The sequence below is a fragment of the Cricetulus griseus genome, chromosome 5, assembly GCF_003668045.3.
Source record: "Cricetulus griseus strain 17A/GY chromosome 5, alternate assembly CriGri-PICRH-1.0, whole genome shotgun sequence".
In the NCBI taxonomy this organism is placed as follows: Eukaryota; Metazoa; Chordata; class Mammalia; order Rodentia; family Cricetidae; genus Cricetulus; species Cricetulus griseus.
The window spans coordinates 19,787,630-19,859,718 of record NC_048598.1 but is presented as its reverse complement, the minus strand read 5'-3'; the positions used below and the strand labels follow the sequence as shown (position 1 = coordinate 19,859,718).

At 38.2% G+C, this 72,089-nt stretch overlaps 3 protein-coding genes and 1 long non-coding RNA gene across 4 annotated transcripts; all 4 read right to left on the bottom strand.

Annotated features, from left to right (window-relative positions):
* Positions 1-13,032: 13,032 nt before the first annotated feature.
* LOC100756527 (olfactory receptor 10J1) lies at positions 13,033-13,962 on the bottom strand. The gene has a single exon (XM_027419048.1). It carries the CDS (start codon positions 13,960-13,962, stop codon positions 13,033-13,035), a length of 930 nt encoding a protein of 309 aa, XP_027274849.1.
* A 12,290-nt stretch (positions 13,963-26,252) lies between these two features.
* Positions 26,253-28,041, bottom strand: LOC118238815. The gene is made up of 2 exons (XR_004770013.1): positions 27,903-28,041; positions 26,253-26,685 (listed from the first exon to the last, which is right to left on the bottom strand). It is a non-coding gene; the product is annotated as an uncharacterized LOC118238815 (long non-coding RNA).
* A 3,378-nt stretch (positions 28,042-31,419) lies between these two features.
* On the bottom strand, positions 31,420-33,983 carry LOC100773404 (olfactory receptor 10J1). The gene has a single exon (XM_027418937.2). It carries the CDS (start codon positions 33,973-33,975, stop codon positions 33,043-33,045), a length of 933 nt encoding a protein of 310 aa, XP_027274738.1. The 5' UTR covers positions 33,976-33,983; the 3' UTR covers positions 31,420-33,042.
* A 21,250-nt stretch (positions 33,984-55,233) lies between these two features.
* On the bottom strand, positions 55,234-65,770 carry LOC113836100 (olfactory receptor 10J1-like). Its single transcript, XM_035445744.1, has 2 exons — positions 62,362-65,770; positions 55,234-57,759 (listed from the first exon to the last, which is right to left on the bottom strand). Exon 2 carries the CDS (start codon positions 57,743-57,745, stop codon positions 56,813-56,815), a length of 933 nt encoding a protein of 310 aa, XP_035301635.1. The 5' UTR covers positions 57,746-57,759; positions 62,362-65,770; the 3' UTR covers positions 55,234-56,812.
* Positions 65,771-72,089: the final 6,319 nt, after the last annotated feature.

Genomic DNA, 72,089 nt, shown 5'->3' with positions numbered 1-72,089 from the left:
TGTCTACTTCAGTGATGTGACACTTCTGTTCAAGCTGGTTAGGCAGACACAACTGTCAATAAAAATGACATGTTTTTGTCTGTTTGTGGTCTATTCACAGGAATGATAGCCCTCTCCTCTGTGTTCTTCACCTTTGCCATCCTTACAATTTCTCCAGCTGATGGTAAAGAAGGCCTTTGTCATTTGTGCCTCCCACTTTGTGGTTGTCATTATCTATCTCCAATTCATCTTTATCATCTACCTCAAGCTTAAGTCCTAGAGTTCCCAGGAGTCAGACAGACTCATCTCTGACCTACATTGTCCTTATTTCTTTGATGAATTCTGTGATGTGTAGCTCAAAGAACAAGGAGGTCAAGGTGCTCTGGAAAGAACACTGGGAAGCAGTGTTTAACTCCCAGGCATTGTGATTGTGATTGTGATTGTGATGGTGATGGTTTATTTTCATGTGTGAGATCTTCCTACATCTTGCCCATAATTTTCCACAACATCCTATGAGGCCTGCTCCATGAATGTCATTGCAGGAGACGTTTTATCTTGGAATGACTGTCATATTCTTGTGAAACAAAGTTAAAGGGTTGGAGTATTTAGGTAGCTCCTGCCAAATAGGCAGAAGTCCTTTGCCCATTCACATAAAACTAGATGACAGAATAGTGTTCACTTCTTGCACTACCTCTTACCCCCTCTCAGCTCTTCTTCATCCAAACACAATAGTCATAGCAGCAATTTTTCCTCCTAACTCAATTTAATCTCTTGACTTCCTCAAACCCACATATATTAACTCTTACATTATGCTTATGAAGCTTGACCACACTGTTTACTATCATCTCTACTCTTACACCAAATAATATAAAAATGGTAGCATTCTCAACATCATCAACTTATAGGAATTGCTTTTCATTAGTTAATGAATATATTTCATTTTTGTATAGATATTAATTTTTTAGTTTTGAGGGCTGGAGTTTATAGTAGAGGCCATAATAAAAGATATTTGAGAGGGCTCTAGCTTAGGTTGGACATGCAAGAGGCAGATCGTCTTGAGGAAATGGGTGGCTCTTCTTAAATAGTGACCATTGAGCTATCAGGGTTTCATGGGTGCTTCTGTATATTTTAGAAAGCAGGCATCCCTTCCACCTGACACTTCTGCTAGAATTTTCTGTGCTAATTTTACTAGCTTTAACTGGAAATTATTATTAATCTCTGTGCCTAAGATGGTAATGATGCTTTCTTAGATGTAATTCTGACATGGTGCAAAATTCTACACTGCTACTTTGACTATTTGTGTGAAGAAAGAATGTGTCCTGGAAACAAACAGCTACCTAAGTCTTGTCCCAGAGACTATTTCTTTCTGAACTGTTTGATGTATGATGCTAAAAGTATGATACTTTTATTGGCTAGAATGTTTCAAGTTTCCCTATCTCAGACCTATCTCAGTTGAAAGGGTCTAGGAGTTCTGATTTTTAAATAATTTACTTATTCTTTTAAATTTCATTTTACATTCCAACCACAGCCTGATATTTATTGCAGGGTAGGATTCAACATCTGGAATCCCAGGTGAAAGCAGCCTTGCTGCTTCCTGTGGACCTAAATCATATCATAATCTTCAAAATTATAGGCACACATTTATTTGCTTGCATTGGGGGATGTTGTGGTTACTAACTCTGCCTGGCCCCCAGGATATCTTCCCATTTACATCTCACACATACTAGTGCCATGATTTTAAATTCCAGTTCTGAACCTCTTAGTTCTTACTGTAACAAACAAGATGGAAAATGATTACTGAGTATTTTCTACAATAACAACTTTCATGTTAGAAATTGTATGTATATTGCCTAGATAAAATTGTCTTTGTGCTATTTGTCAGTATATTTTATCACAGCAACAAGATGAAACAAGGACAGGAGTTGATCTCTTGTCCTCATCATCATGTAGCAAACACTTTAACTATGGAATCATGTCCACAATCAAATTTCTGTTCTTTTCAGTCTTCCATCTTTTGACCCTCATTCTTTAGGTATCTTTAACAGTGGGGTATAGTTTTTAGAAATATTATACTACCTAAACAAGAGTTAAACAAGGACAGCAACAATTGCCATGGTAACATGAACAGGGAAAGCCTAGGAGACCTCAACCCTATGCAAAGGGCTACAGGCAGCTAATGCATGCTAAGAGTAGGAGAAATAATCTTTCCCAGAGAAGATTATACCAGTTGGATCCAGTTTGTTTTTTAATGCACTCATCTTTCTGTGTTTTTTTATTCACGAGTTGAAGTTATATAATTTTTAGTTTCTATTAATTACTGTAGTTTTGTTGGTTATTTTCTGGTTGATGAGATTATTGTTTGTTCTTTACTTTCTTCATTATTAGTATCAGAGATATGAGGGTCTGATGTGGTGGGCATGATGGATTCCTTCCTATCTCTCCTTCACTAAGCTATTCTCTGCTTTTTTTCTGTAGTCTTCTTATATTGAAACTTTCCTTTTCTTCTACATATAATATTCCTTTCAGTACGTTTTGTGGTTCTGGCTTGTTGGTGATGAACTGTCGTAGTTCATTCTTGTCTCAAAATGCTCTTATTTCTCTGTCAGTTTCAAGATAGCCTTCCTTAATAAGTCAATTGTGTTTGATGGTTATTTACTTTCAGGGCTTGAAATAACATTCCATACTTTCCTGATACTGAGAATGGCTGATGGGAAACCTGGTGTTATTCTGATAATTCTGCTTTTCGTAGATGAGTTGGCGTTTTTCTTACAATTTTTTCTATTTCTTTGCTTTGTACTTTGGACATCTTTTATATAAGTTGTCATGGAGAAATGTTGTCTCTGGTTATATCTATTTAGGGTTCTGAAAGCCTCTTTTGCTCAAATATGTTTCTTTCTGTAGATTTGATGCATCATTGTATTAAATGGAGCCACTGTGCCTTTAGTGTTTGTCTCAGATTCCTTGTCTCATACTTTCTTAGGGTTCATCTCTTGATTGTATCCCCGAGTTTTTGGACACTGGCCATACCCATTTATTTTTATTTTCCTTATTTACATTTGAATGTAGTGATTCTTCAGTATTGTCCTCTTTCCTCTCCTCACTGAAGTCCAGTGTCTGCTTCCAACAATATTTGAATTTGATTCATTGGGCTTTCAATTTCCAGTTTTACTGTTGTTTATTCAAAAATCTCAATTTCTGTGATTTTTTTCACTTGATGACTTTTTCCACCATATTTTTGACATTCCTTTCCGTGTCTGTATTGAATTCACCTGTTTGTTTCTGTTTTCTTTCAGACTGGCCATTTTTATCAGAAAACTTTTGAGATATTTATTTGCCATTGCTACCCATCTTCAGTATCTTTTTGTTCAGTAATTTGGAAGTTGTATTTCTGGCATTTCTGGATTGATTTTCACATACATTGATTGGATATATCTTTGTGTGTGTGTGTGTGTGTGTGTGTGTGTGTGTGTGTGTGTGTGTGTTTTCTTATTGAGTAGCCTGCTCTTGAAGGTAAAATCCCCAATATCACCCAGTGAGTAGAACACAATTTACTTTGGCAAGCAGCATGTAATTCCCTTGCTCCTCTACAAGGAACTGCACAGCTGAGATGTGTCTGACTTATTGTGAATCTGCCATCTTTTTCATATTCACTCTCCCAAACTCTTTCCAAATCCACCCTCTTTCCCTTCCCATAAAACTTCATGTCTTTTACTTTAACCATTGAGGCCAATTTGTGCTATCTGAAATATTCCACTAAGTAGTCAACTTACTAGGAACTAAACACTTGGAGAAAACCAACTTTCCCAGTAGCTACCAGTTGCCAATAGCTTCATGGGTAAGCTTCCTTCTCCAAGCTCGGAGACAAGATCTCCTGAGTTAATTGGGATCATGTGGGTAGGGGAGAGGGTGCTGAGAGAAAGAGAGAGGAACACAGCTTTAGTTAAACTTTTAAATCATATAGGACAGTATCAACTGTGGATTATTTCAATAAACAACTAACAAGTAGTGTATAAACAGAATGCTAAAAATGAGGAATTTCTCTGAAGACATTTTGCTGTTTTACCTATCTCAGTTCATCAGTAAAAACATTTGCATCCCCTTCATGTCAATAACATGTGCTTTAATGACTTTTAGAACAACGTAGAAGCTGACAGTGGTGACTATGTGTCTCTTATGCAAAATAAAATGTGTTTAAGTATGATTAATAATGTTTAAAAATAAAATTCAGATTTTTTTAAAAAAATAAGATTTTAATTTTATTTCAGTAGTCTGTAAATATAATCTTCTGATAATGGACTTTGGCATTGACATCAGTTGAAAATAGACCAACTATCCATTCTGAGCATTTAGTCAAAACATGTAGTAGATATGTATCTATTCATTAATTCTATTGAAATAAGATACAATAGAAGAAAGTATAATAGACTTAGAGGGGAAACCCAAGGCCTGACCTTCATGACAGAAGTCTAAGAGTACTTCTGTGAATGTATCTCTATTTGTAAATGTGTCTATGGACACATATACAGAGGTTGTGCACATTTGAGAACTTCTGGATATAATATATAGTTCATATTAGGGTCATTAGAAACAGCTTGTAGTCCACTGAACTAGGTCAAGGAAAACTGATATGTAGAAGGAAGACAGGTACAAACTGCTGGAATTGCTACCAAACGACAGAAATGAAAAGTTTGGGAGATATTCCTTCATAAAGGACCAAGAATGAGACCTACACACTTAATGAAAGTTTTCATAATATTAATAATTAGGACTGAAGAGTATGCACAAGGAAGCTGGGAATAGACAATTAAGTAGGAACGTTTGAAGAGGTAAGAACATGTTGATGATGTTTGCTAATAACAATTATGATAATGTTAATGGTGGATTGGTATTTTTTACTACTTCCTGTGGTGTTCACAGCAAATACTACTGTGTTTATTTTAGTGCAGTTGATTCAATACTACACCCCATGGTAAAACAGAGCACAGATTAGTAACCTATTCTTCAAAATGAATAATTCAGTTTATGGGGAATACAGATGTTTTAGAAATAAAACAGTTATAAAAGTATCTGCCCTGGGGCGTTGCTCTGTTCCCCAACCTCCCCCATCAACCCCTGCTCACTTCTGCCTGAAACACCTCCCACCCCCCAGACAAGAGTGGACATGCCCAGACTGGGAAGGCCCATCCTGAGTCCAGATAAACCCCACCCTTGTCCACCCACCACCCTCTGCCATCCTGCTGCCACCAGAGGCTGAGCCCTCTGCCAGCCACCAGAGAGAGAGAGAGAGACCCCACCTGCACTCACTGGAAGAAGGGATGGGAAAAAGACAGAGTAAGAACACACTCAACAACAGACAAACCAAATTGACACCACCAGAATCTAGGGACTCCACACCAGCAAGATCTGAAAAGCCCTATACAGAGGATGAAGAAGAGATGGGCCTCAAAAAATTATCTTAAGAAAATGATAGAGTCCTTTAAAGGGGAAACAAGAATATCCCTTAAAGAAATAGAAGAAAAAAACAAGCAAAACATTACATGAGATGGAGGAAAAGACAAACCAAAAATTCAAAAAGTAAACAAAGCTCTTAAAGAATCTAAAGAAAGCCAAGAAAAAACAACCAAACAAGTGAAAGAAGCACTCGAAACAGTTCAAGGCATGAAAGCTGAAATAGAAACAATAAAGAAAACACAGAATGAGGCGATGCTGGAAATAGAAAAGCCGGATAAACGATCAGGAACTAAAGATGTGAGTATAACCAATAGAATTCAAGAGATGGAAGACAGAATCTCAGTTGTTGAAGACTCTCTAGAGGATATACAGTCATCGATCTAGGAAAATCTCAAGTCCAACAAATCCCTAACACAGAATATCCAGGAAATATAGGAAATCGTAAAAAGCCTGAACCTAAGAATAATAGGTATAGAAGAAGGGGAAGAAATACAGCTCAAAGGTACAGAAAACATATTTAACAAAATCATAGAAGAAAACTTCCCCAACCTACAGAAGGATATGCCTATGAAAGTACAAGAAGCTTACAGAACACCAAACAGACTGGACCACAAAAAGAAGTCCCCTCAACACATAATAATCAAAACACCAAACTTTCAGAATAAAGAGAAAATATTAAGAGCAGCAAAGGAAAAAGGCCAAGTAACATATAAAGGCAGACCTGTCAGAATCACACCTGACTTCTCAATAGAAACTTTAAAAGCCAGAAGGTCCTGGATAGATATCCTACAAACACTAATGGAGCATCGACACCAACCCAGACTACTGTACCCAACAAAACTTTCAATGACTATAGATGGAGAAAACAAGATATTCCATGACAAAACCAGATTTAAACAATACATATCCACAAATCCAGCACTAAAGAAATTTCTAGAAGAAAAACTTCAACCCAAGGAAGATAACTATACTCACAAAAACATAGGCAATAGATAATCCAATTTTACCAAACACAAAAAAGAAACAGGAGGGCAAAATCCACATACAATGACATCACCAACAATAAATCCAAAACAGGCAAGAACCAACAATCAATGGACATTAATATCCCTCAATGTCAATGGTCTTAACCTGCCCATAAAAAGATACAGGCAAGCAGAATGGATACGAAGACAGAATCCATCCTTCTGCTGAATACAAGAAACACACCTCAGCTTCAAAGACAGGGAATACCTCAGAGTAAAGGGTTGGGAAAAGATTTTCCAATCAAATGAGCCCAAGAAACTAGCTCGTGTAGCAATCCTAATATCTAGCAAATTACACTTCAAACTAAAACCAATCAAAAGAGATGAAGAAGGGCATTTCATACTCATTACAGGAAAAGTCCATCAAGATGAAGTCTCAATCCTGAACATCTATGTCCCAAATACAAAGGCACCCACATTTGTAAAAGAAACATTACTAAAGCTCAAATCACACATAATACCACACACACTGATAGTAGGAGACTTCAACAGCCTGCTTTCACCACCAGACAGAACCATCAGACAGAAACTTAACAAAGAAACAAAGGGTCTAATAGAAGTTATGACCCAATTGGGTTTAACAGACATCTGTAGAATATTTCATCCAAACACAAAAGAATATACCTTCTTCTCAGGTCCACATGGAACCTTCTCTAAAATTGACCACGTAATTGGCAGCAAAGCAAACCTCCACAGATACAAAAGAATTGAAATAACCTCCTGTATCCTATCAGATCACCATGGTTTAAAGCTGGAATTAAACAGCAATACAAATTGCAGAAAACCTACAAACCTGTGGAAATTGAATAACACCCAATTGCACCATTCCTGGGTTGAGGAAGAAATAAAAAAGAAATTGAAGACTTCCTAGAATTTAATGAGTATGAGTATGTAGACACAACATAACCACACTTATGGGACACTCTGCAAGCAGTGCTAAGAGTTAAGTTCATAGCACCAAGTGCCCACATGAAGAAACTGGAGAATAGTCACACTAGAGAATTGACAGAACAACTGAAAGCTTTAGAGCAAAAGGAAGCAAACTCACCACAGAGAAGTAGATGCCAGGAAATAATCAAACTGAAGTCTGAAATTAATAAAGTAGAAACTAGGAAAACATTACAAAGAATCAATGAAACAAAGAGTTGGTTCTTTGAAAATATCAACAAGATAGACAAACCTCTATCCAAACTAACCAAAAGGCAGAGACAGAGCATGCTAATTAACAAAATCAAAAACGAAAAAGGGGATATAACAACAGACACTGAGGAAATTCAGAGAATCATCAGATCATACTTTGAAAACCTGTACTCCACAAAATTCGAAAATCTAAAGGAAATGGACAGTTTCCGGAATAGATATCACTTACCAAAATTAAACCAAGAACAGATTAGCAGTTTAAATTGACCTATAACCCCTAATAAAAAAGAAGCAGTCATCAAAAGCCTTCCAACTAAAAAAAGCCCAGGGCCAGATGGCTTCACTGCAGAATTCTACCAGAAATTCAAACAAGAGCTAATACCAGTACTTCTCAAATTGTTCCACACAATAGAAGCAGAAGGGACATTGCCAAACTTTTTTTACATGGCTACAATCACTTTGATACCAAGCCACACAAAGATACAACTAAAAAAGAGAACTATAGACCAATATCCCTCATGCAAAATTACTCAACAAAATATTGGCAAATCAAATCCAAGAACACATTAGAGAAATCATCTACCATGAATCAAGTAGGCTTCATTACAGGGATGCAAGGATGGTTCAACATATGAAAATCCATCAGTGTAATCCACCATATAAACAAACTGTAAAAGAAAAACCACATGAACATCTCACTGGATGCTGAAAAAGCCTTTGACAAAATCCAACATCCCTTCATGATAAAGATCTTGGAGAGAACAGGAATAACAGGAACATATCTAAACCTGATAAAAGCAATATACAGCCAACATCAAACTAAATGGAGAGAAACTCAAAGTGATTCCTCTAGAATCAGGAACAAGACAAGGCTGTCCACTCTCTCCATATCTCTTCAACATTGTACTTGAAGTTCTAGCTAGAGCAATAAGACAACAAAAGGAGATCAAAGGGATACAAATTGGAAAGGAAGAAGTCAAACTTTCACTATTTGCAGATGATATGATAGTCTACATGAATGACACGAAAAATTCTACCAGGGAACTCCTACAGCTGATAAATACTTTCAGCATAGTAGCAGGATACAATATTAACTAAAAAAATCAATAGCCCAACTATATACAGATGATAAATACATTGAGAAAGAAATCAGAGAAACATCACCCTTCACAATATGCAAAAGCAATATAAAATATCTTGGGGTAACGCTAACCAAAAAAAGCGAAAGACCTGTTCAGTAAGAACTTTGAGTCTTTAAAAAAAGAAATTAAAGAAGATATCAGAAAATGGAAAGATCTCCCATGCTCTTCAATAGGTAAAATCAACACAGTTAAAAAGGCATTCTTGCCAAAAGTAATCTACAGAGTCAATGCAATATCCATCAAAATCCCAACACAGTTCTTCCCAGACCATGAAAGAACAATACTCAACTTTTTATGGAAAAACAAAATACACAGGATAGCCAAAACAATGCTGTACAATAAAGGATCTTCTGGAGGCATCACCATCCCTGACGTCAAGCTCTATTATAGATCCATAGTTCTGAAAACAGCTTGGTAATGGCACAAAAAATAGACAGATAGACTAATGGAATCTAATTGAAAACCCTGATATTAACGCACAAACCTATGGAACACCTTATCTTTGACAAAGATGCTAAATCTATACAGTGTAAAAAAAAGATAGCATCTTCAACAAATGGTGCTGGCACAACTGGATTCAGACATGCAGAAGACTGCAGAAAGATCCATATCTGTCACCATGCACAAAACTTAAGGGCAAATGGATCAAAGATCTCACTATAAATCCAGACACACTGAATCTTCTAGAAGAGAAAGTGGGAATTACCCTTTAACAAATTGGCATAGGAGACTGCTTTCTGAACATTACACCAGTAGGACAGACGTTGAGATCTTCAATTAATAAATGGGACCTCCTGAAACTGAGAAGCTTCTGCAAGGCAAAGGACACGGTCAGTAAGACAAAAACGACAGCCTACAGAATGGGAAAAGATCTTCACCAACGCTACATCTGACAGAGGGCTGATTTCCAAGATATACAATGAACTCAAGAATCAGGCCACCAAAACACCAAACAATGAAATTAAAAAGTGGGGTGAAGAACTAAATAGAGAATTATCAACAGAGGAATATGAAATGGCTGAAAGACACTTAAGAAAGTGCTCAAAATCCTTGGCTATCAGAGAAATGCAACTCAAAACAACTCTGAGATACCACCTCACACCTGTCAGAATGGCTAAAATAAAAATACCAATGACATTCTATGCTGGAGAGGATGTGGAGAAAAAGGAACACTCTTCCATTGCTGGTGGGAGTGCAAACTTGTAAGACCACTTTGGAAATCAGTATGGTGGTTGCTCAGAAAAATGGGAATCAGTCTACCTCAAGATCCAGCAATTCTTCTCTTGGGCATATACCCAAATAATGCAGGTTCATACAACAAGGACATATGTTCAACCATAGTCATAGCAGCATTGTTTGTAATAGCCAGAACCTGGAAGCAACCTAGATGCCCCTCAACTGAAGAATGGATAGAGAAAATGTGGTACATTTATACAAGGAGTACTACTCAGCAGAAAAATCAATGGAATCTTGAAATTCGCAGGCAAATGGATGGAACTAGAAGAAACCATGCTGAGTGAGGTAACCCAGTCACAAAAAGACATACATGGTATGTATTCACTCATATTATTTTTAGACATAGAGCAAAGGTTTACCAGCCTAGAATCATCTTCACCAAAGAAACTAGAAAACATGAAGGACTCTAAGGGATAAATGCATGGACTCCAGGAATGGGAAGGGGCAGGAACTCCTGAGCTAGTTGGGAACCTGAGGGTAGGGGAGAGGGAGCTGCTAGAATGAGAGGAGGAGAAGATGAGAGGAGGAAATAGAGGAGCAGAAATATTGAGTTGCGGGAAGAATAGAGGCGAGCAGGATGAGAGATGCCATGTTAGAGGGAGCAATTATAGGCCCGAGAAGAGATCTGACACTAGGGAGATTTCTGGAGACCTACAAGGATGATAGGAACTGACAATTCAGGCAATGGTGGAGAGGATAACCTAAACACCCTTCCCCTAAAATGAGATTGATGACTACTTTTTATGCCATCCTAGAGTCCTCATCCTATGGCTGATGGAAGCAGAGGCAGACATCCACAGATATACACTGATCTGAGCTCTGGAACTTAGTTGCAGAGAGGGAGGAATGAAGATCAAAGGGGTTGGTACCAGGCTGGTGAAACCCACAGAAACAGCTGGCCTGAACAAGGGGGAGTGCACCGACCCCAGACAGCTGTCTGGGAGGCCAATGCAGGACTGATCCAGACCCCTGAACATGATGTCAATGAGGAGGCCTCTGTACTCTAGGGGGCCCCTGGTAGTGGATTAGTATATTTCCCTGGTGTAAGAAGGGATTTTGAGAGCTCAATCCACTGGACACAACAGGAAGGGCCTAGGCCCAGCCCAGGGTGATGTGGTGGACTTTGGGGACTCCCTGCTGAGGGCCCTACTCTGCCTGGGGAGTGGAGGGTGGATGGGGTGAGGTGGTAAGTCAGGGGTGGGGCAGGAGGAGTGGGGGTGAGTGGAGGGGGAGGGAGTAGGAGTTGATATGTGAAACAAGCTTGTTCCTAATTTGAACTAATAAAAAATAAGTATCTCCCCCTGTTTTGTCACTTCCATCAGCTACTGGATGAAGGTTCTAGGACGGCATATAAGGTAGTCATCAATCTCATTATCAGGGAAGGGCATTTAAGGTAGCCTCTCCACTATTGCTTAGATTCTTAGTTGGGTCATCTTTGTAGATCTCTGGACATTTCCCTAGTGCCAGATTTCTCTTTAAACCTACAATGGCCCCCTCTATTATGGTATCTCTTTTCTTTCTCTACTCTATTCTTCACTTCCAAATAATTTTTATCATTATCCTTTCTGGTGTTTGTATCATTATCATTATCTGGTGTTTGACAAGAATTTTTGGACATAATTTTTACAGATGAGGATCAGAGAAATTGAAAAATTCATTCATATGTTATATATGATTATATATACACATATATGCAAAATAATCACAGAAGTATATGTTCATGTTCTCATGAATTCTACTGATTTCTAAAAACTGCTGCCTTGCATTGTAAATGATTGATGTAGTTTAAAAATATATATTTTCTATGACTGATAGTGTTGAAGGGACAAGGGAGGATAAATTTTATTTATTGAGTAAATAAATAGATACAGAATAAATTCTTTTTGGGTTCTCTTGGATTTCACGATGAATCCCCCAAATGTACAGCTCTAAGACTGAACTTGCGTGAGTTATTGGAGGAATGTAAATATTTGAATGGAGTTTTTAAATTAAAGAGTGTATATGGTCTTTGAGAAACATACCACCTGGAATAAATGAAACATTAACCACTATGTTGAACAGCTCTCCAGCCATGAGTATGTGTAGGTAATAAATCATTTGCTGGACATTTTACATTACAGTCCATACAGGGAGCATAAGAAATGTTCATGATTGTCATATAGTCATATAGGAATTTCTGGGTTTAGAAGGGAGGGCTGAAGGAACTGATAACTTTAGGGTTATTATTAAATAGGTATTAAAAAGAGAGCTGCTTCAGTCTGGTGTTTCAAAATGCATAGAAGAATGCCTTGCCTGAGTAGATGCTGATAATAACATGCAGGATTTCCATTAGTTGATAAAAATTCATAGAAGCCCATAAAGGTGCAGCCTGAAAACCAAGCCACTAGACCTTGGTTATCGCTAGGCTGTATATTTTCACAAGATAAGGGCTTATATGAGTGCGGTTGCCACTTCTTTAACTAAATGGTTTTTGATGACTTTCCAAAGATACTTTTCTCCTATGACCCTGAAAACATCAACTTCTAAATTCCATAACCTGGAGCTTCCATGAAAAAGATCCACAAGTTCATGGGCTGCTAGCTTTTAAATATCCTCAACTCTAGTATCCATTTTATTTGTGGTGTCTAAGAAGCAAAAGGCTGTAAATTGCCCATAAAGGACAATTAAGTGCTACGCTTACATGTTCTACATGGGTAAAGGGAAGCCCATGTCTCCCCCAAGAGTATCGTAGAATGTACAGAATGTACTTAAAAACCTTTATCCCCGCCTCATAACAGCCTCCCCTCATTAATTTTGTCTGCTCTTCTGATCTCATTCTGTTTCAGGCTTTCCAGATGGCAGATGTACTTCCCAATATTAGTGTTTTATTGCTGTTCTCCTGTGAGAGACGTGCTTGCTTGTTTCTCCCCTCCTCAAGTGGTTCTAACTTCCTGTTGCCCATTCACTGCTTAATGGGATCATGAATGCTAACTCTGTGGAAATACTTCCATGTCTTCCTTGAGAATTCCTAGAGAATCCAGGAATCAATCGGTGACCCCGTTTGAAATGGGTCCAAACTATCAGGGAAGTTTCTTGCCCATGGCCCTCCACAAAGCATCCTTAACTTCTTTGTTCCTTAAGGTGTATACTACAGGGTTCAGGAGGGGTGTGATGACAGTGTAGGTCACAGAGATCAGCTGGTCCTCATCCCTGGTGTTCTCTGATTTGGGTTTGAGGTAGGCAATGGAGGCACAGCCATAGTGGATGACGACCACTGTGATATGAGAGGCACAGGTGGCAAAGGCCTTCTTCCTACCCTCAGCAGAGGCAATCTTGAGGATGGTGGAGATGATAAGGATATAGGAGATAAAAACCAAACTCATGGGAATCAAGATCACCAACACACTTATGATCAAAGTCAGGATCTCATTGGCAGTGGTGTCAATGCAGGAGAGTTTCATCACAGGTCGGATGTCACAGAAGAAGTGAGCTACCTTGGCGGTGCAAAAGGGCAGCCGGAACACAGCTGATACTTGTATCATTGCTACAATTAGACCAATGCTACATGCTCCCCACACCAGCTGGAGGCACACTCTCTTGTTCATGATGACTGAGTACCTCAAAGGGTTGCAAATAGCCACATAGCGGTCATATCCCATGGCTGTGAGCAAGAAGCAGTTGTTGATAGCCAAAGTGATGAAGAAGAACATCTGAGTGGCACAACCTGCCAAGGAAATGTGCTGACACAGGCCAACAAGGTTGAAGAGCATTCTTGGTATAATGACAAGTGTGTACACCGTCTCTGAAGCTGACAGGGTGCTCAGGAAGAAGTACATGGGAGTGTGAAGGTGACGATCAAAGCTGATGATGGTCACGATGATGACATTACCTGCCAGGGTTAGTATGTACAGGGCCAGGAACACAACAAAGAGTGTGAGCTGGTGCTCACGGAAGTTAGAGAAACCCTGGAAAGTGAACTCACACACCAAAGTGTGATTCTGTTTCTTCATTATATCATATATGATATCTAGGAAGAAAAAAATATTAGTGATACCAAAAAGGGTGATATTGATAGGCAGGAAAATTTTTGTTGTTGATCAACCACAGGTCGCTTTTTATTTATATTCCCATCCCCATCTAATTTTTTTTTTGAGAGGTAGAGCCTGGGGGGCTGGTTCAGCATCCTCAGTATGAAGAAATTACATGGCTTTTGGAGTTGAATGCTGTAAATCGTTTGCTTTTTCTGTCATGTGTTTTCATATCTTGGGTAAGGAGTTAACATCCTTAAGACACGTTTCTACATCCCTTATAGGGATGTAGTGATAAGAATATCACAGCACTGTTGGCATACAAAAAATGCTATTAACTACAAGTTAGAACTTTTAAAACATTGAAAATGCTGTCATGTAGAGTCCTAGATGCTGTAGCTACCTACTTACTCCTGAGCATCTAAGGTTTCATGGAATGGGGGCTACTGCACTTACAGATTACTTTTTCATTCTATTCTCTTGACTCTGATGCTCCTGTCAAAGCTGCTCTACCTTTCTCTTCCCTAGATGTCAGTCATTTTTCAAAACTAAGCAAGTCATGTTCTCTGTGAAATTGTTCTCCTCCCTGGTCCCATCTATGTGTCCTTGCATATGTGGGTAGCAGAGAATGTTTTGCTTTTTTTACTTATGTATTGCTAGCATCTTGTTGTGCCTTAGAAATCACAAAAGATACTCACATATATTATTTCACTTTATTGTATGAGGACAAGATTGTTGATTCTTTTGAGATGAGGAATTTGAGATCATCATCTGTTTTATTAGGAATTGTCCACATACATAGACATCAAAGGATTAAACTAAGACTCAGACTTGTCTTCTGACTCCTTTTGATTGTTCCTTCTACCACACAAAACATCATGCAACTGTCTCTGTCACAGCTAGACAGGGACCGTGCATCCCCACTCTGCAACCTCTGTATGGCCAGTGCAATGCAAGACATGGGTGTCTCCTTCAAGAATCATAACAAATCATTGTTCCAGCAAGAAATTGCCCACTAGGAAGCAGAAAGCCAAAGTACTACAGTGACCTTTTCTTCAAGGAATGGAAGGGATCATGTCTTAACCTCTGTCACATTTTTCCCTCATGACTATGCTGTGGCAGCAACAAGCAAATAAATAATTGGGTTACATTTTAACATTGAAATTATGTCATCAGAACACTGACCAGAAGCACCTCATTATAAACATGTAATTAGAAAACATACTGGTAGTGCATTTTTTCCAGTAGTCTTTATCATCTCTATTACTAACCAATGTATAATTATGAGAGGTTACTTTTAAAATAATTAGTTCAGTAGTAGAAGGATATATTTTTTCCAAAAGTATGTTTTTCTGGAATTAAAGCAAATGGGACACACTACAAAAGGCTTTACTATTGGGTAAATTTCAAAGGTAATATTCTTTGGTGCTTTTAAAATGTTTACTTTTTCATTTTTCATGAATAAATCACTTTTCAAAAAGAAAAACTGCAAAAAGATTTATAAAAAAATCAATTAATATTTGGATTCAGCTCCTACAAGCACGATATGGAAGAAATCAGATAAGGTTGCAAAGAAAATAAATTTTATGTTAGATGCCAAAGAACATTTCTTGATAGGGAAAGTTCTTTGACCCTGTGTGTAGTGTGGCAAGTCACTGTAAAAACACTTTATACACCTTTATATCCCTTGTCTTTCTAGAATATGAATTTTGAAATACAAGAAGGAGCATCCCAGACTCACATTGTTTTTTTAACGAAGATTAATTCTTTATCCTGGTAAGTCCTGATTTATTGCAATTACTAGGATGGGAGGTCTTTTAAAGTAATGCATAAAAAAGTAAAGAGATATTCACAGATACCCCTGCCCTTCTCTGCTAAGTACATGAACCTTTTACAAGAAAACTTAAGTATTTTATTTCACACATGGCATTGTGTTAACCACTGATGCCATCCCTAAATTTTCACTTACTTCTCTCCCTGTGATTCTGTGTTTCAGTATCATAATACAGGCAGAGACTGGAGATGTGGCCATGGATCACAAACATTTACAAATCATGTCATGAAAGAAGGCTTCTTGAGTGTGGTTGGGAGTCAGTCTCTGGATGGAGGGGGAAATGAAAGGCACGGGGAGGGGGGGCTCTTTGGGTATAAGATGCTTCTTCCATCTGGAGGAGGAGATTTTGATGACCAAGAAATGTTCTCGAAGGAACAACTCTCAGGGATTTGGGGTGCTCTTCCCTAAGCACCCCAAGAGTCACCTTGGGACAGGGGAGCGTCAAATACCAGGGGACCTCGTTATGTGCAGGGCATGTTCACCCGACTCTGTAGCATTATGCTTTGTGAACTTTGAGGCAGCCTTCACTGCATGTAGACAAAAATGTGGCTTATTTGTCAGGTTTTATTTTATTTAAATAAATATTCTATTTTTATACAGTTGAGCCCTGGAAAACCATGGTTACAAAACCCCAGTGAGATCTAGACGAAAGTCTTAGATTACAGGAAATTGCAATTCTCACATAGACAAGGACACTGCTCCATGCTAGATGTTTTCTTTCTCTTTTTGCCTGTTTATACGAAAATAGTTATTCTTGACTATGTCTTCTTCCTCCCTCCCTCCTTCCCTCTCTCCCTCCCTCCCTTCCTCCCTTCCTTTCTTCCTCCCTTCTCCATTCCCCCTCTCTTTTTCTCTGTCTTTCTCTCTGTCTCTCTCTCTGTCTCTGTCTCTTTCTTTCTTTTCTTTCTTTCTTTCTTTCTTTCTTTCTTTCTTTCTTTCTTTCTTTCTCTTTCTTCTTATCCTATGGGAATCAAAATTAGAGATAAAAACGATAAGACAATATTCTGTGGGAGGCGACAAGAACAAAGTATCAAAACAACTTGTTCAGGACATCACCCCAGGGCCAGCAGACACCTGGATAAACACACTGGGACTGGTGAGCATAGTTTGGGGTCTCCATCAACCTTGTTTCCCTGCCCCTCCTTTATTCCCCTAGAGAAATTTTACTCTGAATTTTCTCTAGCAAATGTCTCCTAATTGAACTATGCTGCTTATCCTCTGAGTTACCCCTTCTACATTTTTATAAAATACATACATACATACATACATACATACATACATACATACATACATAATGGTCTTAATTCATTGTAATCCTGAAAACTGCCCCGGTGTGCAATAGTTTCTCTTTTGTCTTTCATAGCCTTCTATATACACTGAATTTCTGGTTACCTTTAAAAGTAGGGGATTATAAAATTAACAGTGTATAGCAAATGCAAAAAAAAATGTTACTGGCATTTGCTTTTATTGCAATACATTCAAAGATGAATGAAAATGAAATATTGGGGGCTGGACAGATGGCTCAGTAGTTAAGAATGTGTACCTTCTTCTAGAGGACCTGAGTTCAGTTCCCAGAACCCATACCAGGAGGCTCACCATCTGGCCCCAGGAGGAACCAATGTCTCTGGTCTCTGTGGACACACACATGCACACGCACACGCACACACACACACACACACACACACACACACACACACACACACACAGAGAGAGAGAGAGAGAGAGAGAGAGAGAGAGAGAGAGAGAGAGAGAGAGAGAGAAACGAGAGACAGAGGCAGAAACACGCACACAGAGACACAGAGAACAAAATGATGCTAGTAAACAGTTAATGGTCTACATTAAAAGGCAAATAAAAGTTCATGAACAATTTCCAAAGTGAGCAACACTTTGGTTCAGTGGGCAAGAAGATAGCAGGAGCGCTTTGTGCGTAGGTGCACACATTCACTAGTAGACTCTGCTTCTGTACTTGGTATTTCTTTTTGTTTGTTTAATTTATAAACACCATTTATAATATTAATGTAACACTGGTACTTACAGAGCACTGCATTTAAAACATGTAAGATGAAAAGCATGGCAATAAAATAAACATTTGGAAACCTGTCACTCAGCTCAACTAGGAAGCTGCACTTCCAGCTTTTTTTTCCTGTCTCCCTATCTTCTTGTTCCAGAAACTCTCATTGCTCCAGTGGTTCCTACTGCCTGTATTATGGTTATTTTGATTGTATGCATTTACTGTCATTGTTACACATGTCTGAATGCCCAAATAATATGTCATTGTTCACCATATATAGTTTTGATACAATAGCCAATATATATATATATATATATATATATATATATATATATATATGGTTCACTAAGACTTGAGTCTTTTAAACATTCAATGTTATATTTTAATTTCTGGGATAGTACTACAGCTTATAAGTTGAAATGTCTTTTTAAAAATCCAATTCTAGGATTATTTCCAGAAATCACAATGTTTTGAGTATTTTAATTCCTATCCTTCTTATTTATCCCAAGTATTTGCTCCCACTTTTTGCCTTTTTTTTACTTTTTAAAAATTAAATTTATTAATTTACTTTACACCCCACCACAGTTTGGGATTAAATTCTATTTCCTATTTCATCTTACTGTTTTCTTTACTTGGAGACTTCTAGTCTACCAATTCTCTCCTGGGTTTGCACGTGAGGTGCTGTGACACCAGCTGTTTGAAACAGCATTAGATATTTCTTCACCCTGATGCTCAAATCAACACAGAGCTGTCCACTGAGAATGGCTGCAGCTTATCTTAGACTTTGTTTGAACCTCTCCTCAGTTTCTTTGAGTGCTTGTTTATATCCCACACCAAGATGAGCTTTGGCTTCTTTATGTACATTCCCTGCTCTGGCACTTTATTAAGTCATTCCTTCAAGGAAATCTAGCATCTTTTTTGCATCATATTCAGAAACAAAGATCTGGATGCCAGGCACCCTCATTGCCATTTTTTCTCATTTAAATCTTTTTTTTTACTTTTGAAATTTAAATTGGAAACAATCTTATTTTATATATCAATCCCAGTTCCCTCTCCCTCCCATCCTCCCATGCCCTCCACCAACCCTTATCCCATCCTTCTTCTGCTCTATAGATAGGATGAGGCCTTCCATGGGGGAATCATCAAAGTCTGTCACATCATTTGGATCAGAGCCTAGGCCCTCCCCCGTGTGTGTAGGCTGAGAAAGTATCCCTCCATGGGGAATGGGCTCCCAATGTCCATTCGTACACTAGGAATAAATATTGTTCTACTACCTGAGGCCCCATAGACTTCCCAAGTCTCCTAACTGCCACCCACATTCATGGGGCCTGGTTCCATCCTATGCTGGTTTCCAAGCTGTCAATCTGGTTCCATGAGCTCCCCCTTATTCAGGTCAGCTGTTTCTGTGGGTTTCACTAGCCTGATCTTGACCCTTTTGCTCATCACTCCTCCCTCTCTAAAACTGGATTCTAGGAATTTGGCTCAGTGTTTAGCTGTGGTTCTCTGCTTCTGCTTCCATCAGCTACTGGATGAAGGCTCTAGGATGGCATATAAGGTAGTTATCAATCTCATTATAGCAGAAGGGTATTTAAGATAGCCTCTCCACTATTGTTTAGATTGTTAGTTGGGGTCATCCTCGTATATCTCTGGACATTTCCCTAGTGTGTGATTTCTCTTTAAACCTATAATGGCTCCCTCTATAAAGATATCTCTTTTCTTGCTCTCCTCTATTCTTCCCTCAACTCAATCTTCCTGGTCCCTCATGTCCTCCTCTCCCCGCCTCTTCCCCCCCCTTTCTCATAACTCCCTCTCCCCTGCCCCATGCTCCCAATTTGCTGAGGAGATCTTGACCATTTCCCCTTCTCTGGGGTACCATGTATATCTCTCTTAGAGTCCTCCTTGTTTACTAGTTTCTGTGGCAGTGTGGATTGTAGGCTGGTAATCCTTTGCTCTATGTCTAATATCAATATATGAGTGAGTACATACCATGTTTGTGTTTTTGTGACTGGGTTACCTCACTCAGGATGGTTTCTTCTAGCGCCATCCATTTTCCTGTGAATTTCAAGATTTCATTGCCCCCCCCCCAATAGTACTGCACTGTGTAAATGGACCACATTTTCTTTATCTATTCTTCAGTTGTGGGGCTTCTAGATTCCTTCCAGGTTCTGGCTATTACAAATAATGCTGCTATGAACATGGTTGAACAGATGTCCTTGTGATATGAATGTGCATCTTTTGGGTATATACCTAAGCTTAGAATTGCTGGATCTTGAGGTAGACTGATTCCCGTTTTCCCAAGGAACCACCATACTGATTTACAAAGTGTACAAGTTTGCAACCCACCAGCAGTGGAGGAGTTTTCCCATTTCTCTACATCCTCTCCAGTATAAACTGTCATTGGTGTTTTTTTTTTTTTTTTTTTTTTTTTTTTTTTTTTTTTTTTTTTTATATTAGCCATTCTGGCAAGTGCAAGCTGGTATCTCAGAGTTGTTTTGGTTTGCATTTCCCTGATGGCTAAGAATGTTGAACACCTTCTTAAGTGTCTTTCAGATATTTTAGATTCTCCAGTCTCATTGCCACTTTTATATAACCATGTTTTGGCTCTTTCCATGAAAAATAAAATGAAACAAATTAACAACAAACTGTCTAAATTTTGGACTGTGGCAATACCTTTATCTTAAGATATGTCTCTTTAATCTGTCTGCAGTGCTAGGACCCAGAGACTGGAGAGCCTAGAGACCTAGGATAGAACCAAACATGACTGGCAAAATAAAGTTAAAGTAATGGCACCTAGTTATATTCTGCTGTACTCAAAGATTGGAGCCTAGCCCATCTGTCATCAGAGAGGCTTCACCCAGCACCTGATCGAAACAGGTGCAGAGACCTATAGCCCAATGTTAAGCTGAGCTCAGGGAATCCTTCAGAAGAGAGGGAGAAAGAGAGCGGCCAAGGACACCACAAGAAAAACTACAGAGTCAACTAACCTGGGTTCATAGGAGCTCCCAGAGACTAAACCAGGGAGCCTGTGTGGAATTGATCTAGGCCATCTGTAATATATGTTACAGTCGTGTAGCTTTGTCTTCTTGTGAGACTACTGACAGTGGAAGTGTGAGCTGTCTCTGACTCTTTTGCCAGATTTTGAGACCTTATTCCTCATACTGGATTGCCTTTTCTAACCTTAACACAAGGGGAGGTGCCTAGTCTTACTGCAACTTGATATGACATGTTTGGTTGACATCCATGGATGGCATGCCATTTTCTGAACAGCAATGAGAAGGAGTGGGTTGGGGAGCAGAAAGAAAGTGGGCAGGAAGGACTAGGAGGAGAGGAGGGAGTGAAAACTGTGATCAGGATGTAAAAAAAAAAAGGTAATAACAAAAAGTTCACTTGTGCTCTCTTTTCTGCTGTTCCCCTGGGGCAGACAGGACTTTCCCTGTCTCCTCTTCTCTTCTGTCCTCTTTCTGTCTCTGTGTCTCTTTACCTCTTCTCTCTTTCCTTCCCTCTTTCCTTTCTAATAAAACTCCCGAAAAAAGAATGAACACACACAAAAAGCTATTTGTGTTTAAATTAGGGCACCTGTAGAAGTCAAGAAATTGGAAAATGGGTATATGGTGGTGAGATTCCAAGGGAGATGGAATAGTGGAACATGGGTGTTATCAAGTGGGAAACTAAAAGAATGGGGCAGGAAGAGTTAAATAGGGAAGAGAATGGGGAGGGCAGGGTAAAGTAGAGTGGGTGGTAACATGGTCCATGAATGAAGAAGTGTGAGGAGATTTCTGAGACCTTGTGAGAGAAGGTCCAAGTAAACAAGACAAGAATCTTGCAACCTCTGTTCCTCCATACCACGAGTTGTTCTTGGAATGAGTTTTGCTTTTGTTCCCCTCCCAGGTGTGGTGGAGAGGAGTGGATTTACTTCAGCTCTGGTTATTCACGTGCTTCTATGGAAAACCATGTTTTTATCACATGTGGATTGTTCTTGGGATTGAGCACCTTCCTTGTGTGATTATTCTTAACCCTCTGAGTATAAATTGTCTGATGCTCTGAATAAAGTTTGCTATGGTATAAGACTTTAGTCCACCTTATTTTTAGGCCCTGCTCTCCCAGGTTCATGCCACCAAATTAGGGTGGTAAACAAGGGGGTACAATGATTAGATAACTAATACTAAGGACCTTGAAAATGCACAGGGCAACCCAGTATAAAAGAAGCGTCCTAAAATACATACATACAAGTTTAAATGGAGTTACCTTTAATATATATGTGGGAATTATGCCTCTCCCAGATGTTATAGGCTATTAAACAAAGAGCCCATTACAAAGTGTAGGTTATCTCTTTTCAATTTGTTGACCAGTGGTGTGTCATGGACCAATTTTATACAGGACATTGAAATTGTTCTTGGTTACTTTTCATTACTCGTAGTAAGTCCTCTTCACTGAAGATAACACAAACTAGAGTCATTGGATGTGGAGAAATCAAGCTGGTACTAACCTGGAAATGTCATTCCTGCTGGCTAGCTTTCATAGTGCCTGAGTGTGCTATATACAACCCTGCTTGGAAGAAAAGTAATGGACAGTCTTACCTGGATATGATCCTACAAGGTACAATAAGAAGTAGTTTGGCAGGAAATGTGATTGCTATAATAGTTGTGTGAATATTATGAGAATAACTAGTCGCTTTTTGATTTCTAAACTTGGAAGTCATTCCTGACACTGCTCACTGGGCCAAGATCTGGTAGCTAGGTAGGCCATAGACAGTAAAGGAGAACTACTACTATTATTTTGTAAAATGAACGTAGTATTACACTGAATCTTAAATACTTATCTCTTCAAAAGATTGATTTATTTTACATATATATGTGTGCATTTCATTTTCCTGTATGATTTTATGTGCACTATGAGAATGCAGAAGCCCAAAGAGGCCAGAAGGCATGCCCAAAGAGGCCAGAAGAAGGCTTTGGTCCTCTGGAACTGCAACAACAGAGTATTGTGTGATGCTATGTAGGTGTTGGGAACTGAACCTAACTCCACAGCAAGAGTCACAAGGGCTCTTAACCCTTGAGGCATCTTTCCAGATCCTTAAATAGTTATTTTCATATATAGAGATTAGTGCAGTTCTCTACCTTGACCAGAAAAGCTTCTTATTAGTGGACAGTGATTAACAATGATTAACAACTGGTCAATGTGCAGGGAATAAGAGTTTAAAGTGATCTGCCCTAAATAGGATATATATGGGGACACACACGTGTACACACACACACACACACACACACACACACACACACACACACACACACACACACACAGTCTTTCTCTGTAGGCTTGGGGCCATTGCAGAAGGGAGGCAGAAACAGTGTAGTATCTGGGGTTCATAGGGGACTGCTATAAAATGGTGTGTTCTGAACATTACAGTTCAGACTTGAGGTCATAACAGGTGTTAGTTGTATGCATAAGGCCTGTGCAGAATCAAGCCATTCATAATTCCAGCATGGATGGGGGATCGTGAAGTCCCACCCTCAGGCAAGGAGCTATGGTTACTTTATAGCTACTCGGGGTGGGGGTGGGGTGAAGAAAGTCAGTTTTCTTTAGGAAAAAGCTGCTCATGCTGGAGTGAACATCTCTATACCCATGCGCATACAGGTCACACTAAGAGGACTCAGTGGGTTAAAAAAAGATGACACGAAGTTGTGCAGGGTATAGAGTTAGAGGGGAGGCAACAGAGGGTGGGCTTGTTAAAGAAATCGTGTATGGATGAAATTCCCGAAAATGTTTTAAACATCCCGAGTTCATATACTTGGAGTGCCAACTTCAAAATAATATCTCAGAGTGCTTCATGATGCCCTCCCTTTCCATATTATCAAGTAATTCATAAGCTGCTAGTCCCTGTCACATGAGAAGCAAATTTTCCTGAACATGATTTGGAAATGCTCTGTGTTGATACCGTATGTGTGAACGTGTGTCTCTGTGTGACCTTTCTTTGTCATTCAAATGTGCTGTTTTTAAATCCATTGCTGTGTTACTTGCATTTTCCATAAAGGATGACATGCCCAGTGTCTTTACAAATCACTACAAAAAGGTTTGTTGTACTAATTTGGACAATTTCACAGCATAGCTTCTAACAATATCACACTTGACCTGGCTTACCCTAACTATGAAGAACACAAGAAAGACTCACTGCTTGTTTGTAACTGTCCACTTCTTGGAGTATGCACCTATAAGATACATTGCTAAAACTAAAATTCCATGGTCAGTGATTCATACATTAAATACAACACCTCCCACCACACTGAAACCAGGATGAGATGTATCTGGTCACACATTCTGCAGTATTGAGGAAGGTACTTGGACACTTTTCCATCAGTCTTGCACATCACTATGTCTTTAAATTTTGGCAAACTGAGAAGCAAAGATGGTATATTTCTTACTTGAATTTTGATTTCTTTGTGAATGTAGTGGGTACATTTTATATGCTTATTCGATTCTGTGCTTCGTTTGTTGAAAATGTCCATTTACATATCTTGTTCATTTTTCATACTGTGTGTTATTTGTCCTTTTCTTATAAGAGTTCTATGATAAGAAAATATGCCCTTTATTATACATGTTGCAAATATTTTTCTTCCATTTGTCATCTTTACTAGGTTTATGGATTTGAAAATTTGTCAGTATTGTATTTATGTATTTATCTCTTGACATCAGACTTTATTGCTTTTGCATTTTTATTAGTGCTTAACAAGGCCCTCCTAACTCTGAGATTAGTTTTTAAAGTTACACATACTGCCTTCCCCACTTTTCATTCTTTAATATTTGACTCATCTAAGATTTAATTGGTTGTGAGCCACAAAGTTAAGTGAACTTCTTAAAACCAAATTGATATATATTTTTTGGGGGGGTTCTCGGCATCGTATATGGAAAAGTAAATACTTCTCATACTTTTACTACCTTATGCCTCTGTATTTGGTGTTCCTCGCATTATGCTTCTTTAGAATTTTTTTTCATTAGTTTCCCATTGTACTCTCAGAAATTTAAGGAGACCCATCATCTCAAATTGCAAAATAAAAAATAAAAAATAAAAAAATGAAGCTTTCTTGCAAGGCAAGATTTAAAAGTACTTATCTACTATTAAAAGTCTGAGTAGAGTTTGAAGAATTTTTATGCAGAAAATGCATGTTTCTTATTCTTGTGGGTTTTGGGTTTTGGTTGGTTCAGTTTTTATGAGATGAGGTCTCATTCACTCTGTAGTCCAGGCTGGCCTTGAACTTGAAGCAATCCTTCGACTTCTGCCTTTTTGAGTACTGAAACTGTAGATCTGAGCCATCAAGCCTGGCTAGTCCCATATACTGACCAATTATATCATGTCTTCTCTTTTCTGCTCATTCCCTATGGCATCCTAAACTAAATGATAGCACATCTTGCAACGTCCTTCATTCCGCATCTGTGTCTGCCTTTTGTCACTTTGAGGATCTCCTCTGCCCTGACGTTTTCTCCTTCTCTGTGTAAATCCAATAGACTATCATTTTAATCGTTGCATTGCATTTACCATTGATTTCTATGCCCCTGTTTACCAACTACAATACCAAGCTTGGTTAAATCAAATTTTATTCTTGCATAGAGCACCCATGTAGCTGAACTTAACTGGGAAGAAAAAAATCTGGATAATAGCTGGTCTTAATTAAAATTCATGACATTTAACATTAAGTGGTTATCGATGTTGCTGAGCAACTCTGCTGTTTCTCACCTTTCATCCTCTTGCCTTCTTCAGTAGACAACTTTTTTTTTATTTTGTTAAGAATTCAAAGCAATTAAAAGAAATCTGTGTATTCTAATCATTATACCTACCTCATGTATATGTGAATCTCTGCTTCAAAATTAAACCTTCTGTACTAATACTATGAGTGAGCCCTCTCTGTTTCTATAGTAAAGCCATCTGCCACATTGTTACCCATCACAACCCCTCAGTCATTCTCCCTTGTGTCTTTGGTGCCATCAAATTTGTATTAGATCATGTTCATTTACATCTTGGTTAGTTTTTGTTGTCAACTCGACACTCCCGAGAAGACAGAATCTCAACTGAGGAATAGCCTCCATCAGATTGGCATGTGGGTGTAGGGAGAAACCATGATTCAGAAGTACCACTGATCACGCCCAAATGGGCGTGGTCAGAATTATGTAACAAGGGTTTAAGAAGAAGGGAATTGAGCATGCGGTGCTCTTTCTCCTGGCTGAGCTGACTAAGAAGCATTTTCTGAGTCTGTCCTGCTCAGGTGCAAACCTGGTCACTGGCTCCCTTGTGTGAATACTTTTCCCCAATAAACTACCAGTTATCAACCTATTTCTGACTCCACTTTGTAAACATCTATATGTGGGCACTAGGGTACAAACTTGTGCTCTAGTTTGCTTCTCTGTCACTAGGATAAAACACTGACCAAAAGCAACTTGGGGAATGAAAGGATTTATTTCATCTTACAGGCTGTAATATGACATCAAGCAAAACCAAGGCTGGAACCTGAAACAGTGACCATGGAAGAATGCTTTGCTTACTAGCTTGCTTCCTCTGTGTGATAGGGTGAGCATCTCTCTGAAGAGAGTCCAGAAGACACTATTATTGAAGTTGCAGGCTCAGTTGTAGGATTGTAGGGGTCCAGAAGAAAAGCAGAGGTTTGGCTTCACATGGCAGGATTTCGGTCTGAAAAGGTCACAAGATTGGGAAAGGGGCGCCCTCAGTTGCAGTGACCTTAGCCAGCAATGACCTGGGCAGCATAGGAAAGGTAGCTGAACAAGCCAAGGAAAGCAAACCCACAGCAGCCTTCATCCACAGTTTCTGCTTTGAGTTCCTGCATTGACTTTGCTTAATGGTGTGGCCTGCAGCCTGTAAACAGAAATGCATCACATCCATTTACTTGGGGACAATGCTTTGTCACGCCAAAAAGGATCCAAGCTAGACTAATTTAAAAAGACATGCATGCATTTGCTATAAGTTCTCTAGTAAAACTTAGCAAAACCAATCATCCTTGACCCACATTCCTCTTCAGTTAGGCAGTAATTGATTTGTTCCCTTTTACAGAAAAACTGTATGAAGGAGAAAACTGTATTAGTGTCGTCAATTTATGCCCCCTGATCATTATTTTAGAAGTATTGTGTGTGTGATGTGTGTGTGTGTGTGTGTGTGTGTGTGTGTGTGTGTGTGATATGTGTGATGTGTGTGATATGCTTGATATGTGTGTGTGCGATATGTAATGTATGTATAGTGTAGTGCGTGACCTGTGATGTATGTGTGATGTGTAGTGTGTGTGTGTGTGTGTGTGTGTGTGTGTGTGTGTGTGTGTGTGTGTGTGAAGTGTATGGGTGAACACAGGGAGTTGGGCTCCTCTGTCACTTTACTTCACTACTTTTTGAACCAGGGTTTCTTACTGAATTTACATTTGGACTGACAGCCAGCAAGCCCCAATTGTCTTCCTGTCTCTGGTCCTCTCTACAAACACCAAGGTTTCAGGAGCCTGTACCTGTGACTGGCATTTTGGGTAAATGCTAATCCAACTCATGCCCCCAGGCTTAAACAGAAGGGCTCTTATTCATGGAGTCATCTGGAGTAACTTCTCAATGGCCTATTCACTTTTGAATAGCTTTAACTGTATCTATACATATTGTTTCCTAAGTGACTAAATTTAGCCTTATATTTCCAAATTTAATGGTCAATTCTGATTCACCATCCTTGTCATTTGATGCAGTTGATCAAGTTTTCCCTCTTGAAAACTTTGCTCATGGAATGTCTAAACAGATACTTTCTTGTTTCCCTTGGCTTTCTGCACCCCCCCTCCCCTTGGTGTTTGTTCCCTTAGTCTCTTGTTATTGAAATTTCCCAACATTCAGCCACAAACTACATCCTTTTTTTCCTTCTGAAATGACCTCCTATATCCAAGGCTGCCTTTGAACTCACTATGTAGTTTAAGATTATCTTAAACTTCTGGTCCTCTTACCTCCATCTGCTGACTACTGAAATTTCGGTCATGTGTCTCTGCTTTCATTGTTTACAGTGATGGGAGCCAAACACAAGCCCAAAAGTTCCCAAGGAAAATAGATAATTACCTCTCTCAGCCTTGTTGAGAAAAACTTCTTTTTGCAGTGGGCAATGCAGAGGCTCATAACTTGTCAATATGCTGGGAATAAGTGATGCTTATCCCCAAACTGGGTACCTCCTATCACTCCTACAGGGCTCAGGAAACACTGTGGAAGAGGAGGGTGGAAATAGTGTAAAAGTTGGAGGATGGAGAGCAGTGCTGTGAAAAGTTATGTTTTAAATGTGACAAGGTTGTTGCACTGATGAACACCCAGCAGCTATAGTTAACATATGCAATTACACAGCACTGATGTAGTTAATGCTCCAGCAGGGACGGAGGAGGAGTCTGTGAGGCACGATTCCTCCCTGAAGAGCTATTGGCTGTTAATGTTGCCAGATGAGGGGAGTCATTTTCTATAGTGGTGTAGCTACTGAGAAGTGGCCCGTGTTCCAGTTAGTACATGCTTATGCAAACAACTCTAATTCAACTCAGCATGCCACTTGAAAAGAAAGACATGACAGAAGGAAGGGTATTTGTTGGGAAGAAGGGGTTCCACAGGGGTGAGTGGGGGGGAACACAGGTAACGGAATTAATATAATTGAGATATAGTATATGTATTATGAAATTGCCAAATAATAAATAAAAAATATCAATCAAAAAGACCAACCATCACATAGGCCATCATGAGGAAAGTAGACTTTATTTTATATAAAATGAAACTACATTGGATAAATTTTACTGAAAGGAAGGCATGATAGGATTTTAGTTTTTGAGAGATAATTGGCTGTTATGCAAAATGTTGATTGAAAAAGAATAAGAGTAAATAAGGAGAGTACATGGGATGTCCCCACAGCACCAAAGGGGACAAGCAGACCAAAATAACAGAAAAAGACTCAGAAGTAAAAGTATCACAAGAACCATAGCTCACAAAATTAGGACAAGCAAACTAGGTGACTATCTCCTAAAATAAGACATTTACATAGTAGTCAGCATTTCCTAATATGACAGAAAAATATCCAGGATACAAACTATCTACAAATAACAGAAACTCAACAGGCAAAACATCTAAACAACATGGAAGTCAGGTGACATACTTCTTTACAAAATCCTATGGAAACATTAAATACAAAACAGGAATAAAAATATTCAGCATGCTATAACATGTGAACACACCTAAAACAGTGATACAGGAAGGAATTTACAATGTTGAAATGAGTATTTTAGCAGGAAACAAATCAATGACAGGAGTTGCTACACCAAGAAGGTAGAAATAAAGAAGGTTCCAACAGGACAAAGGAGGAAGTAATAAAGATATGAACAGAAGCAAAAGATAAAAATATATTTAAAACCTGTAAAAAAGAAATAAACTAATAGAAAAGCATTTAATAAAGTTCTTGAAAAATGATGAGTTAAATTAATAAGTATCTAATAAAACTGACCAAAAATAAATGGGAAAAGGTACAAACCAAAAGTGCCATAAATAGGAAAGAATACCTCCATCACCTATGAAAATTTAATGCAAAAATAGTTTAACTTCATAATTATAATTTCAACAACCTTGAAAGACAAACTAATTCATCAGAAAATTCTATCTTGTGACTTATAAAAAGTATCTTCAGCAGAATATTAGCAAAATAATAAAAAAAATTATCCAACAGTGCATAAAAGGAATTGTAGACCATCCTGGATTTATTCCAGGAATGCAAAGCTACATCAATTTTCAAACATTAAGGATTGGTATTCATCACATTACCATTTTAAATTAGAAACTTTATGATTATAAAACCGACTATAGAGAAAACATTTAACAAAGCCCACCACTTATTTTTAAGAAAAACTTCACGAAAGCTAGGAATATATGGTAATTACCTCAGCTTGATAAAGATCTCTGTCAGGCCAATGCACACATTGGCCATGTGGAGGTGGTAGACCAATGCAGAAACAGGAAAAGGCCCTCTCTCCAACTAGAAAGATGGAAAACCTACCTCACTGTACATATCAGACGTTGATGTGGCTGGCAGACAGGATTGACCTCGAGGAAAGGAGATTTGAATTCCATTCTGATGGAGACTTGGGTACTACTGGAGAGCTATACTTTAACAATGGGATTTTTAATTCAAGAGCAGTGAGCTTATGAGAGGAACTTTTTATTGAATATTCCAAATGAAAAGTAAATGATTTCTGAATTTCCAAAGAAACAAACTCTGGGAAGACATCTTGTGGGTGGTAATCTAAAGCTTCTCCTGTTTTTCCAGTGGCTACTGTTATTCCACATTGTTCTAGGGGACATTATTTGCCCCTGGAAAAGATCAAAAGAATCCAGAGAGAAAGTCAACTGCATGCCAAAACTCATAAATAAAACATTAGAATTGAAACTGAAAGAGGTTTTAAGTTTAGCAAACTTTTCTAGATAGGAGAGCCTCTTGTAGTTTGGAGAGAATGATTTTGAATATCAAAATATGAGCACTAATATATTCTGTGTGAAACATAAAATGTGAACTATGAAGCTGAGAAGAATTCAGGGTTTTCTGTTTGAATAACATAAAGACAAAAAACTTTGAAGAAGACTTCATTGTAGTTAGTGGGATACTAGAGAAGACAGACTCTTGCCCTTGCCCCCAGGTACTCCTTGATGCCCTCATCAAGGACAGACAGGAGTCCTTGAAACAGAGGAGTGATGAGGGAAGTGCTTCTGTGTATGTGTTTGTCTTACTGGATGATAAATAAAATACTGTTTGGCAAATGAGGCAGCAAGTTAGGCAGGACTAGGAGTCAAAGAGGATTCTGGGAAATGTAGTAGAGAAGTGGTGATCCAGGCAGGAAGTGACATAACATGGAGACTCATATTTAAGGAAGGACAACCAGGAAGTACCCCCTTTTGCCACTCTGCTCTTCCTCCAGCGGCATGATATGATCCATCGGCAAGGTCAATGCCAATGGAAGGCGTCCGATAACACAAGTTTAATAAAATATATAGATTTATGATGATTAAGACTGAGGTTAGTCATTGGCCAAGCAGCATTTGTACCTAATATGTCTGTGTATTATTTTGTCCATCCACATGGCGGGCAGAACTTAGGTGGCTTTTGGTGGAAAGATTTATTGTAACAGAGGAATGTGAACGTTACTGACTTTCCAGAGAAGCTGCACAGAAAGTCTTGAGTCCTGGCAGGGAGGTAGGTAAGTGTGGTGTTAGATGGTTGGTTTGAGGATGCCAAGTTGACTCTAGTTCACCACATCCTAGGACCACAAATAGAGATGAAAAATTTAGGATTATAAGAGGCTGATGGATGGCTGGTGGACATAGAATGGCTGCAAACAAGATATGAAGTGCTGGAATCTGGTGAAAGTACATGAAATCACCAAAGTTCTCTCAATGCATAACAATAGGGTTGACTGTGGGTCATGTATCTTCCTGAGCTCTAGCAAACAGAGGTAGAGATGAGCATGGATGAGGCTCATTTTCCTTCAGGGTGAGAACCATTGCTTAGAACTGGGTTTGCTATAGGGCATTGGGGGGGTAAATTAGAAGAAAAACAAAGAGAATAATCTAAACTTTTATTCATTACTCAACATGGATTATTCATCAATAACTGACTAGGTTTACATAAAAAAATCTAGGTAATTTTTCCTCCATCAAAAGTATTAGGAGTTCTGAGTGACAATGCAGATAGGAGGATGGAACTTCCTTAGATTTATTTATTGCATACATAGTATATTACATGCATGATAGCTTTGGATATTTTATTTGATATTCTGTAGTTTGACAACATTTTACAAGGAGAATAAGGTGTACTCATATGTTCTTTTTGTATACTGAAGTTAATTTCTCAATATAATAAAATACTTTGATTTGATCAGTAATTGTACCTGCTAATCACTAAGTTTTATTCATCACTTGCTTTTTGCTCACAAATTGAATCTAAAATTTACCCCCATTTTTCTCCTTTTTCAATTTTTGAGGAAAGAAAGAATAAATAGTCTGTCATTGTTTCATTTCTAGCTCAGATAATTGAATTTTATAGAAGTCTTCATGTCAGAATTCCTTACTATTTACATTTCTATTTTTCCTCAGTAATTCAATCATCTAATTTATTTCACACAGGAGTTATCATGGCTTGAGTTTCCACCTAGTTCCCTTTCCTTGCCTTGGTGACTTGGTTTACAAGGGGAAGAAGGAGGCTCAATCAGAAGGACGTTTTCTAAAGTTCTTTTCTTCTTGGCCCTCCTCACCCTGTCATCTCTCACTTTGATTCAACTCTCAGGAACTTCTCAGACGATTTCTTCGTAACCTTTCCTGCTTCACCAATTTCACAGACTTCTCAGCATTCATCTCCCTCAAGGACCTCCACTTCCTTCCTGAGACTTAAAAAATTTCTTTTCTATGAAGGATGACTTTATTATCAGCTCCAGAAAGCCCTCTCCTCCATCTGGCTTCTCAATAATAAGAAGCAATGAATAGACCAAGTCATTTGCATTCAGGTGATATGGCCAGCCTCTTATGGTTATTCTATGCTGATTAAAACTTTTCCATTTAATGTCTCCTTCCCTCTTCATGACATTTCCTTAGCTCCCTTTCATTAGGAGTTCTACTAGAGGAAGATCAGAAATGTGGATTTCCCTTGGTGTTCCATGTGTGGCTGTGTGAAGATAGTCTGTCTAGGAAGTTTTAGGTTATCCCAAATCAATTTCTTAAAAGATGTCTTTAGTTTTGCATTTATCTTATTAAAACACAAGGCAGTTAGATGTCTGTACATATCCTTCCTACTCTTCACTTGCTTGAGCATCTAATTTACACTAAGAGAATATTCCATTGAGTAATGTTTAATGTGTGGTTTATAATTCAACAGGAAATAGATTGTTTCTTTTAAATTTAAGCTCAAAATGAACATAAGATCATACTTTGACCTTGTAATTATCTTCTGGAATAGGGCCAATGACTGTCTGTGCACAGGCCTTGCAAGTGACCTTTATATTTATTATGTTAACAAAGAGGTTAAAGAAATAAAACACAATTATTGGAGGCTGACTCCTAACTCTTCTTATGTCCTGGCCTTGTCCCTGTTTATCAAATATGAGATTTCTAATCACATGAGACCCTGGTTTTATAATTTTACTTATAATGTTCCATATGAAAAAGATGAAATTATTTGGACATAAATTAGCAACTATGATAGGGATTTTCTACCCATCACTTTGCGCAGGGCATCCTGAACTTCTTTGTTTCTCAGACTATACACAACGGGATTTAGTAGAGGTGTTATAACTGTGTAAGTCACTGAGATCATCTGGTCCTGGTCCCTGGTGCTCTCTGACTTGGGCTTGAAATAGACAATGGAGGCACAACCATAGTGGATCACAACCACAGTGAGGTGGGAACTGCAGGTGGCAAAAGTTTTCTTCCAGCCATCAGCTGAAGCAATCTTAAGAATTGTGGAGATAATGAGGGCATAGGAGATGAATAGGAAAGTGGCGGGTGCAGTGATGACCAGTAGGGTGAGAACTAATGTCAAGATATCATTGACAACTGGCACTTCACAGGCCAGATTCAACATGGGTCGGACATCACAGAAGAAATGTTCAATCAGTGAGTTGCAAAAGGGAAGCCTGAAAATGGACACAGCCTGAACTAGTGAGAGAAGGAACCCTGTAGCACAGACTGAAGATGCCAGAATGGTGCACACCCTCCAATTCATGATGATGGTATAGCGAAGTGGGTTGCAGATGGCCACATAGCGATCATAACCCATGACTGCTAGAAGCAAACAGTTGGTGATTCCAAATCCAAGGAAAAAATAGAGCTGTGTCCCACAGCACTCTAGCGAGATGGTTTGGCTCAGACCCACAAGGCTACCAAGCATTCGCGGGATGATGACCAGGGAATAGAACGTCTCTGAAGTGGAGAGAACACTTAAGAAGAAATACATGGGGGTGTGAAGGTGCTGGTCAATACGGATAATGGTCACGATGATGACATTGCCAGCCAGAGTCAGGAGGTACAGGGCAAAGAAGACAACAAAGAGTGTGAGGTGGAATTCTTGGTAATTGGAGAAACCTTGGAAAACAAACTCTCTCACCCCTGTGAAGTTGGTTCTCTTCATTGAGGAGCTCAAACCTGAAAGATAAAAAGAAGGTGAACACTATGTCTTAGTGCCAGAGATGACCCTGATTACACTGCAGAGAAAAGATCCTGTATTGCGGATTCAGTAAAAAAAAATTCATGGATGGAGATGTAGAGAAGTTCAATCCATAATGCTGTCATCTCCAAAGCATGACCTTCTAAGTTCAATCACTAGAGCGTATGTTTTAAAAGCACATAAATAAAAGCCAGTTATGATAACGTGTGCTTTTAAAAAATTGGTTTATTGATAATAGATTCTTCTCTCATACAATACAGCCTGACTACAGTTTCCCTTCTGTCCACTCTGCCAGCTCCCAACCCCATCCGCTTGTATCCCTACTTCCACTCCCCTCTGTTTCTTCTTCAGAAAAGTCAGGTCTCTAAGAGATGACAGCTAAAAAGAACAAAAGAAGATACAACAGGACAAGCCAAAAGCCCTTCTATAAGGTTGGACAAGGCAACAATATGGGAGGAAATGTGTACAAATAGTAGTCCCACAAAAATACCAGGCTAAGTGTCATAACTTGTATTCAGAGGACTTGGTGTAGACCCGTGCAGGTGTCATGCTTGCTGCTTCAGTCTCTGGGAGTCCATATAAATCCTGCTTAGATGATTCATTGGGTCATGTTCTCCTGGTAGCCTCTATCCCTTCTGACCCGTGTAATCTTTCCATCTCCTCTTTCATGGGTTATCTTTGCCCCTCTGAGGGTACAAACCTGATTCAGACCTCCAATTTGTTCTCTCTCTCTCTCTCTCTCTCTCTCTCTCTCTCTCTCTCTCTCTCTCTCTCTCTCTCTCTCTGCATGATGTCTGCTTTGCTTATGGGTCTCCCACCCACTCCCATCTTCTGCCCAAGAAAGTTGCTCTAATGGAGCCATATGCTTGTTATCCAAGCACTAGGAAGATGGAGACAGGCAGATCTTTGTGGATCACTGGCCAGTCAGACTAGTCTCAATTAGTTCCAGGCCAATAGAAGACTCTCTGTTATAAAATTTAAAAAAATAAACAAATCAAAGTGGATCTGTTCTCCACAAGGACACAGGTGCACACATGCCTGTGTGTACATGTGGACTTGCAAATAGAACAACACACACACACACACACACACACACACACACACACACACACACACACACACACACACACAAAATTAAAACAAATAATACAAAACAAAGATGGGCAGTAGTGGTATACACCTTTAATCCCAGCACTTGGGAGGCAGAGGCAGGCAGATCTCTGAATTGGAGGTCAGCCTGTTCTCCAAAGTACATTCCAGGACAGCCAGGACTGTTACACAAAGAAACTAGGTCTTGAAAACAAAAACAGAACAAACAATGACCAGCCCATTCCTTCAGAATTGATAAACTGGGTGTTTGAACTAGAACCAAAGATAGAATTTAATTCATTTTACTTAAGAAACCCGAAAGCATTCCATTTAAGTACATCTTGGTCCATTTTAGAAATTATAGAAATAATTGCCTGTAGTCCATGAAATTGATAAAGAAAATTTCTTAAAATTAGGTTATCTTTAAAAAGTTAACCACATTCTTAGTAGAGTGTAATCAAATTAGAAATTAAAAACAATAGGTAGATTAGAAAAAAGTCCATGTTTGGCATTCTAACCAATGGTTACAAGAGCTGATGGTGATAACTTTGAACTATTTAGAACCAAACACTAATGAAATAATAATATACCAATACTTATATAATATTCATAGAAGATTATTAGAGCTAAATTTATATTTTAAGATATTTATTTTAAAAAGAGGCTAATACTAACCAGCAGAATGTCCATCTCATAAAGCTATAAAAATAAAGGCAAAAAGTAGAAAGAAAAGTAGTAAGAATTAGATGGTAATAGTGTGAAAGAAGAATAAAATGATAAGACATATAAAGGTAAATAATTTAAGTTTGAATGTAGGACTCTGTGAAATTGACCAAGAAAATAAGAGAATACATAAGTAAACTTTCTTAGTTTAATTAAAGGAACATAATTAGAGAAGATTCAGACTAAAAAGAGAAAATGCAGCTTCACAATTTTATTTCAATATATTTTTAATAAAACAAAATGTTTACATTCCTAGAAATAAGTTAGCCGCTAATATTTAATTGAGAAAATGTATACTTGCTGCTATTGTTGAGCCAAATCCTGTGTCTGGTCGGGTTCTAAAAACTAGGGGAGGACCAACAGCAATCATTTTTTAGTATACACATACTATATACAAAGTGACACCTAATGACTTATCCTTATACTCTTAGATGAACACATATCTCAACCCTCATCAGAGAACAGTCTACTTGAAGTAGATGGGATTCACACAGATATCTACAGCTGCACATTAAAAGTCAGAGCAATTGCTACATGCACAATCCTTAACCTAGGTCAGGCCAAATCTCAACGCAGAGAAGGAGGTATATGTGAAACTCCACCCCCCAAAAGGAGCTATTGGAAATGGACAGCTTCTTGGAGGAAGAATCAGTTTTCTTTAAGACTTAATGTTGTCCCTGTTAAGTTGATCATACTTAAGTAGATGGTCAGACATCTGAGGATATGACAAAAACAAAATGGACTTTTAAAAGGATACAAATCTGGTCTATGTGGGAGCAGTTGGGGAGGGGTAGAAATGATCAAAACATATTGTATGAACTTCTCAAAAAACTAATAGAAAACAAATAAACCAAACCTCTGAAAAGCCTAGAGTCATCTAAAAGGAAAAACCTCAGTTGAGGCATTTCCTAGGTTAAGTTGGTCTGTGGTCATGTCTTTGGGAGACTGTCTTAATTCTTAGTTGATGTAAGAAGGCCCAGTCCAAAGAGGGCAGCCCGAGTTCTCAGGTAGGAAAACCATATGCAGTCAAAATCCAGCCCCTATGGATACATCTACAAAACACTCATGAACCCAAGCCTCACTGAACATTGCTGGAGAGGAGACAGAGTAAGATTAGGCAGTGTGTTGTGAGATTTGGGCCATGAAGTTGCAGTTAATTTGAATGTCCAAACATGAGATGAATGAATAAGGATGACACTAATGGATGTGTCAAAATGGATGGCAGTGGGGCACAAGGCTTCACCATACACAAGGAGTCACAACCAAGGGAAGAATGCTGAGAGACATAGTCGTCTCCAGAGAAAAGAGAATTCCCAGAAAACACACGCAAAACTAACATCATACAGACTGATCAGGTTTATGTAGGAATATATATGCACATAATAGCAATTAACAAGATAAAAGGCCATGGATTTTAAAGAAAATTGGCAGAGTAAATGGCAATACTTGGAAGTGGGATAGAAAAGAGAGAAATGGCATAATTATAATCTCAAAAATAAAAGAAAACATTCTTCTCAATGGAAAATATATGAAACTCAATTAAAAACATCAATATTAACAAAGTTGAAATGTTACCTTATCATAGACTACATCTTTAAGGTAGTAATCTGCCTCTGAAATATAGACAAATTCTTGCATGAGATATTAATAAATTAAATCTATCAGTACATAAAATGTTAAATGACAAAGTTTTTTAGAATGGAAAATTGTTTAAAATTAAGATTTCAATTACATGTTTCATCAAAAACTATTTTAAAGAGGACGAAGTCATATAATTATTTGAGTTGCTACAAACACATGTTTTTTTCAACATTTACACTTGAGAAGAACCTATAGAAAGTTGAGAATAAAATATCTTCTCTCAACTGATAAATGCAGGAAGCAATCCTACAGTCAACATTATACTTGGTGCCAAGGTACTGAAGGGTTTTCCTCATGATTTAGAACAAGATAAATGTGATGGCTTTATCTACTTCTTTTCAAAATTATATTGAATATTCTAGCCATCCCAGTAAGGCAAAAAAAAAGAAATTAAAGATTCAAAGATTGAGAAAGAAGAAATAAAACTGGCCTTTTTTTCCAGATTGCATTCATAGAAAATTCGAAAGATGGTACTGACAAGCTATCAGAATTATTAAGAGACCTCAGCAAAGTTTTTGGCACAAAGCTTATAATGTTAAACTTCCCTGCATTTCTGTATTCAACAAACTGGTACCAAATTAAATCCAGGAAATGTATCATTTATCATTATTTCAAAACATATCAAGTACTCATTAATGAAGACCTCTATGAAGAACATTTCAAAACCTACTGAACCATCTTAAAGAAGTGTGAGATAAATGATTACATCTATGAATTCTAAGACAATACTCTCACTGTTTCACCTAATCTCAAATTGATCTGTGGAGTCAGGTCACTCAAATCTCAAGTTATTTTGTTGGATGAACAACTAATGGTAATATGCATACACACAAGAGCATTATTCTTGACATTTTATTTATTATTTGACTTATTATTATTTTTGTCACATGTGATTGCAATTATTTGTTTACTTGTTTTTTATTTTCTTTTTTTTAAAATTCATAATAGAGTCTTCTCTCATACAATATATTCTGACCATAGTTTACAATCCCTCCACCCCCAGCTTCTCTCCTCTACCCCTTCTCTTTGCCATACCTTCTCCCCATTTCTTTCTTCATCAGAACAGATCAGTGCTCCAAGAAATAACAGACACAAAGCACAAAAAAAGATACAATAAGGCAAAAGCCCTCATATCAAGTCTGAACAAAGCAACACAATAGGAAGAAGACTGTGCAAAACAGTTCAAGACCCTCCGGCTCCCACTGTTAGAAGTCTGATTTTCAAATGGGTTCTTGGATTACTCATACTGATTTAGTTCCAGATCTCTGGAGCCAATACCAATTACTGTCATTTTCTTTTATGCCCTTGACAAATACTTGGTAAATGAACCAGGGCACAATGGAATGTTTTTGAGCACTTCCTGTCCGCAGGAAGAGACTTACCCTTTCATTGGATGTCCACAGAAGCTATGCCTTGGGGACCCAGACCTGGGACACAGTAATTAGGTAAAAGTCTAGACTTCAGAACTTTCAGAGCTGTGAGAGGTAGAGCTCATGATTCTTATCTTTAGGGGCATTGCAGGCATATGGAGTGTCTGAAGCATCCAAGCAAAAGAAAAGCTGATATATAGATAGACAGGAAGCAGTAATGTCTACAGCACTCATTAAGTGGAGAAATTGGAAGGCTGCCTGAGAGAACGGTCACAAAGGGATAGTATGAAGAAAGACAGACAGATGATGTAAATGTTGTCTTACCACTTAAAATTCAGAAGGGACACAAATGGATCTAGAGTTGATTTCCAGTCTTCAGTATATGTTTAGGTAAGCATCTCCGTTTTAAAAACTGATAGGAGAAAAGTGAATGAACTTTTGCCTACAACATCTTTTCTCCTTCAGAAGTAGCTACATGGTAAATATGTGAAGAAATCATTGGTAAAAGGACAAAAGAGTTGCCCAGTATCACAGACTTGGAAGGGTAACTCTGAAGCCTGGATATCCTGACCTGCAGCTCTAATCCCTTTGTCACTGAAAAATATCAATACAGGAAGAAAAATTCTGTTTCAGCTGAGGGACAGACAGAATGATGATGCCAGGAAGATAATATATTTGCTTTAAGAGGGTGCTATTAAACATAGAGATTTGTTCAATTTGTTAGGGGTTGGTTTGGATGGTCTCTGTTTCACACTTGCAACCCAGCTATTAATACCTGGTGGGAAGGAAAAGCTCAGGCAAGACTTGGGTTCCTTTTTTGTTCTCTGCTCCAAGTGTGAAAAGAATTCATGAGGCAATATTATATATTCATTTAACACACACAGAGATACACACAGACACATACACAGAGACAGACACATACACACGGAGACAGACAGACAGACAGACAGACACACACACACACACATACACACCCACCCACCCACCCACCTCCCCACACACACACAGACAGCAAGCCAAATATATATTTTTTCTGGAAGTAGCAAATATAGATGCCCAGACTGTTTCTGAAAAGATGCTAAACAAGTCCCCTGACCCAGGACTGATCATAAAAAATGGAATAAAAGTAGTTTATAGGTGGAAAAAAGTTTTAACAACAAATTTGGCACACCAACTAGATCTGGCTGAAGTAGTTACAATGAAACCACAGTAAATAACATTTGGTTAAAATGCACTCTCGGGTGTAGACAGGCTAGGAGATTTAAATCTTCAAAGTTAGTCTGCAAGTGCACAAATCATTCTTAATTTGCTGATAGAAAAATTGATGTCTAGTGGAATAAACTTCTTGCCAGAACATATTTAGTAATTGGCAAAGTGGGTGTGAGTCCCTTGCATATCTGACTACACATGTCAAGTATTTGCACTGAACAAAATTCTTCAGGATGAATATTCAAGCAAGATGTTTGGTCTAGAAGAGAAGGAATCATGGCTGTAAGAACAATGCCTCACAGCATTGCTGCCTCAAAAGACTCAAAGGCACTTAGTTGCAGATGACAACACTGGGATTACAAAGGCAGTCCTATTTGCTGTCTTGTCTTGACTTTCAGAAGATTCTTCCATTATTTAAGACAAAGCCTGCAAGAATATTATATTTCACTTTAGGTATCAACCAGACTTTGTGAAAGTTATCAAGAAAGTCTGAAACTTCTGTATCATTAAAATCATTAGAAAGAGAGAGCAGGAGATTGAGGAAAACCAGAAAATTTAAGAACCATTTCTCTAACGCTTTTTTACTTTATTTTGCATTCCAACAAGCACTTACTTCTTGAGACCTTGGAAAAGGAAATCATGGATATTTTCTTAGGAGATGGTGTGCCTGAGATTGCAAACAGAAAGGCCTGGAATGGGATGCTCCACAAAGCCAGAGTGGAAAAAAATAAAAATCCCAAGGCAAGCAGGTAAGCATTTCCGGAGTGTCAGCAGGACTTTCATAATGAAGTGACAGATTCCAGGCTAAAGGTTTGATCCTGTGGCCTCAGAAGGTCTCTCAGCAGAGCAGACACCTCTGGAAACCCTAAACCTACATGTGCTGTCTAGGGTTTACCCAGAAAGAGAAACAGGACTATAAATCCAGTATTCTGAAGACTTCCCTTGAGAATCATTCCTGGGCACTGGGGGCACCGGAGAACTAATGTGAGGCCCTATCCCAGGGGCCTCATTAGGAACTTGGGCATTAGTAGACTGAAACTGTTTGCCTTTGGTTAGTGACTCACAGGAGCAGCCTGCATCTCAGAAACTGAAACATGTTTTGTTATCAAACCAGCAAACCCAGAATAAACATGCCAAAGAAAGTAATTGTCTATTACTCTATGTCTGAGGATGCTTTCCTTATTTATTGAATAAACAAATATTATTGAGCATGCACTTATGTGCCAGAAGTATGTTGGCTGTGGATACTAGCACAACAAAACCAATAATAGTGCTTGCTCCTTAGAGTTATCATGCAAGGAGCATACAAAACTGTAGTTAAACCATTCCTGTGTTTGCACAAGTTTAAAATAGGTGCATTATCTAGACACATGCAGCCTCTGTACAGACTGTTTGGTCACCAGACAATACATTATGCCATTAGTAAAGGAGGTTCCAGAGAGAGCTCTCTAAGATTCATGGCTTGTGAAGTGGACTATGGGCTGGATTTTGGAGATCGTGTTGTTTAAAGTATATACTGCCTACACAGGCAGGCAAATTTCAAACTAAGAATATCACAGGGGTATTACTAGAAGGAAAAAAATGAAATACTAGAAGGAAAAATTTAGAGAATATATTGTGCTAGTAAAGTTATTTTCCAATGTTTTTCTGTGAAACACTCTAAAATGCTCAAGAAGCTGAGAGAGAGAGATCATGTAGATCTAATGGTACTGTAAATGCACAAGGCTTTGCACAACTTTGGCCTTATTTTGAGCTAGCAAAGCTTCTAAGGAAGTGATGATTCATCATGTATAAACTTCTAATTGAAATCTAGGAAATGAATCTAAGAGTAGCCAGTTGGGACTCAGAAAAACAATTAGGGGGCTGCTGTGGTTATCCAGTGTGAATGCTTTGGAGCTAGAGCTCTGGTGGAAGACAACGTGATGACACTGGCTTGTTGAGATCCCAAAAGCTAGTAAATCATTGGAATCTTAATACATGTTTCAGAATCCTGCTTTTACGCACCTGAGACATTAGACAATTTTGAAAAAGTGATTATCTATGGAAAGTGTGGATTTTCACAGAAATCTTAAATGCTTTCAATGTTAGCCTCTTGTGGCAGCTTCATAGTATAGTGTCTATTTCATCATATGGAGACCCATAATAGTCTCTTTCAATTTTTAGAGTAGAGATCTTGAATAAAGGGGTGGCTTTTTCTCTCCTTGGAATATATCTTGAAACACAAGTAAGTATGGAATACAGTGTTCCTATTGGGTAATAAAAACTCAGTGGTTGAATTGTCTTCACTGGACTCATTTCATAGTTATTTCTTGTTCTTAATGTTTCTTTTAACTGGTAGTGTCATGGCTCACCCACTCACACAGGAAATGGGGTAAAGTGGTATATATGCAATACATTGCCACAGGTCAATCTCATTTGATATATTTAGAAGTGATGAATAAACCACATATGCTTGGGAATCACCAAAGGAAAGTGATTATTGTAAAGACCCAAAGATGACAAGATTCCATTTCTTAATGTGACACTCAAGAGCCTTCAGGCAGAATTCTGCTTCTTATCTAGGGATAAGTGTCAGTTCAAAAATGTATTGACTAGTTATATCCTGAACATAAGTTTTATCTTTTAATATCTGCCACTCTGATGAATAGATAGATGCAGTTCTCTTTGGGTAAGGCTACAAAAAATTTTAATAACATGGGTTTACATCAATGTCATAAGAGAAACACTCAAGAGGATATGGCAATTTGTGGAGTTCTGGGAATATGAGCTGACTCTAGGAAGAGATTTAGGTGAGAGGTCATTCTTCTCCATTATATAGTAATTCAAATCAGAATTTAGTTCACCAATACTAGAGTTTAAAAATTGTTATCATTGCAAAAATCCGTCTTCCATTCTCTTTTTGCTTTCAGCATATCATGATCAATTAAATAGCATCAAACTATTTTCTACAAGCAAATAACTCTAATTACTATTATTACCATTTTCATCAATTACATAATCTCTATATATCTGCTAGGTGCACTGTGCCACTTGCTTCTTGACTCATTGAGATCTTACTCCTATAGAGTTCAGGTAGTTTATTTAAGGCTACCTCACACATATTCAACCATAGTCTTCAGCCTTTTCCTTTATTAGGATTCCCAGAGGCGAGTCCACATTCCAGTTAACCATTTCTACAAGTTACAAGAGCTATTCCAATGTCCTCAAGTAGCCACTTTGAGGTCAGAATCACACTCTAAGTGTACACATAATACATGTTGCTATGTTAACTTCTGTCTCACAATTTTAGAATCAATTTCTGCATATATTTACCAGGTTGATGATACTATGGCTTAGGACCAGCTATGGATTAGGAGGCAGTGACAAAAGATAGAATAGATAAAACATCCATAATTGGGGACAAGAAGAGAGCAAACAAATGTATAAAAATTTAATTGCATTGTAATAAACAACTGCTTTAACAAATAGAAATTCACTAAAGGCAATTAACTAACTGAAATCATCTTGAGTTTCAGGTGGGAATATCAAGAGTCTGTAAACATTTATCTGGGGGAGTTCTTACAATCCATTTTTAAAATTCTTATAAATTGAAATACAATTGTTTAATTTTTTACTTTCCTTCATCCAATTGCCCCTGGGTTACTCCAATAACACTTTCTCAAATTCATGGACTCTACCATTTTTCTTTAATTGTTCTTTTACACACAGAGAAATTATATATAAATATATGTGTGTATGTGTATCATATATTACTATATATATAGATACAATCTGATCATATGTTACTTACATGCATATGATTTCCAAACATTTGAAAATCTCAGGCCTCAGTGAAGAAACTCCCCTTAGCAACGTATGAAGACCAGAATCATCATAGAAAACAATTATAGGAAACCATTATAGAAAAGCAGAACTGATCAAATGAAGAAAACAAGCTAACCTGTGGTGTCGAGCTCTGACTGATCCATTTGATCATTTCCATCTGATCCACAAAACTAATGCTCAGGGAACATAATGGAAGGGGGCAAGGAAACAGCATAAGAGACAGAGGAACAGGAAGTTCCTCGTGAGATTGTTATTCCTAGACATGTTATGGAAGGTGCACCTGGGACAAGTGTAAACAGCGTGGCTGCCTAAATAAGATATGGCAAGGATAACAACAAGAGACATGCTAATGCAGAAAAGGTAAACCTCATGACGCCCCAAATTCTAGACAAAACAAAACAAAAAACACAGACAGCTAATGAATACATAGGGTGGGTGGGTGGGTAAATGTGTTCTCCAGGGAATAGCTCTCCAGTTGCTTCTCCAGAACCAAATAGTCAATCACAATCTTTTTATTTCCAGAATTCAGTGATTAGGAACTTTTATTATTGTTGCTGAGAACTTTCTCTACAAATAGTGCCTTGGTTTCAGAGGAATCAGTCTTTATTTGCTGTAAAGGCTGAGTGAAAATAATCAGACTCACTGACACTGGCTCAGTATGGTAATTAATTTGGGGGGTGAATGAATGGAGACATCCACCAGTACTCAGACTTGTATCTTGTTTCTGAAAAAGCAGCTAATAAACCATAAGTTTAATTGGGAGATCTTGAAATAGGATGGGCAGCAGTAGAGTACCCCATGAATCTCTAGCTGTATAGAAACAAAAATCTTCAATGGAGAGCTACAAAAACCTGAGTAAATGTGAGAGCCAAGGGAAACTATATGTTCAACATACAAGTATAAATGTATGGAACTTTCAAAATATAAAAATATGTTTTAAAACTCACAAAAGAAAATGTAGAAACTTGAGGAGGACTCAGAACTTTGCATGGCCACCACAATCTGTGTACAGGTTGATCAGCAGAAGATGATAGTTGATGGATTCTAGGTGTTGGTGTGCCATATGCCCCAACCATTAACTGACTACTCAACTAAGTATTCACAGGGAAAACCTTGTAAAGGGAGCTTAAAATGGCAATGACAATGACAAATAACAATGATGATGATGATGATGGTAAATAACTAAGAAGATCTAAGAAATTGTATATCACAGCTACTCTTCACAGACCAAAGAGAGTAAAAAAAGATAAACAACATTGAAAATTTAGAATATAAAAAAAAAATCCAGAGTTGCTACAACATATTCAGTTTTTAATGAAGTATGTCATGAAATGAAAAAAATCATTCATTTCATATTTTATAACTAATATATGATTAGTGTTAGCAATGATTGTTAGAATAGCTAGTTCTAGGTGCAAGAAGATGAAAAAATGTGAGTGGAAAATTTTCCATATAAAGGTGATGATCACAATTAAGTTAGAAGTATATGATCCCAGCAAAAATGAGTAAAAAGTTAAAATATGCAACAACTAATTAAAATTCTGAGAGCATAAAGAAATACTAAATTTTATTGAGGATATGAAAAAGTTGAATGTAGCTGAATGTAATATATGGAGACTGACCTGGCAAGGCTGAGACCCAAGGCCAAATTGAATTGAAGGCTTCAGAATGAGTGTAGGTTATGAGATAATCAGTACAAGAGATGAAAAATACCATTTTAAAAACACAGAAGTTTAATTCTGGGATAGGATTGATGGGTCCACCCAGAAATTTTAAATTTGATTAAGATTTTAAGCTTGATTTAAGTGTCAAGAGTATGGAAGAGAATGAAAACTGGGATACTCTAGAATACAGGAAAAAATGACTTGACTTGACATTCCTTTCTTCCCTTTGCCAAGTTTCCTGAAGCCTCCACCTGCCTCAATGCTAAAGAACTCCACCTTTGTGACTCAGTTCCTCTTTGAAGGTTTCTCCAGCTTTGGTTCACAACACTGGCTTGTCTTCTTCATTTTCTTCCTGACATTGTACCTTCTGACTCTGTCTGGTAAAGTGGACCATCATCTCTGTACACCCATGTACTATTTTCTGAGCATGCTCTCCATCTCTGGAACTTTCTATGCTATTGCCATTATTCATTGCATGCTCTCTAGTTTCCTTTATTCTTATCAGGCCATAGATATCCAAGACTGTGCAACCCAGCTTTTCTTTTATCTAACTTTTGTCATCAACAACTGTTTTCTTCTCACAGTATGGGTTAAAACAGCTATGTGGCCCTCGGCAATCCCCTAAGCTTTTCAATATTATCATGGGTAGGATGATCTACATTGTTATCATTTCTCTACTGAACCCTGTATTATAAAGTTTGAGAAAGAAGACAGTCAAAGATTCTCTGCAAAAAGCCTTTTGTCTTAGGCCTCTTTCCTTTTAATGGGACATTTTTAAAGATATTTTCTTTGGTGATATAGGTATGAATTAATTTTTCTACTATTTTAATAATGCATTTACATATAAGATCAAGAAGAACAAATTAGATTGAAGTGATGGATAAATCAGGAGCCTCCTTCTGGGGTAGTAATGTTTACCTGGGTCCTACTCTAAACATACATGGAAGTATGTGGTATAAAAATTTGCTCACCTGTGCTACTCACCCCTCTGTGCCTTTATATGTGTTTGTGTGCAACCAGACACATCTGAACAATATTTTTGGTTATTTACACACATGAAGGAAGAATCAAAGTCCTAAAAGACATGAACAAATGATTTTGAACTCATATTGACAAAACTTCTTTGGTGGAGTTAAAGCTATCTGATCATAGCTTTTGTGGTAAGTGAAGAGACAGGACATATACAGCTTTCTGTCAAAAACACTTTTGCATTCTGGTTTTGCAATTTGCTGAAAGTCTCATGAATTTGCAGAGTGTGGCCATTGCTACAGAGTGGTGAGCACTTCCAAAGTCTCTTGAATTTAGTTCCTTGTGATTAGAGAACTGAAGTTGCTTTTCTTTCTGGTTGCCAATTGCAAGTGTTATATTTCCAGGAATTACTCAGGTGTTTTGCACATAGTCCTCTCGTTGGTACTCTTAAAACACAGCACCTTACTTCTTGAAAGCAACTGAAGAAGTAGGTTTTTCTCCAGTTTGGTTACATGGAGCTTTAACATTTTTTTTAAATTGTGTTTTTCACTGCACATACCATTGTCTAAAATGTATAATGTTAAGACAGATCTCTATGTAACACATTTTTAGCACGGGAGAGACATCCTATCATTTCTACCATATTATATCAGGAAGTGGAAAGTCCAGTTCTGTCCACAGTATAAGGAAGGGCTTTATACACAGGGGAGATTCATTTTGAATCATCTTTGGGAGGATTTGCAACATTTGGAGTCATCTTAAAGTTGTATCTTATCAAGCCCATGAAGTAAATGTTATTGGTCTGCCTCTACTGTGTGCTTTACCTTTTAATTGACTTTTAGCTCTTTGTTCCTTTCTCCTGATTCATCTGTACAGATCTATTGCATTCTGAACACTCTAAGGGGGAGTCAATCTAAGGGCCAAATGATAAATAATTTAATTTTTTGGACCATAATCCCTGTAGCATTTAATTTTGCAAAGGTAACCCAAAATAGCTATAGACAATGTATAAATTAAAACATGTGGTAGTTATTGAAAACCAACTTAATTGTGTGGTTAATAAAGTTAAAACATAACATACTTTATGTTTCAAATATGTCTTTTTTACTTTTAATTTATTAAAATTCTGAACTCTTTTACATCTTGTAGTGTGTACAAAAACAGATGGTGGCCACATCAGCTGGCAGGCCATAGTTGCTTATCCCTGCTTTATATGAATAAATTATAAAGACAAATTGAAACTCCAGATTACATTATCTTCCTGTAGCAGGGATTTTATTGTACTCCCTGGCAGGTGGTAGTAGGGACAAGATCCTATTCATCTAACTAGGGACTAAGTTAATTTGGATCTAGTTTCAATCATTGTGAGGGTTAATTTATTTCCACTCACTCTTTCATGTATATGCGCATATGGAGATTGCAGATGCTCTGCTCAGTTTATACGTTCTTTTGACCAAAGACTACAAACAACAAATGACAGTTCCTCAAAGAGACCACAGAGAGTTGAATGTCAGTCTAACACATTTATTTACATCCCTTCTTTCTAAATTATTCAGTCCTAAAGAATGTAATGCTATCTCTACCACTTAGTCAATATAGCAGTGCCTTATATCTGTAATAGAACTGGTTATATAAAGAAATGATGCTCTCTTCACTCTGTTCCCCCAGATCCAATACCCTCATCTCATCCCCAGGTCTGCAGCAGAACAATCTACTACACTTTCTCTTTCCACTCTGACCCTGTCACCGAGGGGTCATGAATATCGTCTCCTCCAACCTTCCTTCTCTCAACTCATACCATTATCCCAGCAACCTGGGAACATACCAGCTGAGCAGACCAGGGAAAAAGGTCCATAGAAAATTTCCTATCAGGCAGCACACAGCAGTTAATAGTCTCCTAAAGTCCAGGGAGGAAGCAGTAACCAAGGAGCAAAACATTTATTCAATAGAAACAAAATGAGCTATTATTATCCATACCTATAATCATACCAATGCCAAATGCTTAGATGTCAGTGTAACAATATAATCAATAACAGCCAGAAAATGATGTCTTGGCTGGAGACTAGCAACCCCACCAGAGAAGGCACTGAATATTACAACATAGCTGTAGCCCTCCCCCAAATAACCTTCAAAACAGTCTTATGAAGATGATAGAGGCCCTTAAAGAGGAAATGAATAAATCCTTTATATAAATGCAGGAAAATACTTAGAAACAGTGAAAGGAAATGAACAAAACTGTTCAAGGCCTGAAGACAGAGGTAGAATTGATGATGAAAACCCAGACAGAGGGAATGCTGGAAATGAAAAAAAAGTCAGAATTTGAACATGAACTTCGGAGTCAAGCTTCCCCAATAAAATTCAAGAGATGAAAGAAAAAAATCTCAGGCTTTGTAGATATGATAGAAAAATGGATACATTGGTCAAATAAAATGTTAAATTTAAAAAATTCATGACACAAACCATTCAGAAAATCTGGGACACTGAAAAGATCAAATTTAAGAATAAAAATAATAGAGGAAGTATAAGAAACACAGCTCAAAGAATCAGAAAATATTTTCGTCAAACTCATAGAAGAAAAATTTGCTAACATAAGGAGATGTCTATGAAGGTACAAGAAGCATACAGCACAACAAATAGATTGGATCAAGAAAGAAAGTCCCTGTGGCATATAATGATCAAAACACTAAACCCATGGAGAAATATTATTAGTTTTAATATAGTTATATTCAATATTATATTTAATATTATTATATTAAAGGCTGCAAGAAAAATGAACAAGTAACATATAAAGGCAGAGCTATTAGAATTACACCTGACTTCTCAGTGTAAACTCTAAAAGCTAGAAGATCCTGGACAGATGTACTACAGGCTCTAAGAGATCACAGATACCAGCCCAGACTACTATACTTAGGCAAACTTTCAGTTACCATAGAAGGAGAAAATAATATATTCTATTCAAAAACCACCTTTAAGCAATGTTTATTTACAAATTCAGCCTTATAGGGGTTCTAGAAAAAATCTGCAAACTAACAAAGTTATCTACAAGAACAATAACACAGGTAATAAATAACCCCATACCAGCAAAATCAAAAGAAGGGAAAAACACATACACTACTACTACCACCGCCGCAGCCACCACCACCACCACCACCACCACCACCACCACCACCACCACTACTATGAACAGCAACAAAATAAGAGGAATCAACAAGAGCTGGTCATTGATGTCCCTCAATATCAATGGCCTAAGACACAGATTCACAGAATGGATGTGAAAATAGGACCATCCTTTTACTATATCCAAGAAAAACACATTAACATCAAGGATGGGCATTACCTCAGGGTAAAGAGTTGGAAAAAGATATTCTAAGCAGATGGACCTAAGAAACAAGCTGATGTAGCCATTTCAATATCTAATAAAACAGATTTCAAACTAAAACAATACAGAAGAGATTGGAAAGGGGACTACATGCTCATCAAAGAAAAAATATACCAAGAAAACTTTTCAATTCTTAACATCCATGCCCCAAACACAAAGGCATCCATTTTTCTAAAAGAAACACTACTAAAGCTTATATCACATAATGACTCTCACATGCTGATAATTTGAGACTTCAATACCCCACTCTTACCAGTAGACAGGTCATCTAGATAAAATACAAAAAGAGAAATTTTAGTGCAAATAGACTTTATAACCAAATGGCCCTAACAGATATTTACAGAACATTTCACCCAAACACAAAAGAATATACAGTCTTCTCTGCACCTCATGGAATTTTCTTCAATGAAAGAAAAGGCCAGAGCCAGATGGTTTTAGTGTAGAATTCTACCAGATATTCAAAGAAGTGTTAAAGCCAATATTCCTCAAATTATTCCACAGAATAGAAACAGAAGTAACTACACCCAATTTGCCATATGGGGCCACAGTTACCCTGATAGCTAAACCACACAAAGACCCAAACAGAATACAAGATACACTTAACCTAATAGAAAAATACATGCCTTGAACACATTGGCACAGAATACATTCTGAATAGAGCACTATTAACTCAGGCAGTAAGATCAAAAATCAATAAAGTGTATCTAAATGAAAACCTCGGTAACACCAAGAATGCTGGTCATTTAGACTTAGTGGCAGCCTAAAGAATGGGAAAAGTGTTTTATGTACTCCATATCTTATAGAAGACTCATATCCAAAATATATAAAGAACTCAAAAAACTTGATATCAATAAAAGGGAAAAGTACAAAGAAAAATGAAAAGTAACTTCCTCCATTGTATGACTGAAATTTTAAAAGCTGTAATGCTTAATGGTGTTGACCGATTGAATGACTACAGAAATGTAATAGTATTGAAATTTTTGAACTATACTAAGTCCCAGAATATAAGTTGTTCCATGTGAAGCAAAGGATGTTTTATCACTGGAAAAATGCTATCCTTTGAAAACAAGTTGAATTCCAAGAACTGCCTATATTTAAAGACAAATATGAATGGCCAACAAGGGGGAAATCAACTGACATCAGGCTGAGTTTAAAAATAAGAAGTACTGGACAATTATTAACATTTTCTTAAGATAGTGGGAGGAGAGGAATTAAATTGTCCACTGTGAACTTAACTTGTCACTTAATAGAACAGCAGGGAAGCAAGGGGCGGGTGACCATTATGTCTTATAGTAGGTATTTCTAGACTAAGTTTTTTCTTCAAAAAATGAAGTCATGGTCCTACCACGGTCAGGGTCCATATTGATATCTATTAGCCCTTGTTGTCACCAAAGTCTACAGTGATGCCCAGAGTCTAGGATGCAGCCTGTGACTGTGTTGGTGTCTGAGGACTGTGCTGCTGCTAGACCATGTATATTTGAATGGCCAGCAGTGTCACTTGGGTCCATGGTGCTATACAAGCCAGGGCTGCTGCTGAGGGCCATATCTGGGTCCATGGGCCTGCTGCAGTCTGGGTCTGTGTTAATATGCATTGCTTCTAAGACCATCAATGACCATGCTCATTATAGGGATCAGGGGAGCTGCCTGAGGACATGTTGGTGTACAAGGGACACACTCCATTGGGGACCATGCCAAACCTGGCAGCCTGCACTGCCACCAGGGGCCATGGTGACATCTGAACCCTGGCTGCTTCTTAGGACCATATCTGGTCCATTATCCTACTACATCTGGGGTATGTATTGATGTCCATGGTCCAGGTTGCCACCAAAAGCCACAAGGATGCCAGAGATCTAGGCCACAAACCATGTCCACGTGGGTTTAAGAGCACTGCTGCCTCCAGGGCCAAGCTGATCTGAACCGCCTACACTGTCACCCAGAGCCATGGTGTTGTCAGAAACAGGGCTACTACTGTCCGGATCTGTGGCCCTACTGCAGGAAGGTCTGAGTTGACATTTGTGGCTCCTGTTGCCACAAAGGACTGTGTGGATGCCTGGGGTCTAGTCATCCACTTGAGACCAAGTTGGGGTCTGAGGACCATGTCACTGCAGAGGCCATATTAACCTGGCTGGGGTGGGGGTGTGCGGCTAACTGGAACCATGGAAATGTCAGGACCCAGGTTGTTGCCTAGGGTCATGTCTGGGCCATGTCTGCAGCCCTGCAGTGGCTGGGGTCTGGAGTGATGTCCAGGACTCTTGTTACCACTGAGGGCTATGTGGATGCTCAGGGTCTAGTCAGCTGTTCCTTGGGTCACAACAGTAGGAGAGCTAGCCCTGCCCCTCACCAGCTGCAGTACAGGAGAGTGGACCATGCAATCCACCAGAGCAGCACACCAGCACTCCATGGGTTGTCAGGGGCACAGGTGAGCCAGGCTGGAGGGTGTGAGAACAGAAGAGCTGACACCCCACCACCACCCCTTTGTATGCCCCCTATAGCAATTGGGAGAGAGGGCCCTGCTCTGAGCCTGGGCAAAACAGTAGAGGTTGGCCCTTTTCATCCAGGCCTAGGATCAGGGCTGAGAGAGGGCCCACTCCAACATCCACTTCATCTATGAATTGTTAGAACATGAGAAGAGGGCAACCTACAGAGCCAAACCTGCAGGATCTATATGATGCAGGACAATGACGACACTCCAGCCAAAGCCACAGAGTCCATTGTCAAAAGTGTGACAGAGGACAGAGGCCTTGAACCAGACCCAAGACTCAGGGCAATGATTACTTGTAAATGGAGATAAAAGGACTAAAGGGTGAAGTGTGTGTGTGTGTGTGTGTGTGTGTGTGTGTGTGTGTGTGTGAGAGAGAGAGAGAGAGAGAGAGAGAGAGAGAGAGAGAGAGAGAGAGAGAGAGAGAGTCAGAGACAGACTTACCAGACCACACCACAGTTTCCTGAGATTCTTTATTTTTTCATCTTTCTTGTTTCTTGGTCTGCTTGTTTGGTTAGTTTGGTTTTGGTTTTTCTTTTAAATTTTGTTTTGCTTTGAGTGGGGAGGTTGCAAGGGCCAAGGGGGCAGGTGGGGATGGGATGGATTGGCATTCTTGATATAAAAAACACCCAAAGTATATGACAGACTCTGAAGATCCCTCCATGGAAGGCCTCAGTCTCCCTGGGGAGCAGAAATGGTATAGAATAGGTAGGGTATTAGTAGGGGTCAGGGGAGGAGGGGAGGGAGAGGGAAGAGGGATTGACTTGTGAAACAATCTTGTTTCTAATTTAAATAAAAATGGAGAATAAATAAATAAAAAGTAAGAAAAACACAAAGAATCAATAATAGTTAATCAAATAAGTGAAAAAGGGAAAAAGAAATAAAAGAAGGCCTATCTTCATGTGCATATCTGACTGACAATTCTGAAAAGACAGTCATTTCAAATGTCACAAAATGCATCAGTCCCAACTGATGCACTTGTACAATGCTTGCAAACAGTCTGAAGATACAGTTTTTGTAATGTGATCATGGATAGACACATTTCTTTCTCCTAGATTTTTATTGAATGTGCTTTTTGAGAACCTCAAATATGTAAAAAGGACTTTGTCATCACCCTAACCCCCACCTTCTCCACACTCCCTCCCATCCCATTACCCACTTGGTTCTTAACAGTTCCCCTCCTCATACTTGTATCTTTTGTCATTTTGGATTTGGTACCCACTGATTAGAGGTCCTGTATTTTAGCAGTCTTTAACAGTCTTTTAATTACTGCTTTCCCTGAATCTCTGTCAGCCCAGTCGATGTATTGGACATTCTGAGGAGTTAGACCTCTGCAAAAATAGGAAAAGGCCCTCTGTCCCACTAGAAAGATGAAAAACCTACCTCACTTTACATGTTAGATGGAGATGTGGCTGGCAGACAGGATTAACCTCCAGGAAAGGAGATTTGAACTCCATTCTGTTGGAGACATGTATACTACTTGTTATACTTTTGTTTAAATAAAGACAAAACATGCTAAATGGAACATGAATCCGAGAGCTATATTAACCAGTTTATTAAGGTGGGGGAGGGGAGAGCGAGAGGGGACAGACGAGAAGAGATGAAGAGGGTAAGAGAAGAGAGCATCAAGGGAAAGAGAGCATAAGTGGGCAGGGGTCTGTGTTTTAAAGGGGTCCTTTACACCTTCAGGCAGTGTAGTATTCATGGAACCCTGGACTGACCAGAGTACTGCCTGAGTGGATTCTGCCAGGTAACACAAGCAGGCCAGCATAATGCCTGAACCTTTCACTACTGGAGAGCCATATTTTAAAATAGAATTTTCTATTCAAGGGCAGTGAGCTTATGACAGGAGCTTTTTTTTTTCTTAAATGTTCCAAATGAAAAGTAAATGATTTCTGAATTTCCAAAGAAGCAAACTCTGGATAGATATCTTGTGGGTGGTAATATAAAGCTTCTCCTGTTTTCCCAATTGTTATTGTTATTCCACATTGCTCTAAAGGACTCTAGGGAACATTATTTGCCCCAGAGAAAAATCAAAGGAGTCCAGAGAGGAAGTCAACTGAATTTCAAAACAGACTTTTAAGAACTCATAACTGAAACATTAGTATTGAAACTGAAAGAGGTTTGAAGTTTAGCAAACTTTTCTAGATAGAAGAGATTCTTGTAGTTTGGAGAAAATGGTTTTGAGTATCAAAATCTAAGCACTAATATATTCTGTGTGAAACATATAATGTGAACTATGAAGCTGAGAAGAATTCTGGGTTTTCTGTTTGGATAACATAAAGACATACAACCTTTGGATAAGAAGGCATTTCAGTTAGTGGGATACTAGGGGAGGCAGACTCTTGCCGCCGGCCCCAGATAAATCTTGATGCCCTCAGTCAGTAAGCCAGGGGAGTGTGAATGTTCCTCACTTTCCAGAGAAGCCACTCAGAAAGTCCTGAAAGGGAGGGTAGGTAAGTGAGGTGTTAGATGGTTGGTTTGAGGATGCCAAGTTTACTCCAGTTCACCACATCATAGGATCACAAATAGAGCTGAAAAGTCTAGGATTATAAGAGGCTAATATAGGACTGGTGGACATAGAATGGTCACTGGATGGCTGAAAACAAGACATGAAGTGCTGGAATCTGATGAAAGTACATGAAAACACCAAAGTCCTCTCAAGGCATAACAATTGGGTTGACTGTGGGTCATGTGTCTTCCTGAGATCTAGCAAACAGAGGTAGAAATGAGCATGGATGAGGTTCCTTTTCCTTCAGGGTAAGAAACATTGCTTAGAACTGGATTTGCTATAGGGCATTGTGAAGAGAAGCAGAAGGAAACAAAAGAACAGTAACTCAAAATTTATTCATTACTCAACCTGGATTACTCATCTTTGACTGACTGGGTTTACATAAAAAATCTAGGAGAATTAGGAGTTCTGAATGACAATGCAGATGGAAAAGGGAACTTCTTATATTATTTACCTGATACATAATATATTGCATGCACCATCACTTTGCATACTTCATTAGGTATTTCTGTAATTTGACAACATTTTACAAGGAGAATAATGTGTACTCAAGTATTCTTTTGGATATTGAAGCTAACTTTTCAGTATAATAAAATACTTGAATTTTCTCAATAATTATTCCTTCAAATTAGTAAGTTGTATACATTCACTCATTTTTTTCTCGAAAACAGAATCTAAAATTTACCCCTATTCTCTCTTTTTTTCATTTTTTGAGGATAGGAAGAGTAAGCAGTCTGTTGTTATTTCATTTCAAGCTCAGATAATTGAATTTTTGGAAGGCTTCTTATCATAATTCCATACTATTTACATTTCTCAGTTTTTTCTCAGTTTTTCCTCAGTAATGGAATCATCTAATTTATTTCACACAGGAGTTATCATGGCTTAAATTTCCACCTAGTTCCCTTCCCTTGCCTCGGTGACTTGGCTTACAAGGGGAAGAAGGAGGCTCAATCAGAAGGATGTTTTCTAAAGTCCTTCTGTTCCTCTTAGCCCTCCTCACCCTGTCATCTCACACTTCCATTCAACTTTCAGGAAGTTCTCAGACAATTTCTTCCTAACTTTTCCTGCTTCACCAATTTCACAGACTTCTCAGCAATCTTCTCCCTCAAGAACCTCCTCTTCCTTCCTGAGACTTAAAAAAGATTCTTTTCTATGAAGGATGATTTTATTATCAGCCCCAGAAAGCCCTCTCCTCCATCTGGCTTCTCAATAATAAGAGCAATGAACAGACCAAGTCACTTGCATTCAGATGATATGGCCAGACTCCTGTGGCTGTCCTAACTGATTATAAACTTTTCCATTTAATGTCTCCTTCCCTCTTCATGACATTTTCTTAGTTCCCTTTCATTGGGAGTTATACTAGTAGCAGATAGGAAAAGTGGAGTTCATTTGGAGTTCCATGTGTGACTTCGTGAAGATAGTTTGTCTAGGAAGTTTTAGCTTGTCCCAAATCCATTTCTTAAAATATGTCTTTAGTTTTGCATTTCTTATCTTATTAAAACACAAGGCAGTTAGATGTCTGTACATATCCTTCGTGTGCTCTCCACTTGCTTGAGCATCTAATTTATACTAACAGAATATTCCATTGAGTAATGTTTAATGTGTGGTTTATAATTCAACAAGAAATAGATTGGTTCCTTTAAATTTAAGCTCAAAATGAACATAAGATCATACTCTGACCTTGCAATTATCTTCTGGAGTAGGGCCAATGGCTGTCTGTGCACAGGTCTTGAAAGTGACCTGTGTTTTTATTATGTTAACAAAGAGGTTGAGGAAATGGAATGCAATTATTAGAGGCTGGCTCCCAGCTCCACTTTTGCCCTCTCCCTGGCCCTGGCTATGATGTATGAGACTTCTAATCACATGAAACCTAGGCTTCATAACTTTACCTGTCGGGTTCCATATGAAAAAAGATGAAATTATTTGGACATAAATTAGCAACTATGATAGGGATTTCCTACCCATCACTTTCCGAAGGGCATCCTGAACTTCTTTGTTTCTCAGACTATACACAACGGGATTTAGTAGAGGTGTTATAACAGTGTAAGTCACTGAGATCAGCTGGTCCTGGTCCTTGGTATTCTCTGACTTGGGCTTGAAGTAGGCAATAGAGGCACAACCATAGTGGATCACAACCACAGTGAGGTGGGAAGCACAGGTGGCAAAAGTTTTCTTCCGGCCCTCAGCTGAGGCTATCTTGAGAATGGTGGAAATAATGAGGACATAGGAGACAAATAGGAAAGTGGCGGGTGCTGTGATGGCCAGAAGGCTGAGAACTAATGTCAAGATATCATTGACGACTGGCACTTCACAGGCCAGATCTAAAACAGGTCGGACATCACAGAAGAAATGTTCAATCAGTGAGTTGCAAAAGGGCAGCCTGAAAATGGACACAGCCTGAACTAGTGAGAAAAGGAACCCTGTGGCACAGACTGAAGATGCCAGAATGACACACACCCTCCAATTCATGATGATGGTATAGCGAAGTGGGTTGCAGATGGCCACATAGCGATCATAACCCATGACTGCTAGCAGGAGGCAGTTTGTGATTGCAAATCCAAGGAAAAAGAAGAGCTGTGTCCCACAGCACTCTAGCGAGATGGTTTGGCTCAGACCCACAAGGCTACCAAGCATTCGCGGGATGATGACCAGGGAATAGAATGTCTCTGAAGTGGAGAGAACACTTAAGAAGAAATACATGGGGGTGTGAAGGTGCTGGTCAATACGGATAATGGTCACGATGATGACATTGCCAGCCAGAGTCAGGAGGTACAGGGCAAAGAAGACAACAAAGAGTGTGAGCTGGAATTCTTGGTAATTGGAGAAACCTTGGAAAACAAACTCTCTCACCCCTGTGAAATTGGTTCTCTTCATTGAGGAGCTCAGATCTGAAAGATAAAGAGAAGGTGAACACTGTGTCTTAGTGCCCTCATTACACTGCAGAGAAAAGATCCTGTATTGCAGATTCGGTTAAAAACTCATGGATGGAGATGTAGAGAAGTGGACCTTCAATTCATAAGGTCGTTATCTCCAAAGCATGACTCCCTAATTTCAATCACTAGAACTTACAGTTTAAAAATATATAAATAAGAGGAAGGCATCATGGGATATGCTTGTAATCCCAGAACTGGGGATGTGGAAACAGGTAGAACCCTGGGGCTCACTGGCAGCTGGCCTAGATTCAGTGAGCTCCAGACAAACAAAGACTCAGACTTAGAAAATAAAAAAGTCTAATTTGATGACATCTACACATTAATATCTGTGGTTGGTATCTAGCTTCCACACCTACACATATGTACACATGCCTGCATAACCACATGCAATTGCATAAATAAGAGCATACACCAAAATAAAATTAAAAACAATAAAAACATCAACTCATGCCTTCAGAAATGATAGACTGTGTCCTTGGACTAGAAATAAAAATAAACTTTAATTAGCCTTCCCTAAGAACCTGATGTAAAACATTCTTCCCGGGTAAATTTTGATCCTTTACATAATGGTTGTATATAGCCCATAAAATTTGTTTTGAAAATTTCTTAAAATTGGATTCTCTTTTACAAAATAATTCTTAGTGTAGAGCATACAAAATTTAGAAATTTTCAAAAATAAAATGGATAGTTTATAAAAGGTTACCAGAAGCTGGGCGTTGGTGGCACACGCCTTTAATCCCAGCAGAGGCAGGTGGACCTCTGTGAGTTTGAGGCCAGCCTAGTCTCCAGAGCGAGTGCTAGGATAGGCTCCAAAGCTACACAGAGAAACCCTATCTCAAAAAACCAAAAAAAAAAAAAGTTACAAGAGCTCATAATGATAACTGGGAACTATTTAGAACCAAATAATAATAAAAATAATGATAACCAAAACATGTGTGATATACACAGAAGGTTATTAGTGTTGAATTTATACTTTAAATTGTTTATTTTGAAAATGGGTAATATAGTCAGAAGAATGTCCATCTCATAAACTCATTTTAAAAAGACAAAAAGTAAAATAGGAAGAAAAAATAATATGAAGTACATGGTAATAAAATAAAAGAAGAATAAAATGATAAGATATATAAAGTTAAATGTTTATAAGCTTAAATGTAGGACACTAGTGAAATTGACAAAGAGAAAGAAGATATGAATAAACTTTATCAACCAATAAAGGAACATAACTAGATAAGTTTCGGAAAAAAAGGAGAAAGTAGCTTCTTTTTATTTTATTGCAATATAATTTTAGTAAAATGAAATGATTACACTCCTAGCCACTGGTATTTAATTGAAAAACACCTCATACCTGGCACCATTGTTGAGCAGAATCCTGTAGCTAGTCAGGTTCTAAGCTCCAGGGGAGGATCTACAGCAATCATTCTTCTAAATATATGTATATGATATACAATGGTGACTCTTAATGATTTATACTCATAGATGAACACATATCTGAACCCTTATCAGAGAATAATCTACTTGAAGTAGATGGGATTCATATAGTTACCTACATCTGGCCAAGGTTCAGCATACACTCACAGAATATTTCTCTCTGTCTCATCCTTCCAAGGCCCAAGGATCATTTCACAAAAAGGGGAAGAGGTCTTTATGAACCAGAGATGGTCAGTGAACACAGGGAAACAGTGTCCCCCAGACACAACATGACAGTTGCACATAGGAAGTCAGAGCAATTGCTACATGCACAATCCTTGTCCTAGCTCTGGCCAGATCTCAACACAGAGAGGGAGGTATATGTGAAACTCTACCCCAAACAAAGGAGCTATTGGAAATTGACAGTTTCTTGGAGGAAGAGTCAATTTTCTTTACAACTTAATGTTGTCCCTGCTGTGTTGACCATACATAAGTAGAAGGTCACACATCTGAGGATATGAGAAAAACAAAGTGGACTTGATGGGTTAAAAAATTACAAGTAGGGAAGGGTTCTATCTGAGAGCAGTTAGAGTGGAATGAACATGATCAAAACATATTGTGTGAACTTCTCAATGAATCAATAAAAAAAAAACAACAAATAAACCAAGCCTCTGAAAACTCCAGTGTCTTGGTCAAATTTAATTCTAAAATTGGCACAGCCTAGAGTCATCAAGAGGAGAAACCTCAGTTGAGGCATTGCCTCAATCAGGTTGGTCTGTGGTCATTGCTTTGTGGGCCTGTCTTAATTACTAATTAATGTAGAAAGGCCCAGCCCCACCGGTAGCAACATCAATTCTCAGGTAAGAAAATCACATGCAATCAAAATCTGGAGCTGTGGAGACCAGTCACTATGGATATATCTACAAAACACCCTCTTAACCAAGGATCATTGAATATTGCAGAGGAGTGGGCAGAGCATTAGGGACATCATTGTGCGATCTGGGCCCTTAGTAATGTCTGAAGCTACACTTATGAAGTGTCACCAACTTGACTGTCCAAACATGATCTAAATAAGGATGACATGAATGGACATGTCAAAATGGATAGGAGTCGGGCACAAGTCTTCAACCATACACAAAGAATCACAGATAAGGTAGGAATGCTGAGACAGATAGTCATCCAGAGAAGAGCATGCAAATTGGCGGCAAATGGTCAGCCCTGAAAATACACATAGAAACTAACATAATACAGACTAAGCTGGTTATATTTAGTAATATGTAATAGCAATTAGTGAAACAAAAAGCCATGGATTTGAAAGAGAACAGGGGAGGATATATGGAAAGGTTTGGAAGAGGGATAGAGAACAGAGAAATGATGTAATCATATTATAACCACAAAAAAAATAAAAGAAAGAATTCTAGTTAGAGGAAATGTATAAGAAATTTAATTCAAAACATCAATATTAATAAACTTTCAATGTTATATTGCCATAGAAAACACTTAAGCAAATCCGCCTCTGAAATATAATTTCTTGCATGAGATATTAACAAATTAAATATAAAGGTATATAAGAAAGTTAAGTGACAAAGATTTCTTTTAGAATGGAAAATTTATTTAAAATTACAATTCTTCAATTATGTTTCTTCAAAAAGTGTTTAAATTGGGGAGATTCATATGATATTTGGATTGCTTCTGATACAGGTTTTAATTTTTTCAATATTTGTACTTGAGAAAACCCATAGAAAGCTGAGAATAAAGTATTTTGTCTCAGCTGATAAACACAGGCAGAAACCCTACAGTGAACATCATACTTGGTGCCAAGGTATCCAAGGTTTTTCTTTATGTTTATGAACAAGATAAACATGATGGCTTTATCTACCTCTCTTCAACATTACATTGGGTATTCTAGCCAATCCTGTAAGGTAATAAAAAATGAAGATTCAAAGATTGAGAAAGAATAAGTAAAATTGGATTTTTTTACAGATTATAATCATAGAAAATTCAAAAGATGATAATGAATTATTAAGAGACCTCAGCAAGCTTTTTGGCACAAAACTTACTATGTTAAACTTCCCTGCGTTTCTGCATTCCACAAACTTATACCAAATTTAATCTAGGAAACATCATTTATCACCATTTCAAAAAAAATCAAGTACTCATTAATAAAGACCTCTATAGAGAAAATTTCAAAACCTAATGAACCATCCTAAAGAAGTGTGAAATAAATGGTTACATCTATGAATTCTAAGGCAATACTCTCACTGTTTCACCTAGTCCCAAATTGATCTGTGGAGTCAGTACATGTCACTCAAATCTCAAGTTGGTTATTTTATTTTGTTGGATGAACAAACTAATGCTAATATATATACACAAGAGCAAAGTCCCAGAAGCATCCAAAGAAAGGAGATTTACCTTTCCAACATCAGGACTTACGGTAATGCTAGAGTAATTAAGAAGTGGTGCTGACCCAGGGCAAAGCAATCACAGAGAGGGAGAAAAATGAGAGCTGAGCCATAATGAATACATATTACAGCATAGGTGGGGATTTAAAATAATCTCCTTCACGCTAGTCTCCCAACTGTTTTCCATTCATATATTCCTCTCATCATTTATTCTTGACATTTTATTTGTTTGATCCCTCTTGTCACATGTGATTGCAATTACTTGTTTGACTATCAAATGAGCTCTTTGATTACAGAGCTCATACCGGTTTAGTTCCAGATTTCTAGAACCAATCCTCATTTCTATCTTTTTCTTTTAGGCCATCAACAAATACTTGTTGAATGAACCAGCACACAATGGAATGTTTTTGAGCACTTCCTGTCTGCAGGAAAGAATCACCCTTTCATTGGATGTCCACAGAAGCTCTGCCTTGGGAACCCAGACCTGGGACACAATAATTACGTAAAAGTGTAGACTTCAGAACTTTCAGAGCTGTGAGATGTAGAGCTCATGATTCTTATCTTTAGGGGCATTGCAGGCATATGGAGTGTCTGAAGCATCCAAGCAAAAGAAAAGCTGATATATAGATAGACAGGAAGCAGTAATGTCTACAGCACTCATTAAGTGGAGAAATTGGAAGGCTGCCTGAGAGAATGGTCACAAAGAGGTAGTATACAGAAAGACAGACAGATGAAGATGTTGTCTTACCACTTAAAATTCAGAAGGGACACACAAATGGCTCTTGAGTTGGTTTTCACTTCCCAGTCCACATTTAGATAAGCGGCTCCATTTCTAAAAATGATTGGAGAAAAGTGAATGGACTTTTGTCTACAAGATCTTCTTTTCTTCTTCAGAAGCAGCCACCTGGTAGATAATGTGAAGAAATAATTTGTAAAAGAACAAAAAAGTTGCCCAATTTGGAAGGGTAACTCTGAAGCCTAAATATCCTGACCTGTAGCTCCAAGCCCTTTGTCACTAAGAAATCTCAATCCTGGAAGAAAAAAATTCTGTTTCACCTGAGGGCCAGATGGAGTGCTGATGCCAGGGAGAGAATGCATTCACTTTAGAGAACGCTATTAGACATAGGGGTGTGTTTATTTTGTTAGGGGTTGGTTTGGATGGTTTCTGTGAAGAGTCACAGTCAAGGACCTGGTGTTTCACACTTGTAAAGCAGGTATTAATACCTGGTGGGAAGGAAAATTTCAGGAAAGTCTGGTGTTCCCTTTCTGTTCTCTGTTCCAAGTGTGTGTAGAATCCTTGAGTCAATATATTATATACTCACTTAACACCCACATACATACGGAGTGAGCCAAGTATATTTATTTTCCTGGAGTAATGATTGAATGGCCACATAATGTTTATGAAAAGACATAGAACAAGTCTAGTGATCCAGTAATGATCATAAAAAATAGAATCAAAGTAGCTCTTGGGTGACAAAAATTGTTAGAATTACAATTTTGGCCCATGAACTAGATAAGACTGAAATAGTGAGGAACAAACTACACTAAGTAACAATTGGTGCTATCCAGTGTAGACAGGCTATGTGATTTAAGTCTTTAAAATTACTCCCCAAATACACAAATCATTTTATTTTGTTGATAGAGAAGTTGAGACTCAGTGAGATAAACTTCTTGCCAGAAGTGTGAGGTCCTGGCATATCTGACTACACATTTTCATTTGCATTGAAAAAAATCCTTCAGGATGAATATTCAAGCAAGATGTTTGGTCTAGAAGAGAAGGAGTCACTGGCTGTAACTCTCAGCATTGCTGCCTCAAAAGACACAAAGCCCTTAGTTGCGGATGACAACACTGGGATTACAAAGGCAGTCCTATTTGCTGTCTTGTCTTGACTTTCAGAAGATTCTTCCATTATTTAAGACAAAGCCTGAGAGAATATTATATTTCACTTTAGGTCTCAACCAGACTTTGTGAAAGTTATCAAGAAAGTCTGAAACTTCTGTATCATTAAAATCATCAGAAAGAGAGAGCAGGAAATTGAGGAAAGCCAGAAAATTTAAAAACCATTTCTCTTATGCTTTTTTATTTTATTTTGCATTCCAACAAGCACTTACTTATTGAGAACTCAGAAAAGGAAATCATGGATATTTTCTTAGGAGATGGTGTGCCTGAGATTGCAAACAGAAAGGCCCTGAATGGGATGCTCCACAAAGCCAGAGTGGAAAAAATTTAAAACCTCCCAAGGCAAGCAGGTAAGCATTTCCAGAGTGTCAGCAGGACTTTCATAATGAAGTGACAGATTCCATGCTAAAGGTTTGATCCTGTGGCCTCAGAAGGTCTCTCAGCAGAGCAGACACCTCTGGAAACCCTAAACTTACATGTGCTGTCTGGGGTTTACCTAGAAAGAGAAACAGGACTATAAATCCAGTATTCTGAAGACTTCCCTTGAGAGTCATTCCTGGGCACTGGGGGCACCTGAGAACTAATGTGAGGCCCTATCCCTGGGGCTTCATTAGAAACTTGGGCAATTAGTAGACTGAAACACTTTGCCTTTGGTTAGTGACTCACAGGAGCAGCCTGCATCTCAGAAACTGAAACATGTTTTGTTATCAAACCAGCAAACCCAGAATAAACATGCCAAAGAAAGTAATTGTCTGTTACTCTATGTCTGAGGATGCTTTCCTTATTTATTGAATAAACAAATATTATTGAGCATGCACTTATGTGCCAGAAGTATGTTGCCTGGGGATACTAGCACAATAAAACCATTAATGGTGCCTGGTCCCAAAGAGTTATCAAGCAGTGAAACACAGCAAACTATAGTTAAAACATCACCATGTTTGCACAAGTTTGAAATATAGGTGCATCATCTAGACACATGCAGCCTCTGTACAGACTGTTTGGTCACCAGACAATACATTTATGCCATTAGTAAGTTTGGGCATTTACTAATGCACATTAGTAAATGGTTCCCATTCTTTATCCATAGAGAGCTCCCTAAGATTCATGGCTTGTGAAGTGGACTGTGGGCTGGATTTTGGAGATGGTGTTGCTTAAAGTATGTGCTGCCTACACAGGCAGGCAAATTTCAAACTAAGACTATCACAGGGGTATTTCTAGAAGGAAAAGTAAATACTGGAAGGAAAAGTGTAGGTGAGTTGTGCTAGTGTGATTCCGGCTTTTAATATTTTTCTGGGTCATCAAGTTTAAGCTGGAATGTTGAAGACAAACTGGATGAAGTTATGGAAGGAAATTTAAGGCAGAGGAAGAAAAGATGGAGGAAGAATTGATGAATTAGTAAAAACCCATTCTGAGGTATGAAACAAAGAGAAGGTGAGGGAGCAATCACTTTGGAACTAATGGGACCGGGGACACGCAAGGTTTGGCATAACTTCAGGCTTATTTTGAGCTTCTATGGAAGTGATGACTCAATCACATATAAACTTCTAATTGAGATCCAAAAGCATGAAACCATGAGTGGCATTTTGGAGCTCAGAAAAACAATTAGGGTACTACTGTGTTTGTCCAGTGTGAATGTTTTGGAGCTGGAGCTCTGGAGTAAGACAGAGTGATCACATTGGATTGTTGAGATCCCAAAACTAATTCATCATAGGCTACATGGTCTGGAGTCCTGTCTTTAACCACCTATGACTCAGGAGCCCATTCTGAGATAGTGATTATCTACGGAAAGTGTGGCTTTTCATAGAAATATAAAGGGGTTATACTGTGAGCCTCTTGTGACAGCTTGATAGAACAGTGTCTAATTCTTCATATGGAGAATCACAATAGTCTCTTTCAATTGTCAGAGTAGGGAACTTGAATAAAGGGGAGGCTCATTCCCCTTGGAATATGCTCTTGAGATGCATGCCAGTATGGATTAAAGTGTATCTACTGTGTCCCATGTTAGTGGTGAAGCTGTTTACACTCAGCTCATTTTAGAGCCTTTTCTTTTTCTTCCTCTTGCTCATTGCTTACTCAGGAAATGGGTTAAAGTGGTAGATATATGATACCTTTCCAGCATGTCTGTCTCATTTGACTCATAGACAAATAAACCAGAATATGCTTGGGAATCACCAAACTTTCTGTGAAGTGGTATTGTAAAAACTCTAATGCCAAGATTCAACTTTTCTCTTCCTTCCTTCCTTCCTTCCTTCCTTCCTTCCTTCCTTCCTTCCTTCCTTCCTTTCTTTCTTTCTTTCCTTCCTTCCTTCTTTGTTTCTTTGTTTCTTTCTTTGTTTCTCTCTCTCTTTCTTTTTCTCTTCTTTTTCTCATTCTCATTCCTCCTCCTCCTCCTCTTCCTCTTCCTCCTCTTTTTCTTTTTGGTTTGTTTTTTCCAGACAGGGTTTCTCTGTGTATCCCTGGCTGTCCTGGAACTTGATCTGTGGACCATGCTGGCCTTGAACTCAGAGATCTATCTGCCTCTGTTTGCTGAGTGCTGGGACTAAAGATGTGAGCCACCACTGACTGGCAAATTCCACTTCTTAATGCGCCATTCAGGATCCTTTAAGCAGAACTCTGCTTGTTACCTATGGATAAGTGTCAGTTCAGAAAACACTGACCAGTCATATGAATATATGCCATTCTCTTCTGGTAGGGCTACAAAAATCATTTATAACATGTATTTTCATCAATGTCATAAGAGAAATACTCAAGGATATGACCATTGGAGGAGTTAAGGGGATATGAGCTGACTCTTGGCCTTTTTATAGTATTTCAAGTCAGGATTTAGTTCATTAACACTAGAGCTTAAAAATTATTATTACCGTTGCAAAGATCCATTTTACATTTTCCTTTTGCTCTCAGCATATCATGAACAATTTAATAGCATCAAAGGGCTCTACAAGCAAATAACTAATTACTATTACTACTATTTTTAGTAACTGCATAATCTTTATACATCTGCTATGTGCATGGTTCCAGTTGCTTCTTGACTCATTGAGACCTTACTCTTTCTGTAGAGTTCAGGCAATTTTGTTATGACTACCTCACATATATTCAATCATAGTCGTCAGGAAACAGCCATTATTAGACTTCCCAGAGGTGAGTCCACATTCCAGTTAAGCAGCTCTACAAGTTGCAAGAGCTATTAGAATATCCTTGAGTAGCTACTTTGAGGTCAGAGTCACTATCTGAGTGCACACATAATACATGTTCTTGCATTAACTTCTGTCTCACAAATTTAGAATCAATTTCTGCATACATTTGCCAAGTTGATGGTACTATGGCTTAGAACCAGTTATGGATTAAGGGACAATGACAAAAGTTAGCATAGATAAAACTTCCATTAAAGATGACAGAGACCAAACAACTGTATAAAGTTCAACTGCATTATAATTAACAACCATCTTAAGAAACAGGAATTGACTAAAGGCAAATAACTTAGCAAAATTATCTTGAGTTTCAGGTTGGAATATCAAGAGTCTATAAACATTTTTTGGGGGAGTTCCCACCATCCATTTTTATGTAATTTTTTTACTTTCCTCCATCCAATTTTATCTTCCTCCTCCCATTATAACTTTTCAAGTTAATGACCTCTAAAATTTTATCTTTAATATATTATTTTGCATTCTCTCTCTCTTTCACACAGACACACTCTTACACACGCTGTATGTATCACATATCCTTAAATATATAGATGCAATCTGATCAGTGCATATGTTACATGCATATACCATTTCTAAATATTTTCCTTATACACACAGGTAAGTGTATCTCCCATCCCTCAACAAAGAATCTTGTTTTTGCAACACAGAGAAACCATTACAGAACATGACAACTGATCCAATGCAGAAAACAAAGAATCCTATGGTGTTTGGCTAGATATGATCCGTTTGTTCTGCCCTATCTGATCCACACAACTAAGGCATCCAAGGCTCAGGGAACATCATGGAAGTGGGGGAGGACATAATGTAAGAGACAGAAAACCGGGAAGTTTGCTGTGAGGTTAATTTTCTAGAAAAATTGGGGAATCTACACCTGGGAAGTCTCAAAAAATGTGGCTTCCTAAATATAACATGGTAGCCTGTCAACAACAGACATGGAAATGCAGAAGATGTAAATCTCATGAGGCTCTCAATCATAGACAAAAATATTAGACAACTAATGAATACTTGGGGTGGGAGAAAGTAGTGTTCTCTAGGGAAGAGCCCTGCAAATGGTTATCTAGTACCAAATGGTCAGCCACTTAACTTTTACCCACATAGCTCAGTTATTAGAACCTTTTATTCTTGTTTGAGAGAACTTCCTCTACAAAACAGTGCCTTGGAATCAGAGGAAACCGTTCTTCATTTGCATTGGAGGCTGAGTAAAATCCTTCAGATACACTGGCTTTGTGTGGTGAACTCATTCTGGAGACATCCGCCAGTACTCAGATATGCATCTTGGTTCTGAAAAAAGCAGCTAATAAACTATAAGTTTAATTGGGAGATCTTGAAATTAGATGGGCACAGTTAAGTACCCTGTGTACCTCTAGCTGTATTGAAACAAAGAATGTTCAATGGAGAGCTGTAAAAACAGAGTAAATGTGAAAGCCAAGGGAAACTATGTGCTCAATATACAAGTATAATTGTATGGAACTCTCAAAACATTAAAATATTATTTAAAACTCAAAAAAATGCAGAAACTTGAGTAGGGGTTAGAACTTTACATGTTTGTCACAATCTGTGTACAAGTTGATCAGCAGAAGATGATAACTGATGGATTCTGGCTATTGGTGTGCAATCTGCCCAACCATTGACTCACTACTCAAGTAAGTATTCACAAGGAAAACCTTGTGAGGGAAGCTTAAAATGTGAACAACAATGACAAATACCAACAATGGTGATGATAGTGAATAACCAAGAAGACCTAAGCATTCATATACTGCGATTTCTCTTCACAAACTAAAGAAAAAGGCAAAAAACATTGAAAATTTAAAATATAAAACAAAATCCATAGAGCTACAACATGTTCACTTTTTAACTAAGTCTATCAAGAAAAGAAAAAAAACATAGCTTTATATTAAGTGTATAAGTGTTAGCAATGATTGTTAGAATAGCTAGTTCTAGGTGCAGTAAGATAAAAAAAATATGAGTGAGTAGGAAAGTTCTCATATATAAGGTGATCAAAATTAAATTAGAAGTATAAGATCCCTGCAAGAAATAAGAGTTAAAATATGCAAAAACTATTTCAAATTCTGAGGGTGTAATGGCATGCTAAACTTTGTTTATGATATGGAAAGTTGAATGTAGCTGAAAGTAGCATTTGAGGAATGACCTGGTTAGGGTGAGGTCCAAGGCCAAATTAAGCTGAAGGCTTGAGACTGAGTGTAGGTTGTGAGATAATCAGTGCACAGGTAAATAATACATGTTCAAAATATAAACATTTAGTTCAGGGATAGAACTGATGAACGTTTAGTTCAGGGATAGAACTGATGAGTCTACCAAGAGATTTTAAATGTGATTCAAGTGTCAGAGCATCAGAATTCACCCCATGGGTGTGCCTGGCAGTAGGAATCCTTGCTCAAACTCTACTAAGTAACTGCTTTTACTTTCTTCTTAGAATTCATAAGGCCTTACACACACTTCTATTGGTACTGGGGAATTGGACACAAAACATGACAGACTTCAGTAAGGACCATGTCTTCTTACCTCAGGAAAATTAGCCTCTTCACCCTAGAGATTGTTCCAAAGCTCAGCCAGATCTCTTTTCCCATGTGTTCTACTGGTTAAGTAATGAGCTGCCTCAATAGCAAGGTCTCTAGGTACTTTGTTGTTTGTATTTTGACTTCTCTCACTGTCCACTGGGGAGAAAAAGTGCTACTTTGGAGAAAGATACTTAACAATCAGCACAGCAGTTTAATACCTTATTGATAACCACGGGGTATTGTCAATTCTAACTACTCCACCAGGTTGAACTAAAAGTCTTATAGAGCTTGCTATCCTTCATTTTGATCTCAGATACAGGAAGGTTGAGCCCAGCATTGTCTCTTTCCTTACTGGTTGCTTTTGGGTTTGACATTTGGAGGGCTGAGGGTCAAAGAGTTGTCAGCAAAGGAGAGGTGGGATTAAGCCATAACCTTGCATATAAAACATCAGTGACTCTGTTATAAGGAAACTCATAGACTATTCTGCATCCTGTAGTTAAGGAATGAGTGGATTTAAAATGACATTATGAAGGGCATTGACTAAATCCTATGAATCATTTTATAGTTGGGTAAAATCTGCAACCTATTATTTCAGGTGGTCACTTTTCCAGGGCGATGAATGTAACTCATCCATGAGTGGAATGTGGAAGGAAGAGGATACTTGGTAAGTCTGATTTTCCTTAGTATTTAGGGTGGGGAGTTTCATTCGAACATATGCTCAGCTGCCAGAGAGATAGCTGCAGTCTGTAGGAGATGGGGAACACAGTCACTTATAAGGGGGAGTATATGATTTCTGGGAATTTGGGACTATAGATTAATCATTAAATAATGAAGAGAGGAGTGAAATAAAACCAGTCAAGGGCTTTTAATTGGGTCATATTCCAAAGACTCTTCAAGAATGCAATCTCCTAGCATATGAAGACCACCATGGTCATTTTTCTTTCCCTAACACAAGTACAGTCTTTTATTTGTGACTGTTGAACACAGTGAATTGATGAAGAAATTACCTTGATGGATAAAATAAAAATAAGTTTTGGACACAGCAACAAATATGAATAGGAGAAATTCAAAATTCAGTAGTGAAAAAAATTGCCACAAATTTGAAATAGAGTGAAGGGGGGTATGTGAGAGGGTTTGGAAGGAGGAAAGAGAAGGTAGAAATACTACAATTAAATTAAAACCTCAAAAATATACAAAAACATCTATAAACAATAAGATAAGACTTTTCTTTAGTAAAAACTGGAGATGATTTGTTTACCTAGTGTTCGGCCATGGACAAGCCTTGCTTTTAACAACCCTTTGTTGTTTATTTGAAAGAAAGGAAAAGTAACACAAAATTCAAACTCACAGGCACTTTCTGAGTTTGGTGGTTTCTTTCCACTTTACATTACTACCTTTTTCCTATTTTCTTTCCCTCCTCATCTGAATTTCCAAGACACTAATTATATACTCTTACTCTTGCCAATGCTTTTAATGTATCATCCCATTCTCTATTCCCTACTGATTATTGTGTCTCCTGGAGTCTACCACATATTCGTCCTACCATTCTGTGCTTCCTACTGATTATTGTGTCTCTGGAATTTACCACATATTTGTCCTAGAATAGAGTTTCTGAAGGTGTTAAAAATTTAAAATGGATTAATGGAATGGCGAAAAATGGAAACAGGGATGCTGGAGATCACAGGCATGAAAGAGGTTTTCCAGCAAATCAAGTGGGATTAATTTTAGGAAGAGTATTTCAGTGTACACACAGACAACACGGCTGATTTATTGCTGATGGGTTCCAAACTTTCATCCTTAATCCAACAAAAGATCTGGTGTCACTGAAACATGTTCCCACATGTTTTAATTAGATAGCCTATTCTGATATAAAGGAGAAGTAAAATGAAGGACATCACCATGAAAAGGACTAAATCAAAGCTAGAACTTCCTCACCTACTCTATACCTTAGTGAGGATAACATATGATCGTTGAACTTTCACATAGGGTTTTATTTTATTTTATTCTTCTCTCACACATTACATCCCAACTTCAGTTTCCCCTCTCTCCACTCTTCCCAGTCTTTCTCCCCACATTCTCTATCTCCCAGGTCCACCCCTCCTGTTTCTGTTTTTTTTTTTTTTTTTTTTAAGCCTCCCTGGGATATCAACCCAACAAGGCATAACAAGTTACAACAAAACTAGGCACAGATCCTAATATCAAGGCTAGGTGAGGCAGCCCATTAGGAGAAAAAGGCTGCCAAGAGTAGGCAAAAGAGTCAGAGATACACACACTCCCACTGTTAGAAGTTCCACAGAAATGCCCAGTTACACAACCATAATATATAGGCAGAGATCCTTGCTCCAACTCATACAGGATCCATGATTGTGGCTTCAATCTTTGTGAGCTCCTACGAGCCCTGCTTAGTTGATTCTGTGGGTTTGTTCTCAGGGTATCCTTGACCCCTCTGGCTTTTACAATCCTTACCCTTCCTCTCCTGTGGTGTTTCCCTGACTCTGCCTTGTGTTTGGCTGTGGCTCTCTGCATATGCTCCCATCAGTTGCTGAATAATGCTTCTCGGATGACAACTGGGCTAGGCACTGATCTATAGGTATAGTGGGACAGCATTAGTAGTCATTTTATTGATTTTTCTCCTAGTTGTGTTTGGTTCTACCCCGAGACTCTGGGATATCCAGCCTCTGGTTCCTGGATAGGCAGTGTCAGACATGGGACTCCATCTTACAGAAAGGGTTATAGCAAATACATTTTATTCATTATTTTGTGTTTGTGTGTACATGGCGTGTGTGTGTGTGTGTGTGTGTGTGTGTGTGTGTGTGTGTGTGTGTGTGTGTGTGTGTGTAGGTGCATGTGCCAT

What these genes read in the sequence shown, in the direction of transcription:
- LOC100756527 (XM_027419048.1), bottom strand. Translation starts at nt 13,962, where the DNA reads ATGAAGAAACAGAATCACACTTTGGTGTGTGAGTTCACTTTCCAGGGT.
- LOC100773404 (XM_027418937.2), bottom strand. Translation starts at nt 33,975, where the DNA reads ATGAAGAGAACCAACTTCACAGGGGTGAGAGAGTTTGTTTTCCAAGGT.
- LOC113836100 (XM_035445744.1), bottom strand. Translation starts at nt 57,745, where the DNA reads ATGAAGAGAACCAATTTCACAGGGGTGAGAGAGTTTGTTTTCCAAGGT.